At 43.4% G+C, this 72089-nt stretch overlaps 1 protein-coding gene across 1 annotated transcript; it reads right to left on the bottom strand.

Moving 5' to 3' along the window:
- Positions 1 to 39256: 39256 nt before the first annotated feature.
- Positions 39257 to 67856, bottom strand: LOC124594292. Its single transcript, XM_047132655.1, has 2 exons — positions 67269 to 67856; positions 39257 to 41319 (listed from the first exon to the last, which is right to left on the bottom strand). The coding sequence occupies exons 1-2, from the start codon at positions 67854 to 67856 to the stop codon at positions 40930 to 40932; spliced, it is 978 nt and encodes a 325-aa protein (XP_046988611.1). The 3' UTR covers positions 39257 to 40929.
- Between the last annotated feature and the right edge of the window lie 4233 nt (positions 67857 to 72089).

Raw genomic sequence — 72089 nt, 5'->3', positions numbered from 1 at the left:
AAACAAAAATATTAACACAGAGCATATGAATGTACATCATTTTATTGATCTTATTAGTCAGCAGTTAAGGGGCGGGTATATATTACACTCTGTCACTTGCAGTTCATAATTTCTTGAGGAGCGGTTTCGGATACCGAGCACCCATTATCACATTTCAAACAATGAAGGAATAGCGGATACTCGTCATCCCAAATCTTTTCTCAAGAAATTGCAACATGCAACTGAGGTTGTGTACTTCGCATCATATTCTGACAACTTGCTGTCGTTCGGTGCCACAATGGAAAATATTACCAAAAAAGAAACGGTATTGGTTATGGCCTTTTGTTAGGAACCATAACAATCATGTTATACCATTTTTGTATAGGCACTATCAACCATATGATCACAGCAATATGCATCTTATTCTTGACGCAAATAACCCGATAGTGATACCCTTCTGAAGAAGGGCAGTAAGTACCTGAAGCCTGTTAACAAATTAAATTTCTTTTATGCGTCAGTTGCTAAAGGAGATGGATAAAATTCTAAAAGCATAGAAAATCCAAACCAAGATTGCCGAGTCACGTGAACAAGCCACGTTTTCAGCTACAGCATGTCGTGAGGAAATCAGTACCTTGTGTTGTAATCGGTTCCCCTTTTTTGCGAATTTTGCATTGTACTAACTGATTTTTTATGTAAATTGTAAGTAAGTTCACAAGAAAACTACTACAGATAAAGAATGTTGTTGACATGTTTTCAGCGATAGTATACTGCACGATCCAAAATGAATTATACACTGCGAGCGATGAAAACATAGAACATTTTAACCGCCAGAGAAGTCAGAATACGTAGTCAAATGAAGTACGGGATACAAATTGTACATGTGTCGTCTTCTAGTCTCCGTGTAGTTCAATTGAGGTACAGGTTGCAAATGCAACGTATGTCTATTTCCACCTTGTCGTTATCAGTGTACGTATATAGAGGTCAACGGAAGTGTGGTATACATATATTAAATACGTAGGTCCTTCTGTCAACAGTAGTACTGATATGTGCGTAAGAAAAGACTGTTAGTAATAGCGGAGACGAAATAAACAACACATCTACAATTTGTATCCCGTGTTCCACTTAGGGTTTACTGAAGCGGAGGATACATCGTTCAAGTGAAGAACAGGACAGTAATGCTAGTGAAAACGAAGAAATCGACGTACGCTGAACTTGTATCCCGTACTTCAGCAATACAGTTCGAAAGAGTTTCGAGATACAACTGACATACATGTAACGTGATGTATTCTTTGCTAGTAATATATTTCATTCATTTATTTCAATTGTATTTTGCGGGGAAATACTAAGATACAAACACGCGATATCGTTAACGTGAAAATACTACTGGCCCTTATATATGTGAAGTACAGTTTTTCTCTCTTGCATTCCTTTGTTTCTGAACATTCTTCTCAGCTCTTTCATCTTTGTAATACATGCAATACAGATAGGTGCATACGGTTCAGTTCCAATGAGCTAGCGTGAGTGTAGCCAAAGCTTTACGCTTCGACCTCGTGAACGAGGTAACGGTCACACCGTGCTGTCGTCATACTGCGTGGTCTAGTAGTCGTTCGTCGCGGGCGACCGTCTTCTGGTCACCGGTTCCACGCGCGCCTCATCGTCACAGCCAGTTTCCCTATAACATTTATTAACGAAGAAAATTAATGAGTCCTCGATCACTGTGAGTAGATTGTGAATAAAACCGTCTAGCCCGCTTATGAAAGCTGCTTTATTTATTACGACGTTTCTGCTACTGCCATCATCAGATATCTACAATAAAGAGGAATTAAACGTAACGAAAGACAGTCGTTTGTTATAAAACAACACACAAACAGAACATAATAGTTTAAAGATTAGAACTCATAAAAAGTTCTGTGTCAGTGCTAAGACCTGTGCCTAACTGGGGTGTCAACTAATAGCTTGATTTTAAAAATTTACAAAAATATAAGTTTTAGTCGACAGGTAGTGCTAGTGTTGGGGACGTTGCCTTCAAATTTTATTTTATTACAATTGAAAGAAAAACAGCCCTCGGTCACTATATTTAAATGAATTAACCGAGCTCCAACACTGCTAGGAGTGTCTTCCTCAGAATGTAAATCAATGAATGGTCTATATTCTATAACATGGTCACAGAATTATGACTAAAAACGTATGGTAGAGTGTAAGTACGGAATTATCGGACTTATATGTCATTTATAAAATAATAAATATGCCAAAGGGGCATTAGTCACAAAGATATTTACAATAAAGAAAACTGTGATGGCGAGCCACTAAGGGCTGCTCGTTACTTGAGTGGTGCAGGTTGCGAAACGTCCGTTGCAGCACGCACAGCGGTACGAAGCCGAAGTGACTAGCAGCCGATACAGGCAGACTATTCTTCGTAGTACCGAAAATTGTGTTTAGAGTACATAATACTGTTCAAATTTCGCTGACCACGTGCTTCCATGCATGCATAATAAGGGTAGGATACTTCACTGTGTTCCAGAAACTGTCATAAATGTCATATTATGTCATCTTATTCTCATTCATGTCGATGTCTTGTTTTGGATTTTACGTTTCGGAATATGAGTTAGCAATTGACTGTAGTACCACATTGTACAAATTCATCTATGAAAACACCCGAAAAATTCGTAATTTTTTTCTGTTTTCTGTCTTTCCTTAGTTGCTTCAAAATTCAAGGAGGTATGTTCTGTCTATGCAGCTAATTGAAGGCAGTTTGTTTATTACCACTCGGATGCCTTCTGGCGATTCTTCAGTGAAGCATAATCACTAAATCCGAAACTATAACCACTCAATAATTATAAAACAACAAATTCTTGCTGTAAACAAATATCACACCAAATCGAACGAGTGGCCATACCGAAACCCAACCACCTCCCAGTACAGTCGAAAAATCGGCGGCTGGACCGATGGGTAACAGGTCTTAGAAGCTTACAGAATAGCAACTTCGGATAAAGAACCGAAAATGACGTCACTACCGAGGGTAACCTACCGCCCCGATCGGTATGAACGATACAGAATAGGACCCCAGGGTCAGCTCTTCCGACTTCGAGAGTGTCTCCTAGCCTCAGGGCTAGCTAGGATTGTCTTAGGAGGCTCTCAAAGCCCACCGAATGGGCCGACGCCGCTGTATTCAGCATCAATCGTTGTTCCTCTCTGTGCAATCAGACAGTATCCAGGACAGACTTTTGTGTCCATATGGTGATGTTATTCAGGACTGTATCATCAGACTTAGAATATTTTTCCATACAAGTGTATTTGGCTATGAAGATCCTAATTGCATTACTTTGTCAGGCTCTGGACCACCATATGGTCAAGTCTTCGTACCTATGAGAACTGTAATTTGATTTTGTTATTATCGTCAAAGCAGACGTTTTTTTCCTTGGTCAATAAAGTTTTTTTAAGCTTTGATCACTGTTTTCCCTGTTTCCCCTGTATCACAAAAGCCTCTCGAGAAATATGTAGTCTGTTAAACTGATATAGGTCAAACGGCCTAACCGTAAAGTTTCTAATGCTGCTGCTGATAACGATGGTTAAAGGCGTACCAAAACCATGACCTACGACAGTTAGAATTTTGTAGTTCGTGAAATGGTTTTGATAGGGAGGTATAACCAGGCATAGGCATACCTAGCAAGAAACAGGAGAGGGCAAATGTTCAAATGTGTGTGAAATCTTATGGGGCTTAACTGCTAAGGTCAAGCCGCACAGTCCAAGACTGCAGCGCCTAAGACCGCTCGGCTAATCCCGCGCGGCCAGGAGAGAGCATCCGTGCCCCTAACCCCTACTCGCCCTGCCCGTCTCACCCCCATCCCATCAACTGAACCAGTATCTTGCCCTGCCAAACTGACGTACTATTAACCAGCTATTGATTTGAAGAACATCAGAATATGTAATGCATATTGACTAGCAGTAAATATACTCAGTCTCTCTCCCCCCTTCCTCCCCTATCGCCTCCGCAACTCAGGTCATGAGTAGACTCTTGCTTCAGGTAAGGCACTCATTTCGTTTCAACACTGTTTTCTGTAAGATGCTAGCCTTTACCTTCGCACCGCAGCTCTGTCACCAACTGCAGATACAGAAAGACCCAAAATGCGAACAGTATAAAGACTTATTATTCCTGTAAAACATACCACACTTCACATTTCAGCAGTAATTCGGAAGTTTCTTCACAGAAATTAATTAATATTCAAAAAAAGTTGTCGTTCATGTCTTTGCTCCTGAGGAAAAGCAGTAGCGAATTTCTGTCGCTGCAGAGGTTACAGGCATATAATCTGTAATTAGGTGTGAGCGAATAAATTTGTAGACAGCATCGTATAATGATATTCGTAATACCTTAAACCACCTTGATAATTAGCATATGGCTTCATGAAGCCATTTCCTGATTTATTTTGTAAGAAATACAACGAAGTGCACACCCAAATTGTTTGAGGGCAACGGTAAACATGTTTGTGAAAACCTTCCTTCATTGTTTTCATGTCAGCTGCTCAATTTATTCCTCTTGGCTCGCAGCTGCTTATTTACTGCATTCCTTTATATAGCGGCCACGTGTTACTGGCAGTTTCGTTCGGAATATCCTTTCCGTAGGGTTACGTTGTAGATTATGTGTGATTAATCAATGTACAAGTATTGTCTAGTGTTTAAAATTGGTAGCATATAGGTGGTAGGGGAATAATATCATAGTTGCTACACCAAGAAGAAATGCGGATGATAAATGGGTATTCATTGGACGAATATATTGTGCTAGAACTGACATGTGATTACATTTTCACGTAATTTGGGTGCATAGATCCTGAGAAATCAGTACCCAGAACAACCACCTCTGGCCCCAATAACGGCCTTGATACGCCTGGGCACTGAGTCAAACAGAGCTTGGATGGCGTGTACAGGTACAGCTGCCCACGCAGCTTCAACAAGATACCACAGTTCATCAAGAGTAGTGACTGGCGTATTGTGACGAGGCAGTTGCTCGGCCACCATTGACTAGATATTTTCAATTGGTGAGAGATCTGGAGAATGTGCTGACCAGGGCAGCAGTCGAACATTTTCTGTATCCAGAAAGGACCTGCAGCATGCGGTCGTGCACTATCCTGCTGAAATGTAGGGTTTCGCAGGGCTCGAATGAAGGGTAGAGCCACGGGTCGTAACACATCTGAAATGTAACGTCCACTATCAAAAGTGCCGTCAATGCAAACAAGAGGTGACCGAGACGTGTAACCAATGGCACCCCATACCATCACGCCGGGTAATACGCCAGTATAGCGATGACGAATACACGCTTCCAATGTGCGTTCACCACGATGTCGCCAAACACGGGTACAACCATCATGATGCTGTAAACAGAATCTGGATTCACCCGAAAAAATGCCGTTTTTCCATTCGTGCTCCCAGGTTTGTCGTTGAGTAAACCATCACAGGTGCTCCTGTCTGTGACGCAGCGTCAAGGGTAACCGCAGCCATGGTCTCCGAGCTGATAGTCCATGCTGCTACAATCGTCGTCGAACTGTTCGAGCAGGTGGTTGTTGTCTTGCAAACGTCCCCATCTGTTGACTCAGGGATCGAGACGTGGCTGCACGATCCGTTACAGCCGTGCGGATAAGATGCCTGTCATTTCGACTGCTAGTGATACGAGGCCGTTGGGATCCAGCACGGCGTTCCGTGTTACCCTCCTGAACCCACCGATTCCATATTCTGCTAACAGTCATTGGATCTAGACCAACGTTGCCATACGATAAATCGCGATAAGGCTACAATGCGACCTTTATCAAAGTCGGAAACGTGATGATAACATTTCTCCTCCTTACACGAGGCATCACAACAACGTTTCACCAGGCTACGCTGGCCAACTGATGTTCGTGTATGAGAAATCGGTTGGAAACTTTCCTCATGTCAGAACGTTGTAGGTATCGCCACCGGCGCCAACCATGTGTGAATGCTCTGAAAAGCTAATCATTTGCATATCACATCATCTTCTTCCTGTCGGTTAAATTTCGCGTCTGTAGCACATCATCTTCGTGGTGTAGCAATTTTTATGGCCAATAGTGTAGATGTTACGAGTGGTAATCCAGTGCAACATCATCTAGCGTTTAAAATTGGTGAAACATATAAGATGGGGGATTATCTGTAATATTATTGTGACTTGGCGAAATCTTAAAATTTGAGACGTGCAGAAATTCATATTTGTAAAAGATGTCATTTGCAAAACCACGACAGTAAAAGAAATCAGTAAACTAAGCACATAAAATGAAATCAAACTTACATGCCAGAACTAGCAAAGCGTTACAGAACTTCGGGACGACATATGACGCACTATAAAAACATGTACTGGGAACAGGCCAGATGGACTACAGCAGGACCGGCCATGGCGCGCCAGACTTCACGCGAGAACCGGGTGCGGGCCAAGGCCCGGTACGTCACTCGGCTTTATTCGCTCCTTCTCGGAAGTAGCCGGAACACCGCAACATATCATTTAGCATTGCGGTCGGCAGACTTCCTGAATTCGGCAGAATCGTAGTGTCATCGCCATCACTGTTTACCCATCACTATTTGTTTTTGGTGTGAAATATGACCACAGGTTCAGTCGCTCTTTGCACAAAAAATGGCAGTCTAGCGACCTAACGTAACAATTTTTTTTTTTTTACAGTTGATGGGAATGACAAAAGAGAGGGATGATTATTCCCAGTTCATATAAGCGATGGGTATTGCCTGTTTGCAATGAAACGACATTACAATACCATGCACAAAGAATTTCAAAATGTAGCTGACAATGGAAGAGCAAAAAATTACGATGACTGACAGACGGGACTCATCGTTCTGGACATCAAGATGGACATTGTACTAAATTTTCAGGCACAGAGCACGTGAAGAAACTGATAGTACAAGTATTAAAATTTCTGAAGCCGCACGCATTATTCCAGTGTCGTTTGCAAAAGTGCAGTGGAACTGAACGAAGAGTATGGAGACTTCATACAAGTATTTTGGTTAAGTCAAAGGACATGCCTGGAAAGATATTTCGATTTAAAACTCGCTATTGGTTAATTTATGAAGGAAAAAGGAGTGCAGGAAGGAAAATTAGAGCATCAGGAATGGATTGTAGACTCCACACTGCACACTGCCCACAGTAAGATATTGCAAGGTAACTTCTTTCTGAGTTGTTGGGGATGTATTTAAAAAGAAAATTACGTTGTATAAGAGACGCATTCTGACAAAGACAGTCCAGATCCCTATGCTCACTGGCGTTAAAAAAACGCGAGGTGTTAAGTATTCATTGTGGCCTTGAAAGAACTACAAGGATAGTTTCATAAAAGTCTTGAAGACACTACCAGTCTCACAAGTGTTTTCGAGACCGTTTCCCATTTCTGTTGAAAGGGCCCCTGTGTAAGTGCAGATGTAATTGATTTACCTGCAAGGTATTCCAGGTTTAATGACAAATCTTTTTACATTAAAACTGTTCAGGTCGTCTACATTGCTTTCCTCAGTTAGAGTGTCCAAGCCTCCACGGTGAGGTTGCAAACGTGCTACTATATTCCCATCTACATGTTTGTGTGCAAGACCTTTCTTTGATTATGAAACTAAATACACATGAGTACCTGGCAATTTGAATGTGCAAATTGTCTATGTCTATCCATATGATGACAGTTCGTACCACATATCCTCAACATGCCCAAAATAATTAAATAATACCGAAAATTTGTTTTGTTTGCGATCTGTGTTCTTGAGAAATGTGCAATATAAAATCAAGTCGTATGCAGTGCAACTGCACTGCCATTTGAATACGGCGCGTTCGCAGTTTTCCCCTCTTCCTCCTCCTCTAACTCAGACAGCGTGGCTTGCCGGAGGGAGAAATGTGCAGCGAGCCTGTGAGCTTGGCACTAGGGCCTGGGAACAGCACACGAGACGAAATCTTGGCCCCCCTGGACTTACCTATGACGGCATTGCCGGTGGCAATGTTGTTGTTATTGTTGTTTGGTCTTCAGTCCGAAGACTGGTTTCATGCTGCTCCTTATTCTACTCTGCCTTATGTATGTATGTATCGTATGTATGTATTAAACGGGGGGCCTAGAAACGACGGAGAGGCTTCGTCCCGCCGAAGCCCTCAATGGTTCACAACCCCACAACAGACCACAGCAGTCCACCCACCCCACCGCCGCCCCACACCGAACGCAGGGCTATTGTGCGGTTCTGCCCCCAGTGCACCACCCCAGGAACGTCTCATACCAATCGAGTGTAACCCCAAATGTTTGCGTGGTAGAATAATACGGTATATGCGTACGTGGATATGGTGTTTGCACAGCAATTGCTGACACAGTGTAACTGGCCCACATTCGCTGAGTTAGATGGAAAACCGCCTTAAAAACCACCACAGGCTGGCCAGCACGCCGGACCTCGACACTAATCCGCCGGGCGGATTCGTGCCAGGGACCGGCACGCCTTCCAACTCGGGAAACAGCGCGTTAGACCGCGCGGCTAACCAGGCGGGCTACTCTACCTTATGTGACGACCTTCATCTACGAATAATTATTGCAGCCTATCTCTTTCTGAATATGCTTCCTGTATTCCTCTCTTGATCTCTCTCTACGACTTTTACCAACCACACTTCCCTCCAGCACCAAATTGGTGGTCAAGTTTTGTCACACATTTCTTGTGTCCTCCTCATTGGTTACGCAATCGACCCATCTAGTCTTCAGCATTCTTCGTTAGAATCACATTTCCAAAGCATCTATTCTCTTTTTATCGAAACTGTTTATCGCTCATGTTTAACTTCCATACATGACTACACTCCATACAAATACCTTCAGAAAAGAGTTCCTAACACTTAAATCTATGTTCGATGTTAATAAATTCCTCTGTTTAATAAATGCTTTTCTTTTAGTCTGCATTTTATAACCTCTCTACTTCGGCTATCATCAGTTTTTTGCTGTCCAAATTGCAAAACTGATCTACTACTTTAAGTGTCTCGTTTGCTACTCTAATTCCCTTAGCATTACCTGATTTAATTCAACTACATTCCATTATCTTTATTTTGCTTTTGTTGACGTTAATCTTATATCCTTCTTTCAAGACACTGTCCATTCAGTGCAACTGCTCTTCGAAATCCTTTGCTGTCTCTGACAGAATTACAATGTCATCGACAAACCTGAAAGTTTTTACTTATTCTCCCTGAACTTTAATTATTACTCCAAATTCTTTTTGTTTGCTTTACTGCTTGTTCAATGTACATAATAAATAACATCAGGGACAGGCTACAACCGTGTCGCACTCCCTTCTCCACCACTGCTTCCCTTTCCAGCGCCTCGACTCTTATAACTGTCGTCTGGCTTCTGTAGAAGTTGTAAATAGCCTTTTGCTTCCTGTATTTTACATCTGCTACATTCAGAATTTCAAAGAGATTATTCCATCAACATTGTCAAAAGCTTGCTCTAAGTCTGCAAATGCTATAAACGTAGGTTTGCCTTTTATTAACCTATCTTCTAAGATAAATCGTAGGATCAGCATTGCCTCACGTGCTCCTACCTTTCTCCAGAATCCAAACTGGTCTTCCTCGAGAAGAGGAAGAAACTGCTTCTAGCAGTTTTTCCATTCTTCTGTAAACAATTCCTGTCAGTATTTTGCAACCATGACTTATTAAACTCATTGGTCGGTCATTTTCACACTTGTCAGCAACTGATTTGTTCGGAAATTGAGTCATTACATTCTTCTTCACCTCTGAGGGTATTTCACTATCTCATACATCTTGCACACCAGATGGAAGAGTTTTGTCATGGCTGGCTCTCCAAAGGGTACCAGCAATCCTGGCGGAATAACGTCTACTTGCGGCGCCTTACTTCGACGTAGATGTTTCAGGGCTTTGTTAAATTCTTCTCGCAGTGTCGTATCTCCCATCTCATCTTCATCTACGTCCACTTCCCTTTCTATAATACTGCTTTTTCAAGCTCATCTTCCTCGCATAGACCACCTTTATACTTCTTCCATCTTTCAGCTTTCCCTTCTTTCCTGAGACCTAGTTTACAATCTGAGCTCTTGATATTCTTACAGTTGCTTCTTCTTTTACTACTGCCTTTGTCCCACATCGTGCACAGGGTCGGCAGGGTTAAGTACGGATTTGACATGGTTAATTTTAAGGGGTGGCCGGATATTCATACAGTTGCCTCTCTTCTCCTCAAAAGCCAATTATTTTTCCTGTAGGCTGTATCTATCTTTCCCCTAGTGAAACATGCTTCAGAATCCTTACATTTGTCCTCTAGCCTTCCCTGCTTAGCAATTTTGTGCTTCCTGTTAATTTCATTTTTTAAACGTTTGTATCTTTCGCCTACGCCGTTTAAATTTTCTCCTTTCATCAATTAAATTTAATACCTCTTGTGTTATCCAAGGATTCCTACTGGGCCTTGCCTTTTTACCTATTTCATCCTCTGCTGCCTTCTATATTTCATCTCTTAGAGCCACCCATTCGTCTTCTACTGTATTCCTTTCCCCTGTTCTAGTCGACCGTTGTGTAACAGACCCTCTCAAGCTCGCAAGAACCTCTTGTTCTTTCAACTTACCCAGGTCCCATCTCCTTAATTTACTACCTTTTTCCAACTTCTTCCGCTTTTAATCTACAGTTCATAACCAATAAATTGTGGTCAGAGCCCTTGTCTGTCCTTGTAAATGTCCTACAATTAAAAATCTGGTTCCCAAATCTCTGTCTTCCCATTATATATTGCGAACTTTTAACATGAAAGGTGACAGGAGTAATACATGTTGCCGCAGGTTGGTAGAGAAAACATTTTTGTAAGTCTGTTGTTACAGTATCACTATCTAGCAGATTTCTGGCACTGTTTTATGGATTTTAATAAAACCCTCATTTGGTTATGGTATAACACAAGAGCACACGTTGCTGGTATTTCGATACTGGCATCTTGACACTGATTATACATGCAGAGAGTCGCAAGTTTTACGTGTATCAACACGTGGTCTTTGAAAAAATGAGGCTCAGCTTCTTTCGCTCTTTCACACACATTCTTTGCCATTTCAGTCACAGTAAAAGCTCGTGTATCCATTTTTCACTGAAGAATACAACTCACGTGTAGACTATCAAAACAGAATAACTATACAGAAATGACGCTACAAATCCAATGAAGTACAAAAAGTAAAGCGAAAAGCCGCGCCACCTAGCCACTGACTACGGCACTTATATCACAATAACCAGAATATGGCACTGGACCTAAGACATTCACCACTTAGTGCTATTTCTTTGAATTATAAGTAGCACAAATTGAGAGTTACGTCAAATATAACTGCATTGGCGGTGGAACGCAGCGCACTTTGAATGAGAAAACTGAAGTTTGGATATGTTTCACACTTAGGCTACATTACTCCGCTACACAATTATTATTTTTATCTGTATTTTAGTGTGCGCATGCTACAGCTTGAAATAATACGATAGAAATTTTTATGGTGCACTTAGATTCAAACCCAGACACACGCCTTTCGTGAAGACCTTAAGGAATTTGGAATCTCTTGAACGTAACAGAACGATAGAGCTGCGTCGCCCTGAAGGGGGGCAAGTCCCACGAAAGGAACTATGTGAGTTTGAATTCCAGTCCACCACAAATATTTTCAACATCTCAAGTTCAAAACATTGAGAAAGAAGTATCCTGTGACCGATTGTGACGATTGTTCCTCTAATAAAATAAAAAATATCTGTAAATAGTCTTCACGGGTGTGCCGCCGGATGACGTTGTGCAAATCCCACAATATTTCTTCGGAGCAACTGTCCGACGTCATCAGGTGGTTGAACCAGGCTGGTGGGTAGGTAAGACTGACAAGATCCGCATGTCGACGCCGCTGTATATAGAGCACGCGCGTGAAGATTACGCAGGCGCGGGAACCACGCATACGCAAAAATTTACAGATAGATGGCGCCAGACTCAAACGCCCTCTGCCGGGAAACGCAGAGTGGCCGTTCTGCGCGTGCGCTGACGCTGTGTTTACTAACATGCTGTCAAAGTTATGACAGGATATGTATTGCTTCCTTAATGAAGCAATCCCAGAAAGAGGATGCTGGGGGATAAAACTTCCGTCTTTTCATAAATCATGTGATGTCCTGTGTTCAGACAGTGTTCTGCAATTGCCAACTTCTCCGGTTGGCCTAGGCGTGTATGACACTGTTGTTCATCTCAACGTTCTTTTACTGTGCGACATGTCTGACCTGAATCTGGCGCCATCTATCTGCAAATTTTTGCGCATGCGTGGTTCCCGCGCCTGCGCAATCTTCACGCGCGTGCTCGATATACAGCGGCGTCGACATGCGGATCTTGTCAGTCGTACCTAGCCACCAGTGAGGTTCAACCACCTGATGATGTCGGACAGTTGCTCCGAAGAAATATTGTGGGATTTGCACAACGTCATCCGGCGGCACACCCGTGAAGACTATTTACAACATATCCACCGGGAAAGCCTGAAGAGTCACAAAAAATATCTGTCTGACGTAAGAAACTATACTGGTGACAAACTTTCTACTCGCCGCGACTTTAGCCTCTGTCATTGCACTACCTATATCGACTCTCCTAATGTCGGTACCGAAGGGACATCATGCTTAACACCAATCTGAACCATGATACAGCCATATACTGTTCAGTTGACGCTATCAGAGGGATGACGGTCTGTTCGTGTTTTTGAAATTCTTTGCCCGAAATGTGAACTGAGTCTAAACCATAAGCATACACAACTGGAATCATTTCAACAGACCATCGAACTACACAAGTAACTGACTCATGCTCTTGAAGTAATAACGGACTTTCCAGACTATATTATTTAATGTAGCAATCTGTATTAACAATTACACGTTGATAATTCTCACGTGAATGTTCTGATGGCCTAGAGGCATCTTTAGTGTGTAACAACCAGGAAATAAACTACGAAAAAAATGAGCCAGCCACAAAGAGCTGCATACATAATTCCCCCCCTCCCCCAAACTCACCAAGGTGAATCTCTTCCTGTTACTTTGATTTCTATTTGTCTTGAGCTGTCTGGGGATTGAAAAGCTGATCCTTCTGGCGCTTTTCGCACCAACATTTATAGCGTAGTCTAAACGAGTAGATATCATTTGTTACTAGGTTTTTATACTCTGAAGGACAGTTTTGTTTAAGAATGACATATTCGAGACATTACTGTAACCATTTTGTGTTCCTTGTTCCACGTCCTCGTTACAACCGCTTCTCCTGTCATGTTATTAAAAGCTCAAAAGAAACTTGCACTGCACATATCCATTTGTTTCCTTTTTTCCCTGTTGTTTGAATCCTATTTTTCAGTAAAGCAAGGTTTCCTTGCAAAGATGGCTTTTCTGATTTGAATCTTTATGTCTATCGCTGCTTATGAGGCTTCTTTGTGTATGTTCATGGTCTGTAATCAGTGTCATGCTGTCTTTTCATTTGTGTTATAATGTGTTAGGAGTGATGCCAATGAAAGCGTTCGTAAGGAAAACTGTTTGTAAGCGTATACTATTAAAAAGAGTGTTGTTTACTCATCATGTTAACAGGATCTGGTGACGCTAAAAAAAGTATTGTTGCTTCCTTTTAATGAGCTTGTTAGTTTCCAGTATGCTTAACACAGAAAAACAAACGTAGCTGTGACAGCAACTAAAGAGGAGGGCTGCCCAGATAATTCCACCAGCTCTTTATTTATGATGTTCGAGTTGCATCTGGTGCATCTGGATATTATTAGTAACTATAATCTTTGTCCAAATCATAATTGAAGAAATGTGAACAAAACTCTTTAACCTATTCGCTAGGAATTTGGATCCCAGTCAGCGTGGCGGCAGTCTGTGCAACAGCGTCTTCGGAGTACAAGCTTTGCCATCTGAAGGAACACACAGATTGTGCAAACACGTCTTCTTATTGCTAGTTCGGTAGAGTATTGGCAACATTGTAGAAGACGTTTGGCAACCATGTGACCGTCGATTTACTTCCTGTAGAGGTTCAGAATTATCCTACTTTATATATTCTTGTCATTGCCATTAAATAATCTGAATTATTCTCACTTAAGGTATAACACTATCCAATTTGTGATGTGATTCCAGGGAGGTCGTTCAATGCAGAATCCACAACTTAGCTCACATTTTATATTGCAAATTATCTGCATTATCAGTCACTATGGCAATGAAATCTTACCGCTAGCTGTAGTGCCACGCTACCTAAGACGTAACTTTGCCACTTTGTGGAAGATAAGCTGCGAAAGCCCTTGGTTCCAGTCTTCCTAGAGACCAAGAGAATTTATTACATTTTTACTTCTTCTCCAACAGCACTACAACCTTCCAGATCGATAATAATCAGTGAAGAAATCTTAAGTCTACTCGCAACCTTGATTTAATGCTGCCGTAGATCTAATGATCAAAAATTAAGAAACTGTGACCTTACACACTTGTTCAGACTTGTATTTTTCTACTTATAGTGACTTAATGTTTAGTTTTTGTGGATACACAATCTGATTCATTTATCTGTGACACTGAATGATTTGTTAACTGCTTATTTTTCACTTTAATTAAAATAGCCCGATTATGCTCACACAGGTTTAGGATTCTATGCCTGTAAAAAATTAATAGTTCGGAGATAAATATGTCGTCTATCCCAGTTTAAAGTGCAGTTTCATCCATAGAGACATTCTCTCGATGGTTGTTCGATAGAGTACAAGAAAGGTAAACATTTGAGGGCAGAATACTAGAATAGGTGCACTAGAGGTGGCTTGTCATCAAGTTCCTGGATGGGTTCTTTTGTGAAGATGTGCATTCTCGTGCAGATGTGCATTCTCGTAGTCTAGAGACACATGAAACAGTTTACTTGGTTGGTTTTCTTACACTGCCACCGCAAGACGTTTCAGTTGTCATCAAGAGTTGCTAACTGCGATGGACAAACCCCTGCGGTGTAGTTTGTAACACAAAACACCTTATTTGTGCCAGACACCTTATTTGTGCCACGAGATATGTAATGTTTCGTTTTGAGGACACACACTGCTCCTAGATTCAGATAAAGTCTGTTAGGTCCAACCATTTTTTTATTTTTATGAAGTTAACACACGGTAGTTCAAATCCCCGTCTGGTCACCCTGATTTAAGTTTTCTTAAATCGATTAAGGCAGATGCTGGGATGTTTCTTTTGAAAGGGCACAGGCAGTATCCTTCCCCAACCTTTCCAACCTTCTGCTTCTTCCCTAATGACCACATAAGAACATAAAATCATACTCTTTCTTTCTTTTGCTCCAACATTTCCCACTGAATGCAAGTGTATCACGAAAGTTAAATGGTCGCAGATTATGACATCTCTCAATAATTGGGTACACTGACGTGGACCATAGTGATAAACTGTAAAAACGTCCTTCGTCAAAGTCCACTGGATCGGACCGAACGTCGTGAAAAATTCACATTGAAACGATTCTGCCAGAAACGAGAAAACTATTTTGTAATGTGATTTCTTCTGTGCACTTATCCATACACGGGACAAATATTTCCAGCTGTGTTATCGAAAGATAACAAAACGTCAAGAACTTTAGTCTTTTTTCCATTTAATACTCCATTTTCTAACGCTTAAACAACCTTCAAATGTGCAAAGTTCAGTAAGTCACTCGAGAACAGTTCTAGAACCTCAAACAAAAATTGACATTTGATAAACACAATTACAACAAACATTGTAACAACACGGCGAACAAAATCTTCATGAACTTACTCACCAATCTACTGTTTTCCATGCAATTTTTACCTGCATTTGTGGATTACGTACTTCACGTCATGTATTGGATGAACAATGGTTACAATACCATACTGTTGCCTATGCAGTTGTATCAGTTTCCAAAGTAAAGAAACGAATGCGCTCCATATTTCGGCGTCTCGTTTACTCTGTGCAACGTTTGCCACTAGAGCACTAATACATACAGCAGTACAACAGCTTAAATGAGAAGTAATAGTCCCTGTAGAAATTTTTGCGTCCTACCATGTTACCAGATCGTACAGATGGTTGTTACGTGATTTTATTTTACTGATTACAAAATCAAGTCGAAAATACACATTGTTTGGTTGATAAACCTGGTGAAGGCGATATTGACCAATTATGAAATGAAGGTATGGAACAGGCCTTAATCCACCTCCAGGGAGTTAGAATTCCGTCCAGTGTGGAGCATCCGTCATTAAAACAGAATCATGCCCAGTTACAGGTGTAGTCCAGTGGTCTGTTGGAATAGTTCTAGCTTTGTATGTTTAAGTTCAGAGTTCAATACACACTTTGGCAACAAATTTCAAAAAGTACAAACAGACCCGCTTCACATCTGATAACGTCAACTGAGCAACGGAGACTTTCACCGTGGTTCCACGTTCACATCAAACATGATGTCCCTTCGCTACTATCCGCAGGATAGCGTCTGTAGCTTGGGCTATACACGAGCCATCATATAAAGTCACAGGGAATTTGTTTCCTGTTATATTTGAACTAGATATGTTGAAAATATTGCTGCTGGACTGGATTTCAAACCCAAATATCATCTTTCGAGGGATTTGATCCTTTCGGGAAGATGTATTTCCATAGTTTCGTTGTTTTCCCAAGATACCAAACTCCCCAAAGCCTCCACAAATGGCGCGTGTCTGGGTTCGAATCCTAGTCCGGCATAAAAATTTCCACCATATTATTTCAAAGTGTAGCTTGGGCACATCAAACTACTGATAAAAATAATTGTGATTTTTTTTAATATCTCTTCGTGCGTTGTCGACAATAACGATTGGAGCCACTTTTAGCTCTGAGTCGGACAAGGAAATTTCGTCACGTAATTTTCTGTTCAGACATGCGATCATCTCGCTACCGGTGAAGTAAATCAATATTTAACGGCTATTAATGACTAGAAATCGACGGCTAAAGGTGCCGAGTTCGAATCCTGGGAGCCCAAAACGTTTTTGTCCCGTCATTTCAGTTTCAGTCATCTCAATGCATCGATATCAAACATTTGATTGTGCTTACTTAACAAACATATTAAGTGCTGGATTCAAATTTCCGCGCAAAGTAAGCTTTCCGTCACGTCATTTCGAACTTAAGCGTGTGTACATTTTCTTACTTTTGATTGCAATCATTTTTAAGATCTTTCCTGGCTAACTAACAGGAACAATCATCGCTGGATAGGGGTCCCGAGTCCCGGTCGCCTGCAGACATTCTCATCCTGTAATTTCAAACTGAAACTTGCATTTTGAAATGTTATTTAATGCAATGAATTTAAATTTACAAGCGTCAAAGGCCGTATAATCTCTAATGACATTTTTCTGATATTTGCATTATCTTACTACTGATTTTCGTCTTCATTATAGACATACAGAGCGATGTTCTATAGTCTTGTATCAATAGTTTTGTAGTCTAATGGATGCGCCGGAAAGAAATTAGAGGACCTGCAAGAAAGTTGCGTTATGTGGGCTGCATACAAATCAGGCGGAATGTAATTTAGATCGTTGAAATACCTTTGAGCACGATAGGACATTCTAAATCACTGCGCAGTGTCACGTGCACGATTCGCTGATGATGTTTCTCTGTGTGTAGGATGGAGAAGTTAAACTCAGTGCCTTCGTTGACTCTGTTTGAAAGTGGCAGGCTACGTGACAATCCCTGATAACACCAGTTTCCTGCTCTCGACTTGATCTACATCATCATCAACATCAACAATGACGACGATGATGACGCGATAAGGTCACTACACTAGACAAGCAAAGTGGATATACATTTGTACTCCGCAAGCCACTGCCCTTCGTATGACGTGCGCTGCATGGGCACGTGTATCATTCCACCCCCATACCACCTCCACACACACTAACGCCCTTTTTCTTCAGCATTCGCGGATAGTGCGTGGGTTGGGGCACCTCCGTATGAGCCGGAATTTTTCTAATTTTTGTGTCGTTGTTGTTAGGCGAAAGACGTCGGATGAAGCGCTGTGTTCTTGGACTCATTTTGGAAAGTTGCATTCTGCTATATAATACCTACACGAAACAGTTTAAGCCAACTGGCATTTTCGCGTTCACCTGAATGTACTATTTCATGCACTTAGGTTACATGCCATGGCCCTGACACATCGCTTTATTATGTTGTCCATCGTCTGCTTTGTTCTCCTCGTGTCCCAAGGTACGATGGAGAACTGAAACAAAACCCTTCAACCCAATCAGTGACCATATTTCAAAGAGAGAAGAAAAAGACATTAAAAGATACAGTTACACTGCAGGCTGTCGCTATAGATGAACATTAATAAAGATGATAATCCTTGAGAGTTTGCTTTGTTTTTTTAATGTGTGTGAATTCCTAAGGAACCAAACTGCTAAAGTCATCGGTCCCTAGACTTGCACACTACTTAAACTAACTTAAACTATCTTATACTAAGAACAACAGACACATCCATGCCCGAGGGAGGACTCGAACCTCCGGCGGGAGGGGCCACGCAATTCGTGACATGGTGCCTCAAACCGCAGGGCTACAACGCGTGGCTATGCTTTGTTTCATTAATGAATTACCTTTGGTGACTGTACGTCTGTGCATCAGCTTTATGCGTTGCTAGTGGTCAACACCTATCTGTTGCAGGTTAACACTAGAGTTTGAGGCGATAATGTGTCCACTGGTAGGGACACCTGTGTAGGACTCGCCTAATTGAGGATATCTTGAAAAGCAAATTCTAACTAAACACTCAGTGATACTTAACAAATTTAAAGCCCCAAAAAGTGCAGATATAACGGAGGAGAGCCCAATGTAAAGTTCTACATGACACTGGTATATATGGCAAATGTTCTAATGCCAAAAGATACCGTCTCTTCAAAAAAAATAACGTTTTACGGAGTATAAATTAGTGACATTCCTAGCTTTACAAGCTATGATATTCTACCCCAAGATTCACTTCATAGTTTGGTTGAGCTAAGGTGTGAAGTAAGAGGTGGAGTGACAGGGAGACGACAGATGGTACAGTGAGTACCACTTCGGTGAGAAACTGGCATTGCGAGCAGATCTCAGGTCTGATTGTCCATCATCCTAAACACTCTGTCAATAGTAAGCTATCAGCCAAGCACTTTAGATGTCATTTTAATAACCAATTACTTACATTAGCATTAGAATAACGATACTCAGAAGAAGCACTTCATGCATCGTCGGTTCCCATCAATGGAGCACGCCGAGGGAAATAATTCATGCTTACTATCTCAGTCTGAAACGAGAGGTTTGATGCTGCAGTCTGTGAGGAGAGACCATATGGTACAATTCGCATTAGAAGCGGCGCGATTAAGATCTGATTTGTGCACCGTTTAGAATTATCTTAAATAAACGTGACTCTGTGTGCACAGTAGGGAAGAACAGAGTAGAAGTGCATACATTTCGGGCATCTAATTCCTCCAATGTACTTAATGCACAAGACTTGCTAGTGTTTCTAACATCAACTAAGATATGTGTGACTTTATAAGTGTAAGTTTGTAATATTTGCCGTCGTCAGTTTGATGCTTTTTCTGTAACGTGATTCGTGTGATAAATGAAAAACCATCTTGCATCCAGAATTGAAATTGGACACATCATTTCGTAGTGTTGTGAAGCTTAGCCATCTCACTACTTCCTCACAGCCTCATCTTAAGAACAACGGATTCGCGACGTGAGGACATCTTTATAAGGCATGAGGCTAGTGAATCACTACAGAATCTCAGTGTTCTGCCTTGAGGAGGTAGGGTACACGTAGACCGCTGCCATGTCCAGCATTCACAGTACAAATGAGAACAGTTACATGTTACACTGAGGAGGGGAAGAAAGAATGTGGAAGGCAAGTATTGTTCTTGTTGTGGTATCAGACGCCAAATGTGGCGTATTGACACCAAATGCAGTAGATGGGTGCCAGGAGGTGCTCGGCAAGAACTTTCCAAGTGACTTATTTGTTTCCACTACGATGATCCGTTCACCTCAGTCCGTGTCACAGGCCCTGAAGTGCTGAGGTAGCACCCCAGCAAGCTGTGCAACGCAAGGCTCCATCGTGCCGGCCTTGTACGTCAGCTGCAGAGACCCGATTACGTCAGGATGGCTGCGCCAGCAGCCGACTCAGTGCTGCTCGGTGTGAGCCACGCTGCTCCTCCGGGAGCCGTAGGAGACGACTGCCCGCTGTAGTGAGCCGAAGAGTGGCCCGCCGCTGTCTGGCTGCGGACTCCGCGTCGGCCTCAGAGCGTCGAACCAATGACCTGCCGTGGACTGGGACGCTGGCACCCCATCTCCTGCTGCGTGTAGCCAGTGGTGCAACATCCCCCGCCGTCCAGGAGAGCTGTTACACTTCAATGAATCTCGTTAGAAAACGGCTCCTATTTATACTCGGCTGTGCGCCTGTGTTTTGCCAAGCGCGCCGGTTTGCGTGACGTACGCGTAACACTTAGGTTGGTCAGAGGGCCTCTTTTGCCTGTGACTCGCGCCCTCTCCAGCAGTTCTTCGCCTTCGAAACTACTGGTATGCGTAACTTACTGCAATCCAGCCCACACCCAGCTGTAACTCGTGCTCTGAATATCGCACAAAACGAGCTTTCGCTATCCTAAACGGTGGTGCCGCTACATTATTACACTCTTTGGTAAGACCCGGATCTCAACAGACCTGGCTCCATAGTTTGATTCAACAGACCTGGCTCCATAGTTTGATTCAACAAGGTCAGATTCTCCCTTGGCAAAAACTCTAAAGTGGTTTCTGGCCCGTACAGCTGTGGCTGCGTAACATTCAATTGTGTGATTACTGAAATTGACGCTGGCAGATGGAAGGTTGGTCCTATTATGTTACACTTAGTTCCATTGATTAAAATCCCGCTCCCCTCGAGATCTGTACGTTCCGCTTCTACAAATACTCCCCACTGAAAACAAATTGCTACTACTACCAAATTCTCGTAGGTGGAGAAGATTCAATGCATCCCGACCCGTTGCAAGCTCAATTTTGGCTCCACGATGTCCCTTGGACAGTCTATTCCTTTCCCCCGAGCTAAAAATAACTGCACCGTGCATGTGTCTCATATTTGTAGCTTCACAGATTTTCCTCTAACATTCACTATTTTTTATCCAAACTCAACACTGATCGTGTGACTACTTTCATCCTTAAATTTACATTATGTGAACTGGTGCAATAAACACGACTTTCCTGACCCAGCACTGTCGATAACTAAATATTTAAACAGGAAATCGTGCGACTCTGACATCGTTCAACACATATTTATTACGGCTTTGCCGCAAAATTTACTCTTACGAATTTATTTCTCCAGAACTGCGTTCGATTTATCCTCCAACAACGTACGTCAGACACTACACTTCCCTTTTCAGTGACCTGAGGACAAGGATCAGCATCACCCTTTCTCCCTCTTCAAATGGTCTGCTGCCCCTAGCAGGCTCATAATACTCGAAAACACATATAAAATACAACGCCTAATTAATCTATGCAAACCCAATGATACATGATACGAAAACAAAAAAAAGAAACTACAAATACTCTACCACTTTCTGGATCGCAAAGCATACGGTACTTCATGCTGTACTCTATCTTCCTGGTTTTCTCTGCGCTTAGCACCTCACTTCACTCTCTCTTTCTTCCTCTTTCCTTCCTGTGACACGCCTGGAATCACATCCGGGCAACCCTTAAATGGCCGTAACCACCCAATGTATACTATCGTCGTTCTAGTTGGAAGCTGAAACTTAACATTAACGGGAGATGTGTTTTCAACAACTTGGTATGGCTCTTGATACCACGTGAGGAACTTCTTCGTTTTCCCTTTTTGAGTATGGGGGCTGGACAGCATTACCCATTGTCCCACCCTATACTGCGGTAAACTTCCTTTCCGCTTTACAGCGTCTTCCTGCCTTTCCAAAGCCTCCGTATTCGCCTTTTGTACCCGTTTCCAAACATCCCGAATTGTTCTCGCCAAATGACGTACAGATTCACCGGTCCTTCCTTTCTGTAGCTTCACTAAATCAAACGGTGACGGCATTTTCCGCCCGTATAGTACCTCATACGGAGACAAACCGGTATTTGTATGGACTTGTGCATTGTACGCGCATACAATATGCTTCAAATACTCGTCCCACTGATGGTGATGAGAATCCACATAAAAACTCAGCATCTTCCCGATTGTTCTGTGTACCCGTTCTGTCCTTCCGTTGGCCTGTGGATGAAACGTGATCGTTCTCAACTTCTTTACGTTCAACAATTTACACAATTCCTTCATTAAATCCGACATGAAGTTGGTCCCTTCGGCAGTAAATTATTGTCTCTGGTACACCAAACTTCAAAATCCAGTTATTTAGTAACGATTGCGCAACCATTTCTGCCTGTTGATTTGGCATGGCCACCATCTCCACATACCTCGAAAAATGGTCTATTATTGTGAGAACGAATCTGTTCCCAGATGGTGTTCGCCTAAAAGGTCCTAAGACATCAATCCCCAGCAAAGATAAGGGACATGTTGCTTCTGGTAATCGTTGTAGCTGTATTTGTTTCCGACTCAAATCTGCTCTCTGCGCGCATGTTATACAATTCCTGACATACTGATCCATATCTGCTTTTCTACCTCTCCACCAATACCTCTCCGCCACTCTCCTATTCGTCGCTTTGCACCTTCCATGACCAGATAATACGTGATCATATGCTTCCTTTAAAACCTCATCCCTCAACTTCGCTGGCACTACTACCCTTGGCCCTAACTTCGTTTCCCTGAACAGAAGACCATCGTACACATTAAACTGTGGCTGTGTCCGATACAATTTACTATCGTTGCCCGCGTCCTGTAATTTTTGCCGTACTGCTAGGTCATAACCTATGACCTCTACTTTTGCCACCTTCCTACTTAGTACATCCGCATTACCGTGCTTCTTCCCAGGCTTGTGCACCACCTCGTAGTCGAATTCACTGAGCCCCACAGCCCATCGAGCGAGTCTAGTGGACGGACCCTTCAACCCCAACAACCACTTCAATTTTCTCTGCCTCGTGATGACTGGGTGTTGTGTGATGCCCTTAGGTTAGTTAGGTTTAAGTAGTTCTAAGTTCTAGGGGACTGATGACCATAGATGTTAAGTCCCGTAGTGCTCAGAGCCATTTGAACCATTTTGAACCACTTCAATGCAGCATGACCTGTCACTACCCGAAATCTTCTCCCATATAAATAACATTTAAAATACGTGATTCAATAGATTATGCTAAGCATCTCCTTCTCTGTTGTTGAGTAATTCTTTACTGCTGCATTTAACTGCCTAGACGCACAGGCTACCGGATGTTCTTTCTCATCAATTTCCTGACTAAGAACACACCCCAATGCTTGATTCGATGCATCGCATGCTAGTATAAACTCCGTTTCAAAATCTGGAAACACAAGAAGCGAATTTGATATTAACACTTCTTTCAGTTTGTCAAATGCTTTCTGACACTCTTCTATCCACTCAAATTTCACACCCTTCCGTAACAATCGCGTCAACGGTTGTGCTAAATCTGCAAAACCCTTCACGAACTTTCGATAGAAATTGCAAAGTCTGATGAATGAGTGCACTTCCTTAACTGTTTTCGGTTCCCGAAAATCCCTTACAGCCTGTACCAATCTCGAATCTGTTCGCACTCCGTCCTTAGTGCTAACATGACCCAAATATTCTACTTCTTCTAATGCGAAATGAGGCTTCTCCAGGCTCAACGTCAAACGAGCTTCTTTTAACTTCATAAAGATTCCCTTAACCGCTGTCTATGTTGCTCCATACTACTTCAAAACACTATAATGTCATCCAAATAGACAAGACACTGCCGTGGTTTCAAACAACTCAAGACACACTGTCTAGCAACCTCTGAAACGTTGCCGGAGCGTTTTTCAAACCGAATGGCATTCTAATATACTGGTAATGGCCTCCAGGCGTAGAGAAAGCAGTTTTAGGACGATCCTCTGGAGCCACCTCTAACTGATGATAACCACTTGTCAACTCCATCGTTGAAAAGTACTGGCGCTGTCCTAAGTGATCCAAAGTCTCCGATATGTTTGGAATGGGGTGTGCGTCCGTTACTGTCTTATTACTGAGGTATCGGTAGTCACAACAGAACCTGTATTTCTTAGTTCCATCTGTAGATTTCTTAGACACAACGACAATGCCCGCTCCCCAGCAACTATTACTATGCTCTATAATACCGTCCGAAAGCTTCTGATCAATGAAATCCTCCACAATTGGCTGCAAATACCTCGGTATTGTGTATAGTTTACGGTAAACAGGTGCTTCATTCCCTGTTGGTGTCCTATGTTGAACTAATGGAGTTGCTGGTAACGGTCCTTATGGAAAAAACAAATTCTTAAATTCCCACAATAATTCTTCCATATGCTCTCTTTCTCCTCCTTTCAAATGCTTAATTTTGTCACGCATTGCAGTTCTATCGGCAGTTAGTGGTTGATCGCTTAGCCTACCTCTCGAATACCAGTCTTCGTCATCTGGCACATCCAGATTTGCTACTAAAACTCCTTTCCTCAAATTCGCATCTATAGCGCTAAACGTTCACGGGAATTTTAGCCCGTCGTTCCCCTCCTGTACGCGTACAACACTACGTTTCACAAAACAACCCAATGAACCCAAAACTTCATTATCCTTCAATGGCTCAATAACACATACTGTATCCACGGGTAGATTCCACTCCACACTTACCCAAAGTGACTTCCCGGTGCCACAAGACACACACTCATACGAATTAAGCCTTAATGCTAATGTACGCGGTTGAATTGGTTTGTTCATTACGTTGGTCGTCCCTCGCGACAGCTCTGCATTGACAACAGTTTCCCCTACCGGAAATAACATTCCACCAAGTTCCACAGTTCGTTGTCCAAGGTCAATTTTGGCATGATGTTGATGCAAGAAATCTACTCCTAGGATCATGTCGTAGCCCACTCTTACCCATGGTACCATCTCCATGTATGCACTAAATCGGAATTTCCCTACGCGAGTCAACAGTCACTGACGCCAAAGGCGTGAACTCCTTATCCCCCACTCCACACAACCAATAACGCGGTGGGTCTAACTTCTTTCGTCCCATTATATTCTTAGTAGCCACTGACACTTGCGCCCCTGTGTCCAACAAAATCTTAAACTTTTTAGTTCCTACGGATCCTACCACTGAACATTCCACATATGCATACATATTCGTTGCATTGACATTAAACGGGAGCTCCCTTAGGTGGGTCTTGGGCCCCCTCTGCCGTTTAACGATTGTCCACCTCTCCTATCTCCACTTCTCCATCCTCCTCGCTGCCGATTTCCACCCCTTCCTTTATTCCTTGGTGACTGGGTACATTGCCTCTGCACATGTCCCACACGAGCATACTTATAACATTTTATACCCGCTGCAAATACTGTTAGCCTCTCGCGTACCACTGTTGCCATGTCTATTTGAACTGCCAGCTGAATGGCCGAATACAAATCTTTCAGAGTCCCTTCACCCACTTTCCGTGACATATGCGCCGGTAACCCTCTCAAAAATACATCGAGTGCCCTTTGCTCGACCTCCTGCAACAGAACACTATTCGCTTTATCGCTCTGACCCAATTCGCAAGTGTACTCATTAATTTCCCTTATCCTGTCCGAAAATTTCTCCACTGTCTCCCCCTGTCTCTTTGTCATTGTACTTAACCTCTCCCTAAAGTACCGAGCGCTATTCTGTTTCTTGTACCTTTGTAAAAGCCCTTCCTTTAACTGTTTAAACTGTCCTGCCTTCCTTAAGGCCTCAGAACAACTTACATATGTTTTCGCTTCACCCCGTTAATCTAATCTTGGCTACATGTAACAACTGTTCATCAGACCAACCATTCATCGCAGCTGAAATTTCCAAGTCCTTCACAAACGAACGCACATCCTCAGATGCCTTGCTAGAAAACGGAATAATCAAGTTTGCGGCGGCTGGATCAATCTCCTGCACCCTAGGCAACAACGACTGATCAGATTCACTTCTAGATGGTAATTCATTTCTCAAATGCATATTGTCCGCTGTCAATTGTGCTATATTTTCCATCAAAAACCGCACCGCTTCTGGTTCCGATACACCTTGCGTCCTTGACTCTGAGATTGTGTTGCTTTCGTTCTCAGTTAGTCATTTTGTTTCGGAACTAAGTACAAGAATAACCCGATTTCCTACAGCTCCGTATCATCATACTCAGTATCATCATAAACCAATACAGAAGTAATCAAATGTCACAAAAAAATGTTACTGCCCCAAATACACTAACACTTACTCTGACAACAAAAAATACTACGCCCACGCAAAACATCTACAATGTGGCTGTTGACACTTCATACTCAAAAAACAAACAAAAAAGGAAAGATAACGTCCAACACTCAAAAGAAAAACTTTGACAGGACTCACCACATCTTGTGACTGTACTGCAGGAAGTGGGCTCAAAAGTCGTACTGGACAGACGACGTCCGCTATTCTGACACCACATTCAGGACACTACATTCTGGACATTTGGCTGTGATCATCATATTCAGTTGTTAGTTCAGTTAAAATCAGTCTAACTGCCCCCAGCATATTTAATACATTTCTTGTATCATCATACATGGCATCCGTGGTGGGGTCTTCGAATAAGATTCTCTTCATTAAAGAGAGTTTTATTGAAAAGTTGCGTCTTAAAATTACTAGACAGGACAGCATACATCACTAAACGCAAAAAGAGGACCGTGATGGAACTGTATTAGAATGGTGTTTCAAATGTGATTCTGCTGTTCTTGAACTGTGTTTGAACTGTGTAAACTTGTGCTACATAATGTAAGTTGCTTCATCTTGAATGCCGTGTATAGAAAGGTTAAAGGCTCTGGTTATCAGTCTATACTAACCTCTGTAAAAAAAATATTTATGTGCGTAGTGCTTTGATTACGTGAGTGCTAACGCTGCAAGGTTACACCGTACTATTAGGCAACGCGGAAGGCGGTGCAGTGGGGCTACGAGAAGCAGCCAACACCTCCAGGTGTAAGATTCAGCGGCCGGGAGCAGCAAACGAGAGACATTAGCAGAGACACCAAACAAGATGATCCAGCAGTCCTGAAAGCAACACGTAGCGCTACCTTCAGCAGCTCTGGGCAGAGCTAGAACATCTCGGTTGAAACGAGCAGTTTAAAGGAAATTAGATTTGTTGGTTAGTTAACTCAGAGGCGGGGACCAAACAACAAGGTCATCGGTTCAGTCGGATTGGGGAAGGATGGAGAAGAAAGGCGGCCGTGCCCTTTCAAAGAAACCATTCCGACGTTTTCGTGAAGCGATTTACGGAAATCACGGAAAACCTAAATCAGGATGGCCCGACGCGGGTTTGAACCGTCGTTCTTCCGAATGCGAGTCCAGCGTGCTAACTACTGCACCACCTCGCTCTGTAAAGCAAATTAGAGCAAGTTAATGATTTTGGAAAACATAGTTGGGAAAAAACCGGGATCTGTATTTAAAAATTTTAAAAACTTTTTAAAAGCAATCTTGATAGCATGAAATGTTTATTAAACAAGTAAAATGTTTCGATCTACTGCAGTTTTAATTTGTGTTTTTACACATTTGGTTCGTGCTCCACCCCCACCACCGCTCACCACCCAAGAAGATTGGTCTGAAGATGATCATTATCGATTGAAATCCGTTACCACTTTAATAAATATTTAATGTTATTATGACTGTTTTCAAAAAAATTTTTAAAAATGATTAGAGCAAGTGTTAAGCTTGCATAGCGTAGTTTGTAACACATAGTGGCTGGTATAAGAAACTGAGTAACTTGAAAGTGGTTAAAGTGTATTATATAATAATTGCTGTATTGAGGAAAATTTGTAAAACCGTTCGTATTTTTTTTTTTTTTTTTTTTTTTTTTTTTTAGTTTTAAAATGGCTAGGAAGGTGACAGAAGTATCCTCTTAGAAGTATGGGAGTGGCTCAAGTTAATATTGTGGCAGCGAAGATCTTTCAGATCAGCTACAGGAATTAAAAATTAATGTCAGTGGCGATGATACTTCAGAACAGCTACAAGTCACAGATAATGAACTTAGAGTGAATCTGTATAAAAATGTAGAAATGATGACTGACGTCCACATTTCGAATGATCTGACACAATATTCTAATAGGTTAAGCAGTGGCACTGCATCAGCTGAAACTTTGGAAAACGACGGCGGTGTTGCGGAACAGAACCAAAACCTAACACCAGACGTAAGGTCAATGTTGACGTTAATATTTGCAGGGCAGAGCAAGTTACATATCTCGCTTAAAGAAACTGATCTGAAATTAAATGTAGGACATGGTGAGATTAACAGTAACTTTAGAGGATTAAAAGTAAAAACTGATAAAATAGGTACAGAAAGGAAAGAACTATTTAAAATTTTAACTAACGTTAAGATAGAATAAATGAACAAACTGACATCATGAAGTAAATTTGATTCTGACTGGTACTGACCGATTAGGTTGTAATGTCAGCCAAACTACTGACACGCCAAGTGAGGTCAAATGAAATTTGTGTTACAAATAACCAAAGTCAGTACACTTGCGTTGTATCTTTACCTAAAGAACAATGCAAACTTAATAGTAATATTTCCTATATAGAACCCGATTCTGAAGACAACGGGAATGTGATTCAACTCAGTTTGACAGACAGCGTGGAAAAAGTAGAGAAATTCACTGAACCAGTGAACGTCACTGTGACCCTTAAAGTTAATAAACTTACTGGGAAAGTTAAACCCAAAGTAGAATTTCCATTTGAGCGGGAAAAGAGAAAAAGTAGATTTAACATTAGACAAGCATGTGTTATCTAACTGCACGCGAAGTTCGCGCTGTGTTAAAAGAACGAAACGCGTGATCGCTGACATTCATGCGTAAGTTAGATTTTTTTGTTTTTTGGCAGCAGCTTAGTACGCTTCTCTTCAGCCTACAGAATTTTTAAAACATAAGAAGAAGATAAGAAACAATAAAAGCAGGCGATAAAACGGTGACTTAAATTGTAAAACGGCGGAAAATTGTGGAAAGTTAAAACATAAAACAAAGGGTTGGCGATCCTAATATAATACACAGGAAGCAGCCAGGTAAAATAGTAGACAGACAGTTAAAAAAACACGGTGACAGTCTGGTTTCTGTTCACAAAAGAGATAAAAATCACACCCAGCAACAGTATGATTTCCTTTCGCAACACTTCGGAGAAGACGCACAACACTGAACACTCACTGGAAACATTGCACTAAAAAGTCGGCACGAAGGTGACACACCACAGCCAAGGGCAGATGGGGGGGGGGGGGGGCCGGGACCTGGACAGATGAGGGAAAAAAGGGGGAGGAGAGGAAAAACGAAGGGGGGGATCTGACGGAGGGAGAGGACTCATAAGGGGGGGCAGGGCAGATGCGAGAGAGGAATGGGGAAAGGCAGAGGAGCGAAATGCAAAAGGACTTGGGGGAGAGAAGGGAGACCGAAAGAGGGTAGGTGGGGAAAAATCAGGATGGAAAGGGGGGAGAGGGAGCCCAGGAAAATGACAGAGGAAGGGAGGGGGAGGTGAGGATCAGAGTGGATAGGAGGGATAAATGGAGGAAAGAGGGCTTCATACAGGAGGGGGAGTCGACGGAAGCCACCTTGTGAAAGGAGATGAAGGGTGTAGAGATGGAAGGTAGGGGGGACACAACGGTGAAGGCGTGGCAGAGGTCGGTGGTTGAGAGGAGCAACCAGGGGATGAGGGGGATCAAGGCGGTGGGAGGTGTAGAATATGTGGATATGTTCGAGGAATAGGAGCAGATGGGGGAAAGGAATCAGGTCGTAGAGGATCCACGTGGGGGCGGGAGGCGTATATACGGAGGGCGAGGCGGAGTGCATGGCGCTCGAGGATCTGGAGGGACTATAGATTTTGGAGGAGGGGATGGCGGCTATACAGGTGGGACTGGCATAACAGAGAATAGGACGGAGTGTCAGTTAGGGGTAATTATCCTGATGCAATGGACACATTTACTCTGTACATCCCGGGCTCCTTTTCTCTGTTTCTTCACAAATAGTGGCGTTTCTCTGCTTATCAAGCGTATGTGATCGAGCACGATTTTACCCATTCTACCAGCAATGGAAATTAGTAGCTTTTCATCCATTTAGCCAGGTAAAAAATGCACACCATACTTGATAGTTCAATTCCCTTGCAGCGCCATCTAACGTTGTGGAGATGATGTGTGCTCATCAGCAACTATTCTTTTTCCCTGTCGATGGCGTCAGTGTTTCGATCTAGTTCGCTGAAGGAGTAGATTAACAGATTATGTCGTTACTGTTTTTCTGTCTTCTAATGGTTGACATGTTATCAGTATCACTTTACTCGATATATGGCGGCCTTTATATTTTTTGGGCAAACTTACATAGCTAATTGTTGTTTCAACTAATATTTTAGGCCATTAGAATGTAAGTTTGCTGCATTGAGCAGATGATCTGTGATCACAAGATTATTTCATATTTGTTCACATTAGAACGATATATGTTGTGTTGTTCTCTTCCTGATGATTATTTATGTCACCTTATATCGAGTGACGTCTGTTTATTCTACAATTTTATACTTGTGGTTTTATAAATAGTTTTGTATCTCATTATACAGTATGTACTAACTTTTAACAAAAATATGTTTTTTGTAAAATCTGATGCAATTTCCAATTTTCGCACCTAAATTGTTGCTACTATACTCATGAGAAATACAAGGGCGCATGGCACATTTGTTCATGAGGCTATAGTTCGCATAGTAGATCTAAAGTCGTTATCCAGATATATGGTTCTTTATATGCACAACACTATGTTAATCGCATTATTTAAGTGATACGATTGTTCATCTCGTACTGTAATTTTTATCTGAACTCTGTCAACTTTGGAATTTGCATTCAGTAACATAGCGTCATCTATTGGAAGTAACATAAATGTGCATTTTGATGCATTTGTAGTTCATATGTAAAACGGCAGATGGCCATTGATACCACTATTCGGTTTCGACAATGACAAGTAAGTTTCATTTCCTAAATTTGTGAGAATGAAATCATTTCTTTAGCGAGTTTATCTCTTCTTACAATTTTGACGATTGTGGTTTTGACGTATTTAATTTGTTATTATCATCTGACGAACAATGTTAACACATTTTCACTTGTTGTAATTATTTAAATTGTTATTATCAATTACCAACACTGTATAATGTTTTGTAATCTGATATATTCCATATTGCTTGTATTTTATATTACTGTTGTATTTTGCATAGAGTGCGCTTATTGCAACGTGGCGCCACCTCATGTTGTCTTGTTGTAGTGTTGACCTATGACGTGTCACTTCATGATAGAAACCTGCCAAGGACAGAACTTCTGCTTATGGCGTGTATCGGTTAGAAAAATGGTATGACTTCGAATTTTAATTTCAGACATCTGTATATGTTGTAATTTGTGTAACTATGTTTTTGTCAATTTTTTTCGTTTGTTAAAGCAGTTGTTGTTTATGGCTTGCCTTTTGTATTTGTTTTAGCACCGATGATGACTGGTATCAGTCGAAATCGATTTGCAACAAGATAAATAAATTATGTTTCCGCGACTGGTTGCCTCATTCTTTATAATTTAGTATTATGTCAGTATGTGATGATGATATGTAATGAACAGCTAAAACACTTTGAATCAGTCTGCGTATCTCGACTACACAGTGCTGAAACGGAACACCGACCGAGGTGTCACAGTCCGCTGTTAGCAGCGGTGAGGCAAGGACGTCGTGGCTGTGTCCCGCCTGTTAGCGTACCACGCGCGCGATTGTTTTCCTGTTTACCTTCAGCTGTGGCGAGTGTAACGCGTACTCTCCCGGTAGTGCCATGGCACACTCGTACCGCAAGTCCACAATTAAGATAACATTTCCAGCGGATTACGCAAGACCTCGAGCACTTGAAATTAAACGTTTCATCCGAGAAAAACTTCATATTGCACCTCATGACATCATTGGGGTCCACTTTTCTGTAACAACCAGTGTCGTAGACATAAAGCTGATCAATGAAGAGGCGTGCACTGATGTTGTGTGCAGACACACTCATGGACATAAATTTAAGCATCCTGATGGCCACATTGGAACAGTAACGATCGCTACTCTCGATTAGGCCTTCGCACTCTGAGGGTCTTCGAGCTGCCATTCGAAGTCCCGCCAGATGTGGTGACAGCTTTAAAACCGTACGGCAACGTGCTAAGTCATCTGGCTGAAAAATGGAAAACCTTTGAGGAATACCCCGCCTTAAACGGAGTGCGAGAAATTAAGATTGCACTGACGAAGCATGTGCCTTCCTAACTAGTAACTGGAGGCTGCAGAGCCATTGTCCTGTACGAAGGACAACCGTATTTCCGCCGGCTGTGGCCAGGAAGGACACGTCCGATCGGCCTGTATACAACGCCGACTGACTCGGACACCGGTTGGTGAAGATCCATCCCCAACGATACCTACTTCATTTCCCATGACGTATGCAACTGCCGCAACCGCAACAGCTGTTCCTGCCCAGGATCGAAACACCATATTGCAGTGAATGGTCGATGACAGTGAGACGGACACCATATCTCCTTCCACGACGTCATTGGTTGAATTACCTCAAGACGGTGATCAATTGTGCCACCAAGACGAGCCTAAAGAGAAGATAGAAGTAGAAACAGAAATTGTCCTGACTTCTGCCTTCCTACCAATGGAGACCGCATCAGACGATAGCCACCGGCCTCTGTGGCCGAGCGGTTCTAGGCGCTTCAGCCCGGAACCGCGCTGCTGCTACGGTCGCAGGTTCAAATCCTGCCTCGGGCATGGATGTGTGTGATGTCCTTAGTTAGGTTTAAGTAGTTCTAAGTCTAGGGGACTGATGACCTCAGAAGTTAAGTCCCATAGTGCTCAGAGCCATTTGAACCATTTTTGAGACGATAGCCGCCCGCACTCTGACACAGAACAACATGTCCAAAAACAACGGTCCCCGCGAAAGTGCAAGAAACGGTGCCATACGCCATCCGATGATTGCTGCTTCGGATGTGTAACCCGGATGAAGATCCGGCATCGGATGACACGGCCCTACCACCACAACCCGCCCGTCCCGTCACGGTGCTACGGCGAATACAGTTCCTGAGCCTCAATATTTACCCATTGCTACATTGATTCTTGCGCGGATGATGTCGAGGATGAGCCACAGCGGCCGGAGGATGCCGAGGGCAGAGATGCCCCCTCGGCTGTACCCAGCTGCGACCAGCTACAGTGACTCTCTGGGGCCACCCCTGCCGCCCACACCTGACCTCTTAAACAACCTAGTTGCCGACCTGGCTGACCAAACGTCTAGCAACGATTAACATTAATAACATACTTGCCCGACATATCCTAGCCATGCTACAGGATCTGCTCAATGCAACAAACATCGAGATTGCACTCCTTCAAGAAGTGTATGTCGAAGACTTCAAGGAACGCTATGGCTACAAGACTTTGGTCTCACATGCGTCGGCCAATGGGAGTGGTGTGGCAGTCCTCCTCAGCGAAGGTATACCCGCAGAAGACGTCGAGTATCTTCCTGTCTCCAGAGGCATGGCTCTTACTATCCGAGGAGTCAAACTTATTAACATCTACGCGCTGTCGGGTTCTGGTCGGCGCTGCGAACGTTCCACATTTTTCGCTCATGCAATCACGCCACTCTTTCTGGGCCGTCAGAATGCCTTGATATTAGGAGGAGACTTCAACTGCAGCCAAGCACCTAAGGATCAGTTACCACACCATTCTCTCTGCGCAGAAATTGGGACAATTATAAATAATCATCAAATGGTGGACTCATGCGAACATGTTTGTGGCGATCGGCCCGTATTTACGCACTACACCAGCCATTCCTCTAGCCGCATCGACTGGATTTACATCTCGTGCTCCATAGCCCGGGGACGAGAGCTGCCGAAGTTTGGCCCACAGCGTTTTCTGTTCACGAGGCCTTCATCTACGCCGTTACCCTCGGCCGCCAGAAGGTATGGCACAGCCGTGGTCCTTGGAAGTTGAATGTCGCCCACCTAGCCTCTCAGGAACTTGTATTTACCGTTGCTGGCCGTTTAAGGGTGTTAGCTGTTCATCTTTTTTTAAAGTGAATATTTAGAACATTTTACCTTTAAAATTTTTGATTTCCTTGTTGCTGCAAGGTGTTTTACCTGATTTATTAACTGGTGCCAGAAGGCGTTTTACTTAAATATCTAGACTGTAAGATCATGTTAGCATCAAGAATTTGCTACTCCATTTTCGGTTATTATTGTTCTAGGCAGGTGTTCTAAGCCTAATTCTACATGATCACTGATGGCGGTTCCCTATGGTTAAAAAAAAAACTAAAATAAATCTATGCTAGTATCGTCGTAAGGCGATTTTCAGTCTGATCTCACGTAACTCACCGTTTCGGTGAATTCGGACTTAAAATTGTTTTTGTCGTCTGTAGCTGTCCCCGGCAGACTGGATTTCTGTGTACGTTAAGCACAATTTTGGGGCGCCCCACTTACTGTAAACTTATAATAGACCACTCACCGTAAATATGTTTTAAAAAAGATTGATTAAGCATTTACCAGAAGTACTTGACCATAATTAAAAAATGGAATTACGTGTATTTTTTCAATTGCCTTAAGGCGTTAATGTCGTTATTAAGCTTGTATTTGTCTGTGGTGCTAAAAGAACAGTAACCAATTGTCTTTCTAAATTACTTTTTCAATGGAGAACTGAAACATTTATTCCCCCTTGCGAGGCACTTTGACAAGAACCAAAAGAGATTCCACATTAAGTGTTTACTGTTTATTTATTTGGTGACTCTTAACGTTAATGGACTATTGTCCAGATTTTATATAAACTACTGGCCATTAAAATTGCTACACCAAGAAGAAATGCAGATTATAAACGATTATTCATTGGACAAATATATTATACCAGAACTGACACGTGGTTACATTTTCACGCAATTTGGTGAATAGATCCTGAGAAATCAGTACCCAGAACAACCACTTCTGGCCGTAATAACGGCCTTGACAGCCTGGGCATTGAGTCAAACAGAGCTTGGATGGCGTGTACAGGTACAGCTGCCCATGCAGCTTCAACACGATACCACAGTTCATCTAGAGTAGTGACTGGCGTATTGTGACGAGCCAGTTGCTCGGCCACCATTGACCAGACGTTTTCAGTTGGTGAGAGATCTGGAGAATGTGCAGGCCAGGGCAGCAGTCGAACATTTTCTGTATCCAGAAAGGCCCGTACAGCACCTGCAACATGCGATCGTGCATTATCCTGCTGAATTGTAGGGTTTCGGAAGGATCGAATGAAGGGTAGAGCCACGGGTCGTAACACATTTTAAATGTAACGTCCACTGTTCAAAGTGCCGTCAATGCGAACAAGAGGTGACCGAGACGTGTATTCCATGGCACCCCATACCATCTTGCCGGGTGATATACCAGTGTGGCGATGACGAATACATGCTTCCAATGTGCGTTCACAGCGATGTCGCCAAACACGGATGCGACCACCTTGATGCTGTAAACAGAACCGGGATTCATACGAAAAACTGACGTTTTTCCATTCGTGCACCTAGGTTCGTCGTTGAGTACACCATCGCAGGCGCTCCCGTCTTTAACGCAGCGTCAAGGGTAACCGCTGCCATGGTCTCCGAGCTGATAGTCCATCCTGCTGCAAACGTCGTCGAACCGTTCGCGCAGATGGTTGTTGTCTTGCAAATGTCCCCATCTGTTGACTCAGGGATCGAGACGTGGCTGCACGATCCGTTACAGCCATGCGGATAAGATGCCTGTCATCTCGACTGCTAGTGATACGAGGCCGTTGGGATCCAGCACAGCGTTCCGTATTACCTTCCTGAACTCACCGATTCCATATTCTGCTAACAGTCATTGGATCTCGACCAATGCGAGCAGCAATGCCGCGATACGATAAACCGCAATCGCGATAGGCTACAATCCGACCTTTATCAAAGTCGGAAACGTGATGGTACGCATTTCTCCTCCTTACACGAGGCATCACAACAACATTTCACCAGGCAACGCCGGTCAACTGCTGTTTGTGTAAGAGAAATCGGTTGGAAACTTTCCTCGTGTCAGCACGTTTTAGGTGTCACCACCGGAGCCAATCTTGTGTAAATGCTCTGAAAAGCTAATTATTTGCATATCACAGCATCTTCTTCCTGTCGATTAAATTTCACGTCTGTAGCACGTCATCTTCGTGGTGTAGCAATTTTAATGGCTAGTAGTGTACTTCTATTGGTCCTCTCCCCCTACCAGCTCTCTACCACTTCAGTGTATACGTAATTCCTAAAAGAATATACTATTGTCGAAGCAAAATATATGTGGACTATGTGTAAGAAATACACACTCAGATGTGACAGTTTATAAGTATTTATAAAAAGGTTTGTTTAACTTGGTACAAATAACGACGCTGTATTCTCATATGTGAAATAACCAGAGCAGCCAAGTGTCACTGCGTAATGTGAAGAGAAGGTTATGTGGGAGTATGCCGTAAAACACATTTAAAGGATAGCCGACGCGCCGACAGTGAACCTGCATGACTCACAAGTGGCATAGGCCATTAGCGTCGGCTGTTCGCTGACGCATTGGCTTACACAGATGAAACGATGGGCTTAAAGCCGTGAGTGGAACAAAACATTTAGCCACTACCATTTCAGATTGAAATTCTGAACTAAAGAATTTAAAGACATGATAATGATCTATATAACATTTGTGGTACTAATGAAGATATTGACGAGCAATTCCTGTAAGGATTTCTTGTGATTTATTCCTCGTTACTATCTGATGCTATTTTTTTTATATTACACATAATTGTGTACCAGTCGTGTGAGCTGACGTTGGAGCCGAGCGGAGTGAGACAGAATTACAGCTGAATGCAACCTAGGAAATTGGACGTCACGCAAAGCAAGATTACGCTACAGATCAAGCACTCACGTGTTGACGTTGCTGATGCTATCACATCTACGCTTGTCCCCCGCAGCTGTGTCAGTTTAGGAAATCCTTCGTCTTTATGTCTATGACAACTGTTTAAGAATAAAGTTTATTGAAAAAGAATTGCAAGAAAACCTGTGCAAAAAAATTTAAATTATTTAAGGGTAGTGTTTAAATTATTGAATGTCAAAGCAACAAAATTATTTTGTGATAGTGTTCAAGGACGGCAATGTACTAACGAAAACGTTGTTCATAACAAACAAATGAGTTAGTGCTAAATTTTTCTTTGTGGTTGCAGGACAGCTCATGCACACTTCCATCAGAAAAAATGTAAAATAAAACCATTGTGTCAAGATTTTGTGATGTATTTGATAATAAGCCGTCTCGCCTTTTCGAGTTTATTACGTCCACATTGACCTGTTGTCCGATTGTACTATTTATTACACAATTTGTCAGAGCCGCTCCTTTTATGTGACACAGCATCCGCATTTCCACAACATGAAGAAACTGCTCTGCGGTTTTGGCATTGACCATCTATCTGTGGCATACAAAGTGACATTATACTGGGGACTTAAGTTGGAGCGTAATTTTTCTGTCTCAGAGACCAGTTGTGAATTTTGACATCACACTCATGTTACATTCTCGCGTACCGGAAAATTGCCTTGGCTCATGTGATATCAGTTGGTATAATGCAAGCAGGGATTTTATCTTGCGGGCGTTTCTACATGGGCCATATTATTATAGTCGATCATGCCAATTTTCAGGATATGAAAAGGTTGAGGAAAGAAACCGACCCTTTCCTTTTCAAAGGAAACATCTTGCCACTCGCTTTAATCGATTAGAGAAACCACAAATAACTTAAAGGTGGATGGCTAAACGGGAATTTGAGCTGTTGCTCTCCTGGAAGCGAACACAGCGCCTTACCACTGTACTATTCCGCTCGGTAGCTATTTACTTTGTTCTGCAATGTATTTACAGGAATGATGCAACGCGAATTCTATGTAATATGTGTCAGGCATTACACTGCAGCTACACATGACGCATGAGAATCACCACAACAGGTAAGAACTTACAGTTTTTTGCGACAATGATAAAATCCGAGAAAAGCACCCTTTGAACACAGCGACTATGGTGTAAAGTGAGGTTTTTCCGCGCAGAAACACGATTTAATATCTTCAAATATTTAAGCTATTAATGCAGTATCGCGCACCAACACTAGTTGGTAGTCATGCACAAGTCTTCGCCAAAATTAAAATGGTACTGTACCAGCAATAAGATTGTGCAAAACTGTCTATCTTTTCAAATAAAGAGGCGCTAGGGTAAATAAACTGTTCTGGGATACACCAGGGTGACTAAACCCTTAAAAACAACTCAGAAGTTAATTCCAACGGTAATAAAGTGCGAGACAATAACCTTCGATAATTTCGTGTTGCTGAGAGTGTACAAGGCAGCTACTTTCTTTTTAAATGAGTGAATGTAACACTCGCATATTTTCAAGGAATCCCTTATACGCTTGTAAACATATAGCAGCAGACTTTTACTATATGAGAGATAAAGTCATGCAAATAGGTCAAAATAAGCATAGCGCACTGTTAATTTTTTAGGCCCATATTCACTTGTTCGTTGGACCATAGCAACGTGCCACAAGCTGTAACTCTTGCAGGCAGTCAGTGACACATCAGAGAAATGAAGTAATTTCGCATATATCTTTTTCCGAATCAGTTGTCATTTGATTACTTATTTGCCTTAAAACTCGATGTATTTTACATTTCCATGTTTTGGACGTCTAAACTAACAATTATTTAAAAATTTTGCCTGTAAAATGTCTACATACATTACCTTAGCACCACTGGCCTTATGCGTGGTGTGTAGCAATTAGCTTTCTAGGTAGATATCTCGAATGAATCTAGACAGAAGTCATTTGTGTTCCCCTCTGCGAAGCCAATACACATATGTTACAGACAACAATAAAGCCTGCAAAACACATGTACTTGCTCTGTAGATATGTTCATCACCCTATTGTATTCCTTTAAATCAGTCCATCGCAAAGTGTATTAGATTCCAAAAATAATTCATGTGAACCGAGAATTTCTTCTATCTACTCAATTTCTGTGACTGGTATTATGAATTACATCTACACATCGTGCTCTTATCCTACAATTTACAAATGTAAATCGCTCTTTCGAGGCCACTAAACACAATATATGTTGTTCGGATAGTTCAGTAGAGGATTCATACAAAAGTCGCTGAAATATTTACATTTCACATTTAACATAGTCACGTGTATAACCACAGATAACGTGACTCTGGAAGTATTGATATGCTTATGACACCAGTTTCTCGTCATTTATTACTACAAGCTTGTGCCGTAGTACAGTGCAATCTTGAACTGGATAACAGGTAAAGTAATAATTCTAACATTTACATGACCATAATGTTCCACAGCTGTTGACAGTTTCAATGAAAGTCTTCTGGGACATTGACCACAGCACCTTCCTCAATGTTCTACGTTTCAGTTCGTTATAACAGTGGCCGAAAAATTTAAACGTTTTTCTTATGACAGAGCAAAAAAATTTTATTGAAAAGTATGTCTTCTTGAACGGATGGCGCAATATCGCAAAGGTTTAATATGAAGATGTAATGGAAGTGTAAATTGTAAGAGCGTCAAATATCGAAATACGTACACAGTTTGTGGAAGACATAATAGGCATGGATTCGTGGAGGGACGAGGAGACTGAAATGTGGGGGAAAGAGGTGCTGGACGGAATCAAAAACACTCAAAGCTCTAAAAAAGACTGCTCAGTCAGTGAAGTCCATATTAAACATCTCGGAAGGGGCAGCTGAATATCAGATTTGAAAGCCCAATGTTACATTTTTAAAGTGATTTTGTTGTGAAACCGATCGGTATTCCACGATGGGTTTGTTTATAAAAATGCGTTTTCTTTATGTGCTATGCCATTTTTAAGTAATGTTTTGATGTGTGAGGTACTTCGTTTTGTTGACTTTAATGTAATATAAAAAAAACATGCAGTTTTTAGTTGGTTATCGATTTTAATATGTAGCTATTGGCGATATTTGGAGGAACTTGTGCTTTCAGTTTTCTTATGGTCCATTTGTGAACAGTCTCACACATGTCTTTTTTTAAACACCGCCCACAATTTTCCGTGCACATTATTAATCGAAAACAACTTGTATAAACAGTTACAATTACGCTTTTAGAAAACTGTACGTTTAAGTTCTTCCAAATTTCGCCACTAACTACATATAAAAACCGATAACCAACTAAAAACGGCGCGTTTTTTATAGATTGCAGCAAAGTCGACAAAACAAAGGAGAACCTCACACACGAAAAACGTTACGTAAAAATGTCGTAGTACACAGACAAACTGCCCTTGAAAATGGGAATCATCTCCCGAAAAGCGTCGTGTAAAATATGGATAAAAGAAAACTATGACTGGTAGCAGAAAAGTTATTTATTTTCAGTCACAGGCTTTCATAAAACCGTTTTTAACGGACAAAATCAGGTATTCTACGAAATGAAAAGATATTAGTAGTAACAGACAAAGAATTCAGAAGAAACACACGCTAAAAGAAGAGACAGATTAGTCGGACATGTGCTAAGGTAACCACGAATGGCTAAGTTGGCTCTGGAAAGAACAGCAAAGTGATGAAAGTAAAGTGACAGGCAAAGATCAGTGAGGAGGTTGATGTACGGAGATGAAGATCGACGCATGAGTCGAGGAGACAGAAGACTGGATGATGGGATCACATCTACAAGAAGGAGATGAATTTGGATATCTTCTTCTAGTGTATGTGTTTAAGTGGCGACCAGACGCTCTTACCAAAACGCGCACTCACTAACTCATCACCCACCACTGCCATAGCCTCCTGCAGCACGTGCGCGCCTTGCTGCAGAGAGCAAGCATCGCACATCCGTGACAAACTGGCGACGTCGTGGTTAGTTCTCGTTGTCTTCGCCCTCGTTTCAGCTATAAGCGAGAGGATTATGGTAGGATGCGTGTCAGAGGAGCCCCTTGCTCTCGAAGATGGGCGTGACGTGTTTAATGTAGGAGAGAAGCGCGGGGTTGGTGAAGACCCTGCGGTGCACGGCGGGGCTGTTGGTGGCGTTGGTGGCGATGGCGTTGGCGGAGCCGCTGGGCGCCAGCGTGAAGCCCATGGCGTTGCAGGCGCAGTAGAGGCCGAGCAGCGCGTGGTCGTCCATGTCGCGGCGCAGCTGCTCCAGCGGGTAGGACGCCGCCCGCTCGTGCTCGCCCATCGCGCTCAGCGTCGACTGCAGCACGCAGTGGTACTCCGACAGCAGGTACTCCATGCTGTTGCGGTGTACCTCCTCGCTCGCGTTCCCGTACAGGAAGAACTGCAGATCTTGAGCTGGAGAGCCAACGTACGCCATCTGTGGGAAAAAAAAATCGAGTACAATCCGACTGCACAGGAAGTGGGGTTACTAGAAAGGAAATGGACCAACCCGACATGTCGAAACCCACCCTGAAACTTTTGTGCATGAAGAAAAGAACGAAAGAAAGGCATTGCAAACGCTTTTTTTTTTTTAATTGTTGAAGTTACTCGTTGTTTTCGCGCGAAGAGCCGCTTATGACATCGGTTTGTACAGCCCTTCCAGCCTACCGCGGCGACAAGACAGCACAGCGCCGCGTAGTGCTAACAGCTGGAGTGACACAAGATCAATCAGAAGCACCCAAACCATACAGAAAATGTCATGTATCATTAATGTTTCGAATGAGAGTCAGTTCGCATCGACAGCTAAGCTGTTGCGTATGTAATTCTCACAAACGTGTCTAGCGGACGAAAATACGAGGAGCGTTCGATAAATAGTGCAACCCATTATTTCCTCGGCTAACTTTCGTGGATAAAATGCGCAGTTTGTTGTGGAACATCGTGGAATATACCCGCTTTAACAACGACAGTTTCGTGAAGTTCTCATCTCCTCCCCAACACCCAATGTGGCATTCGAAATTCCTGCTCCGCCGATGACCAACTCCTAAACCTCATTCATCTCCTCTCCCTCCACCTTAACTCCCGTCGCTCCGCCATTTTTGTCTCCCTCAATTTGTCTCCCTCAACCTCGAAAAGGCCTTCGACCATGTCTGGCATCCCAGTCTCCTGTTTAAACTTCAGACCTACGCCCTTCCTGTCAACTACGTCCGTCTGGTTGCCTCCTTCCTCTCCCACCGCTCCTCCTATGTTACCATCCGTAACGTCGATTCCCGCACCTTCTACCCCTCTGGAGGTGTGCGCCAGGGCTTTGTCCTCTCCCCTCTCCTCTACCCCCTGTACACGGCAGATATGCCCCAACTCCTTCCCTCCAGTACACCTCCTGTAATATGCTGATGACACTGCATTCCTTGCCCTTGCTCCTACCCTCCAACAGTCCCAATGCCTTCTCCAGAACCACCTTGACCTTTGGCTCCTGAAAATCAATCCTTCCAAGACCCAGGCAATCATCCTAGGTTGTACCACTCGCTCCTTCCGGCTCCGTGATTTCTCCCTTACCATCTGCGCGCATCCTGTCCACCTCTCCCACACCCTCACCTACCTTGGCCGCACCATTGACCGTCACCTCACCTGGATCCCTCACCTAAGCTCTATCCAATCCAAAGCCCACAACTGCCTCCGACTCTTCATACTCCTCTTTGGCCGGACATGGAGGTTGAACCCCTCTACCATCCTCCACACCTACAAATCCGTAATCCGTCCTATCCTCTGTTATGCCAGTCCTTCCTGGATATCCACCCCCCTCCCCAAATTCTTATAAGTCCCTCCAGATCCTCGAGCACCATGCACTCCACCTCGCCTTCCGTATATGCCTCCCGTCCCCCACACAGATCCTCTATGACCTGATTCCTTTCCCCCATCTGCTCCTATTCCTCAAACAGATCTGAATATTCTACACCTCCCACCGCCTTGATCCCCCACATCCCCTGGTTGTTCCTCTCCTCTCCAACCACCGCCCTCTGCCGTGCCTTCACCGTTGTGTCCCCCCTACCTTCCACCTCTACACCCTTCACCTCCTTTCCCAAGGTGGATTCCATCGACTCCCCCTCCCAGAGGATGCCCTCTTTCCCTCTTTATCCCTCTTATCAACTCTGATTCTCACCTCCCCCTCCCTTCCTCCATCCTTTTCCTGGGCTCCCTCCCCCCCTTCCATCCTGTTTTTTTTCCCACCTACCCTATCTCTGGCTCCTTTCTCTCCCCCAAGTCCTTTTGCATTTCCCTCCTCTGCCTTTCCCCATTCCCTCTCATGTCCGCCCTGCCCCCCTTATGAGTACTCTTCCTCCGTCGGATTTCCCCCCCCCCCTTCGCTTTTCCTCTCCCTTCTTTCCCTCATCTGTCCAGATCCCCCCCTCCCCCCCTCCCCTCCCCATCAGCCCTTGGCTGTGGTGTGTCACCTTCGTGCCGACTTTTTAGTGCTATGTTTCCACTGAGTGTTCAGTGTCGTGCATCTTCTCCGAAGTGTTGCGAACGGAAATCATACTGAAGCTGGGTGTGATTTTTATATCTCTTGCGAACAGAAACCAGACTGTCGCCATGTTTTTCAATTGTCTGTCTACTATTTTACCTGTCAGCTTGCTGTGTATTTTATTAGCATCACCAACCCTTTGTTTTATGTTTTAACTTTCCACAATTTTCCGCCGTTTTACAATTTACGTCACCGTTTTATCACCTGCTTTTATTGTTTCTTATCATCTTCTTATGTTTTAAAAATTCTGTAGGCCGAAGAGCAGCGTACTAAAGCTATTGCCAGCCCCTCCCCCCCCCTCCTTCGGGGGGAATCGAAATTCAATAAAGGAAAAAAAAGTGAAGTTCTCATAGCTGGTGGCGCTATACGTAGTCTTCAAAAGGGCGTCTGTAACGGAGGTGCGTTCGAAGCAGAGAGCTTTCACTCTGTAGGAGGCAAATGAGAGCTTCGCAGATATCCACAGGTGCTTGCAGAATGTCGACAGAGACCTGGCAGGGAACAAAAGTACGGTCAGCGCCGGCGAGGCGACTGTCATCGTCGCAACATGGTCTCGCAAACCTGTCCGATCTTCCGCGTGCCGGTTGACCGCACACAGCTGTGACTCCTGCAATGTTGGAACCTGCGGAAACACTCATTCGAGGTGACCGATTGATCACACTCAAATACTTTGCTGCACAACTCGACGTGTCTGTCAGTAGTGCCGGCACATCCTTCCACCAACTGGAGAAATCGAAAAGTGTGTGCCTCGCCTTCTAACAGAAGACCATAAAGAGTAACGACGACCATCTGTGTGGAATCACTTGCGCGTTACGAAGCTGATCCCGAGAATTTTTTGTCGAACATCAATGAAACATGTCTTCATCACATCGAACCGGAAACAAAACGGAAATCCGTGGAGTGCCGCCTCATCACTTCTCCTCCGAGGGAAAACTTCAAGCAGCCACATCAGCCGGTAAAGTCATGGCGACGGTCTTCTGAGAGTCTGAAGGTGTTATTCTGTTTCATGTCCTCCACCATCTTGCATCGATTAAGTGTATTGGCTACCCTCAGGAAACTTAAACGAATTCAACGTGTTCGGCGCCGCAAAAATGGGAACGAACTTCTCCTTCTCCATGACAACGCACGGAGTTACACATGTCTCTGCACCCGAAAGGGGCTCACAAAACTTCATCGGACAGTTCGTCCTCATTCGTCCTACAGCCAGATCTCGCAATTTCCATCTGTTTAACCCAATGACGGATGCACAGCACGACATGCAGTACAAGGATGATGGCGGGGCTGTTGATGCAGTAAGACGTTGGCTCCCACGACGACTAACAGTGGTACCATGCGGGCGTACAGGCTCTCCGAGTATGCAGGCGTAAGGCCGTCGCATTGAAAGGAGACTATGTTGAAAAATATGGTTTTATAGCCAAAAGAGTGGGGAATAATATAGTGTATTGGAATTCTGGATAAAACCAGCCTGCTTTCAGAAAAAAATTGTTTCATTTCTTATAGAACGACCCACGTGAATCAAGCCAGTGTTCGATATTATATTAACCATCAATCATGACTTTAATTTATCGAAATGAAATATTTCTTACATATACATCATTTCATAACAATCCCTACTGCACAGTTCTTGTGATAATTTCTGAATAACCAATATTTTACACTACTGGCCATTAAAATTGCTACACCAAGAAGAAATGCAAATGATAAACGGGTATTCATTGGACAAATATATTATACTAGAACTGACATGTGATTTCATTTTCACGCTATTTGGGTGCATAGATTCTGAGAAATCAGTAGCCAGAACAACCACCTCTGGCCGTAATAATGGCCTTGATATGCCTGGGCACTGAGTCAAACAGAGCTTGGATGGCGTGTACAGGTACAGCTGCCCATGCAGCTTCAACACGATACCACAGTTCATCTAGAGTAGTGACTGGCGTATTGTGACGAGCCAGTTGCTCGGCCACCATTGATCAGACGTTTTCAGTTGGTGAAAGATCGGAGAATGTGATGGCCAGAGCAGCAGTCGAACATTTTCTGTATTCAGAAAGGCCCGTACAGGACCTGCAACATGCGGCCGTGCATTATTCTGCTGAGATGTAGGGTTCCGAAGGCATCGAACGAAGGGTAGAGCCACGGGTCGTAACGCATCTGAAATGTAACGTCCACTGTTCAAAGTGCCGTCAATGCGAACAAGAGGTGACCGAGACGTGTAACCAATGGCACCCTATACCATCACACCGGGTGATATGCCAGTGTGGCGATGACGAATACACGCTTCCAATGTGCGTTCACCGCGATGTCGCCAAACACGGATGCGACCATCATGATGCTGTAAACAGAACCGGGATTCATCCGAAAAAATGACGTTTTGCCATTCGTGCACCCAGGTTCGTCGCTGAGTGCACCATCGCAGGTGCTCCTGTCTGTGATGCAGTGTCAAGGGTAACCGCAGCCACGGTCTCCGACCTGATAGTCCATGCTGCTGCAAACGTCGTCGAACTGTTCGTGCAAATGGTTGTTGCCTTGAAAATGTCCCCATCTGTTGGCTCAAGGATCGAGACGTGGCTGCACGATTCGTTACAGCCATGCGGACAAACATTTTCCTTACACCAAGCACACCTGACGAAAGAAAATCAATGCTTTCAGGCACGTCACAGTAATTACTAGTATTATTTTGACATAACTGGGGTGGAGTAAGAAATAGTACTGCCCGTTGCTTTGCTTACAGTGCTGCATACGGAGGATACTTAAAGCAGTTTGTAAAATGTGCCGGTGCAAACTGATAACGCACAAATGACTGTGAGTTAAGAACACTGCCCTCCTAATACACCGTAAATAACACGGAACTATCGGAAATAATATTGTCCAACAGTTTCCTTACAAACACTTTCACACAGTGGAAAAAATTCTGTAGCAGGAATCGCATTGGTTATTCCGGATGGAAACAGGATGATATCGTCTTTTCGTCATCGTCCTGAAAGACAGAGGTATCGTTATGTCAAGACCAAGAGTCCAACAACAGTAATGAATTAATTTCTGCAACTGGTTAGGAACCGTTTCAAATGAAATGTTAAAAATTATGGTTTCCTATTTTTCCAGGTTTTCATACACCAAATATAAGAATTTGGCCTAATTTGGTCCTAATTTGTCAGGAGGGCGCTGAAGATGTAAATCTGCAGAAACTGTAATCTACTCATACTTATCACGGTCGCTGTTGTATATGAATGTGTCGCCTTGTAATGATAAATAGCGGTGTGCTCCCAGTTCTTTCATGAAAACTGACTGATCAGCGTTGTACACAGCAGATGTGGGGATAACAGCAAGCTTTTTCTTCACGTCAGCTACAAATTAATGGCATCTCCTCGACACTTTTACTTGGATTAAACACAGTTGTTTTGCGACTTCCTATACTGTATGATTTCTTGAATTTGCTTGACCAGGTCAAACAAGACTTAAAATCACTAATGTTCATCTCAATTGCAATCTGGAGGGCCCAGTATCGTAGATCTCCATGGTAGGGTTAATTCTTTCTCATGGGCAGCTCTACATAGCTCAAATCCAAAGGCGTATTTCGCCTACGTAGAATAAACAGCTGCCTACGGCGGCGGATTTTAGAGGGCGGCGGATTTGAAAGGGTGGCTTATAAGTAGTTACTTTTTTCTCAAACATTTTATTAACAGTTCTTGAAAAGACATTGCAAACAGAATTCTCAATGAAAAGTTTATGAATAACATTGGCAATTATTACCTCAAATTTCATGAACTGTATGGTTGGGCGGTGTAAGAATGACACGTTTTGTTTTATTAACGATGTTACGTCATGACAGTCTGGCCGATATTCACTTCATTCAGTGTCGTGTCTTCTAATGTGGTATACTTTAGGAAGGCAAATCTAGTTGCTCGTAATTAAGCTTTGTGACGGAAAACGCCGCTAACACTGTCATATATGTAGGCTGGATCGGCACTCAAGAGTGCCCATTCGAGCTTCAAAGTCAAAGAAAATGCCGGTCATTCTAACAGCCGGTCGCTTGATGGCAGTTCAGTTTAATTTAAAACTGTAAAGAGAGTAGTTATTTAGTGTTTAGATCGAGATTTGTATTTTAGCAATAATCAAAATGAGTGACAGTCGGAGAAGAGTAAATGGTTCTCGATACAGGAACTTCGCGAACGTTAACAATAAAGGAAGAGGAAATTATGAGAATCAGTATAAAACGGATGTTCTATTTAAAAATGAAGGACAGCCAGCTGGTTCCAGCCCGAGCTTGACTCTAGAAATACCAGATTGTAACAATGTGGATTATAATAATGTGGTGAACAGTATCAAAAATAATGCAGCGTGTAATTTATGAGTCAGACGTTCGTGTTATTAGAAAGAATAATAATGGATCGGAAATAATCAATTCAGTTGACCCAAATGATGCATATAAAGCGGATGATGATTGTGAATCAGTTTCTGACGATCATGCGAACTGTACAAGAAATGAATTCTAACGTCGTCATATCGCTGACAAAAGTCATGTGGCTCAGAATATGGACTGCGATTTCAGTAATTCATGCAGGCAGTGTATTGATTTTTAAAACAAGGATATAAGTATCTTGCGTAGCATGTTTATTGTTTAATGGAACATCATAGTTGCGAAACCTAATGAGGGATTTAATGAGTAGAAAAACGGTTGATCACGATTAGCTGCTTATGAAAATTCAGCTGAACATAGGAAATATGAGCCAACTTTAAAAGCTAGACAAAAAATCACGGGAAGAATAGATAAGAAACTAACATCTCAGCTTGATACAGCAATAAAATTTTGGAGGTGAGCGTTAAAACGGGTTGTAGGTGCGGTCAAAAACTCTTCCAACAAAGTCTATCTTTCCGGGCTTCAACTGTGGGTTAGGGTCAACACATTACGGAAATTTCGAGATAGCACTACAGCTAACACCAAGATTCGATCCTTTTCTAGCTAAACATATAGAACTTTATTAGAAACAAAGGAAAAGGGAGTACATCATATCTTTATTTACAAAAGTGCGAAGTGATATCTATTCTGGCAGAAATGGTGATGAAGTATGCTGTAGATCAAGTGAAAGAAACTAAATATCTTTCCACCATATTATATTTCACCCTCAATATTATATTTTTGGATCAGCTGCCTTTTATTACAAGATATTTATTAAAAAAATGGATTTCCTGTTGAAATATTTATCTGTTTTGTCACTAACTCGGCCACAAATCAGAACAATTAACTGATTCAGTAATAAACTTACTAAGGAAAATATGGTTTGGACATTCACTTATGCAGGGGTCTGTCATATGGCACTACAAGCTTGCCGGCACGGTAGCTCAGCGTGTTCGGTCAGAGGGTTAGCTGCCCTCTGTAATAAAAAAAAAAGACAGTTCACCGATCAACAACGAACTAAAACGGGTGTCTTACGACGTCCGCCCCGAGCAGATGGAACGAACGAAAGCGAACAAAATGAGATTTAAAAAAAAAAAAAAAAAAAAAAAAAAAAAAAAAAAAAAAAAAAAAAGTTGGTAGAGCGCTTGCCCACGAAAGGCAAAGGTCCCGAGTTCTAGTCTCGGTCCGGCCCACAGTTTTAATCTGCCAGGAAGTTTCATGTCAGCGCACACTCCGCTGCAGAGTGAAAATCTCATTTTGGAAACCCTCTTACTCTTTTTTGCGTGCGCAGCTCACCCCCTTAGCTTGGTAGAATCGTAGGAAGCAAATTGTTGTCCTCAAGCGGATTCGTTTTGTCGCTTTGGAAGTTATTCAGGACGATGAAACTCAAAAGACTTCATTAGGATGCGAGGCGACTGGAATGCTGAGCAGTGTGCAGAGTCTGGAAACAGTAATAACGAAACTTTGGAATGATCATTGCACTTGAATAATGGATTGACTTTGCGCACAATTCCAACACACAAAATGGTTTCTCTTGTGGTGTAGACATTATGTTGCTACAAACAAACAATGCAGCTGTGTCAAAATTTTGAACAGTGAAATGCGCAATTTGAATCTATCTTCTACAGTTTTTCTGTAATAAACAATTGAAATCTGTTCTTTCTTATTTTAATCACCCGGTACTATTACTAGCAGCAGCAGTTATGTGCAGATGTAAGTTGCTTGGTAATACGAGGTGCATTCAAGTTCCAAGGCCTCCGATTTTTTTTCTCCAGACTGGAAAGAGATAGAAACATGCGCATTGTTTTAAAATGAGGCCGTGTTCATTATCAATACATCCCAGAGATGGCACCACCGTACGGCACATGGAATTTTACCGCCAGCGGCGAGAATGAGAACTGTTTTAAATACTTAAAATGGCGACGTTTTCCTTACTTGAACAGCGTGCAATCATTCGTTTTCTGAATTTGCGTGGTGTGAAACCAATTGAAATTCATCGACAGTTGAAAGAGACATGTGGTGATGGAGTTATGGATGTGTCGAAAGTGCGTTCGTGGGTGCGACAGTTTAATGAAGGCAGAACATCGTGTGACAACAAACTGAAACAACCTCGGGCTCGCACAAGCCGGTCTGACGACATGATCGAGAAAGTGGAGAGAATTGTTTTGGGGGATTGCCGAATGACTGTTGAACAGATCGCCTCCAGAGTTGGCATTTATATGGGTTCTGTGCACACAATCTTGCATGACGACCTGAAAATGCGAAAAGTGTCATCCAGGTGGGTGCCACGAATGCTGACAGACGACCACATGGCTGCCCGTATGGCATGTTGCCAAGCAATGTTGATGCGCAACGACAGCATGAATGGGACTTTCTTTTCGTCGGTTGTGACAATGGATGAGACATGGATGCCATTTTTCAATCCAGAAACAAAGCGCCAGTCAGCTCAGTGGAAGCACACAGATTCACTGCCACCAAAAAATAATGGTGTCCATGTTCTGGGACAGCGAGGGCGTAATCCTTACCCATTGCGTTCCAAAGGGCACTATGGTAACAGGTGCATCCTACGAAAATGTTTTGAAGAACAAATTCCTTCCTGCACTGCAACAAAAACGTCCGGGAAGGGCTGCACGTGTGCTGTTTTTACCAAGACAACGCACCCGCACATCGAGCTAACGTTACGCAACAGTTTCTTCGTGATAACAACTTTGAAGTGATTCCTCATGCTCCCTACTCACCTGACCTGGCTCCTAGTGACTTTTGGCTTTTTCCAACAATGAAAGACACTCTCCGTGGCCGCACATTCACCAGCCGTGCTGCTATTGCCTCAGCGATTTTCCTGTGGTCAAAACAGACTCCTAAAGAAGCCTTCGCCGCTGCCATGGAATCATGGCGTCAGCGTTGAGAAAAATGTGTATGTCTGCAGGGCGATTACGTCGAGAACAAACGCCAGTTTCATCGATTTCGGGTGAGTGGTTAATTAGATAACAAATCGGAGGCCTCAGAACTTGAATGCACCTCGTACATTTATGTCGATATAAAGGGCCGAAATATTTTCTTTGCCTAGGGGCAGCAGATGACTAAATTCGACCTTGTTCATATCTCAAGAAAATTCTACTTAACAGCTGTTGTTCACGTTGTTTATTCAACTTTAGTGGTTTGTGTTTGTTATTAATGGTAGGGAGGGAGTCGCCCCCGACTAACTGCGCCACGTTTGTTTGCCACTGAAACACCAGAGCAAGATACGCTGTTGGGCTGTACTAGTATGCAGACTTATTTTTATAAAGCTCGTTTATGTCGTACTGTTGCGCAACATTAGCGCTTGTGGTGAAATTTTCATCACTTTCAGTTATGAGGGTCACTCCAAAAGAAATGCACACCATTTTTTTTTAAATTCATCTTTTATTCTACATGTTTGAAAGTTTTACAGTGTGTAGATACATCCTTTAGGAACAATATTTTCATTTCTCCACATAATTTCCATCCCTCTCAACTGCCTTACGCCATCTTGGAACCAGCGCCTGTATACCCGCACGGTAAAATTCTGGACCAACCTGTTGGAGTCAGTTTGGCAGCGTGCACAAGGGAGTCATCATCTTCAAACCTTGTTCCACGAAGAGAGTCCTTCAGTTTCCCAAAGAGATGATAGTCACATGGAGCCAGGTCAGGACTTTAAGGCGAGTGTTTCAGTGTTGTCCATCCGAGTTTTGTGATCGCTTCCATGGTTTTTTGACTGACATGTGACCATGCATTGTCGTGCAACAGCAAAACATCCTGCTTTTGCCGATGTGGTCGAACACGACTCAGTCGAGCTTGAAGTTTCTTTAGTGTCATCACATATGCATCAGAATTTATGGTGGTTCCACTTGGCATGATGTCCACAAGCAAGAGTCTTTCGGAATCGAAAAACACTGTAGCAATAACTTTTCCAGCAGAAGGTGTGGTTTTGAATTTTTTTCTTGGGTGAATTTGCATGATGGCACTCCATTGATTGCCTCTTCATCTCTGGTGAAAAGTGATGGAGCCATGTTTCATCACCTGTCACAATTCTTCCAAGAAATTCATCTCGTACTGTTCCAAAAGTTCGCTGCATACCGTTTTTCTTGTTTCTTTGTAAGCCACTGTCAACATCCTGGGAATCCACCTGGCACAAACCTTTCTTAACGCCAACACTTTCAGTATTCTGCAAACACTTCCTTCCCCTATCCCAACGCAGCGTGGCAATTCGTTCACTGTGATGCGTCTGTCAGCAGTCACCAATTCGTTAACTCTCTGCACATTGTCTGGAGTGTGTGCAGTACGAGGCCTGCCGCTGCGAGGACAATCCTCAATATTGCCGTGCCCGCTTTCATCACGTAACCTGCTCGCCCACCGACTAACTGTACTGCGATCGACAGCAGCATCTCCGTACACCTTTTTCAACCTCTTGAGGATCTTTCCGACTGTCTCGCTTTCACAGCACAGGAATTCTATGACAGCACGTTGCTTCTGACGAACGTCAAGTGTAGCAGCCATCTTGAAGACATGGCCGGCCGGTGTGGCCGTGCGGTTCTAGGCGCTTCAGTCTGTTACCGCGTGACCGCTACGGTCCCAGGTTCGAATCCTGCCTCGGGCATGGATGTGTGTGATGTCCTTAGGTTAGTTAGGTTTAAGTAGTTCTAAGTTCTAGGGGACTGATGACCTCAGATGTTAAGTCCCATAGTGCTCAGAGCCATTTGAACCATTTGAAGACATGCTGTGACTGAGCACTCACGGGAACAGTTTGAACTAAGTTTGAAAACAAGCGGGATGGATGTATCTAGACGCTGTAAGACTTTCACACATGCAGAATGAAAACTGTATTTTTACAAAAATAGTGTGCAATTCTTTTAGAGTGACCCTCGTATACGTGAAATCTAATACTTGAATAAATCGGGAAAATCATTTAAATTGATGGCCGCTTTTTTATTTATGGCAACCGATTTTATTATTAAGCGAACTGCAACTTGGGGATTGCAAACTTGGAAGTAACAACTAAGCAATTTCGACGTGAAGATAAGTAAAGTATGACTACTCGGTTTTTATCGTCATAGGCTGCATATTCACATATGAGCCCAGAAACAAAGGAGTCGGCTCCTAAAAATCCGTCCGGACGCCGTCCTCGGTCAGTGGAATCGGGCGTCGTACAGAACGCATTGGATGGAACAAGTTCGGAAAGAAACGCGTACTGAATGTCAGCGCAAGGACCAAAAAAAGGCAGAGGGTGAGAATATTGTAAGTACATATAAGGGGAGGGAGGAGCAACTACTACCAACAATTCATCCATGTATCACAGTAAAAGGCTGTTACTTGGAACGCCTTTATGTTCTCGAGCCATTTTAAAGTGAGCAGGCGTACAAATGATAAGACCAAGTACACAAGAAGTTATCCAAAGGTGAGCACAACACTACTGCCAAAAATAAAGACCAGTCAAGTTCTAGAAAACAGCCAATTGTCGAAGTGATGGAACAACCCTGCGTATCTGTTGCATAATTCACTTGAAGCGCTTGCATACTCAAAGAGTCCCGTGCTGGGCTGCAGCCAGTAACACATACTCATGCCCCGTGTCGTGACGTCTGCTCAGGTTGTGTGTCGTTCGGTCGTGGCGAGAACGGGTTCGCGAAGGCACCGCCCGTGGCGCGTGATGCAACCGATGGTCAGTAACCTCGCAGAGCCGTAAAAATGACTACCACATCGCTATCGGAGTAAGACGCAGTTACATCCATCACACATTTCAGAAACACGCATATGTTCTCTAATTTTTGTCTGGGAAAATGATTATTATTGTCACAGAAATAAAATTTTAAAAATTCCAATTTACTCGTTTCGAAAGGGTTTTTCACCATTATCAGGTGAATATCGAAATGGAAATTTGCCCTCTCCCTTCCCCCCCCCCCTCCAACTATTTCCAGTTGGGAAAACATTTTAGTCTCCCTCCTAGCTTGCTGAGATTTGGCTGAAAAAAGAAACAAGGAAGTACTTCAACACTACACCAAACTCTCACAGGTATGGAATGAAAAATGCATCCAAGCTGCAGCTGAAGTGACGCTAAACGTTCTGCTGCCGTCGTATCGTCATTTGACAGAATCTCTCACTCACCTTCATTTTCTCGTGTATTTCAATAACTATTGTCTGTGATTTGCTTCTGTTGGCCGAAGAGCGACTGTCTGCCCAACACGTAAAAGTTGAACTGATTATACGTGTTTCGCCTCTCGTTTCAGTACTATCACAGTGACAGATTTAGCAATTTCCTGTATCTGTATATGAGGGCATTATTCAATACTAGTGACCCGGAGCGGCTTCGGGCTGGTAGAACGAATCATCTCCGGCCGGGCGACTTGCTTATAATATGTAATGATGTACACAAACATTCCTAGTGAACCAGTCTGTCTGTTAGTGACAACCGTATCAAAATCGCTACAGTAGTTCCCGCGATCAGCCATAACATACAAATAGAAAAGCATGGCAAGGGACTTTTCAGTAATCAGTATTCCGGTTGGTTTGATCTGTCCCGCCACGAATTCCTCTCCTGTGCCAACCTTTTCATCTCGGATTGGCACCTGCAACCTACATTTTCAATTATTTCCTGGATTTATTCCAATCTCTGTCTTCACCTATAGATGGCAACACTGCGGGTTCGTGACAGTCAGCGAGTAAACAGTCCGCCATTTCAGTAATTATAGATCAGTGGAACGGACAACAGGGTGCGTTAGCCATAAAAATGTTTTATCAAAACAATGATAGTTTGGTAGCGGTGCACAGGCAGTTTCGACGTTTTTATAATATAGGACCTCATGATGCCGTTCCGTCGAAACACGCGATAAAATGTTGGGTTAATAACTTTGAAGAGACTGGGTCTGCCCTTAAGAAGAAACCAACAGGCCAACCAGCGGGACTCATCAGCAGAAGCAGCATTTTCTTGAAGATGGCGACCATCTGGATCGCCGAAATATCGAGTCAAGTTGATTTTAGGATTCGGCAGCAAACCCGAAGAGACTTTCAAGACATATTACGCCGGGAAAGCCTACGTAATCACAGGCCAACCAAGAAGTTTGTGTTCTCCAAATGGTTCTAATGGCTCTGAGCTCCATGGGACTTAACATCTGAGATCACCAGTCCCCTAGAACTTAGAACTACTTAAACCTAACTAAGCTAAGGACATCACACACATCCATGCCCGAGGCAGGATTCGAACATGTGACAGTAACGGTTGCGCGGTTCCAGGCTGAAGCGCTTAGAACCGCTCGGCCACAACGGCCGACTTGTGTTCTCCAGCGAGCATTGATGTTGTAGGTGCATCTGTCTTATGGAGCCCACGGCGTTCAATTCGTAAGCAAGAACCAGTGGTTGGAATGTCCCGGGAGAGTGTTCACAGAATTCTTCATCTTGATTTAAAATTTCATGCGTAAAAACTACAGATGATGCAAAACCTGAAGGACAACGATTACCGGTTACGACTAGGATTCTGTCAACAAATGATAACAGAAATAAACAAGGTTGTGGACCTCATATGAGGCAAATTTTCATCTCACAGGGTATGTGAAAGAACGACCGTTACTGGGCAAACACAAATCCTAATGACGTTCATGAGCACCCTTTACACGCTAGTGAAGTGCCAGTATGGTGTGGTGTTTCATCACATGGTATTATCGACCGTATTTTTTATAAATGAACAGGGAAACACAATATGGGACTTAACAACTGAGGTCATCAGTCCCCTAGACTTAGAACTACGTAAACCTAACTAACCTAAGGACATCACACACATCCATGCCCGAGGCAGGATTCGAAACTGCGACCGTAGCAGCAGCGTGGTTCCGGGCTTAAGCGCCTAGAACCGCTCAGCCACAGCGTCCGGCGGAAACACAATAACTGTCAATGCCGATCATTACGTGGAGATGTTACGAACTTTTGTTAGACCTGCATTAACAACCTTCAAAATGTTCAAGAAGCTTGGTTTCAACAGTACGGAGCGACATCACACACTGCCCGGCAATCAATGGCATATGTGCGAGAACTGTTTGGCAACCGTGTGATCTCACGATTCAGTAACATTCCCTGGCCCCCAAGATCATCAGATTTATCCGTTTGTGATTTTTTCTTGTGAGATTACCTCAAGAGCAAAGTCTACACCACTCGACCAAGAACCCAGGATGAGTTGAAACAGAGAATTCGGGATGCAGTTCATTGTATCCCAGCTGAGATGTTGCAGCGGTCAATGAGGATTCTCAACAGCAGATTTCACGAATGCATTCGTACAGGAGGACACCATCTAAAGGACGTAATTTTTAAAGAATGTTAAATGCCATCATTGTTTCGTAAATGTCAAAGTTGTAAGGTTTCAATTACTATGAACGCAATTTCTTTCCTTCATCACTTCTAGTTTTATTGGATTGTGGAAATACTCCCGTTTCTCTGTGTCATCCTGTACTAGTGGGTCTACCTTGGCCAGGAATACCCTTTCCGTCGGTGCTAGTCTGCTTTTTATGTCATCCTTACTCCGTCCGTCATGGGTTATTTTGCTATCTAGGTAGCAAAGTTTCTTAACTTCATCCGCTTCGAAATCACAATTCTGATGATAAGTTTTTCGCTGTTCTCATTTCTGATATTTCTCATTACTTTTGTTTTTCTTTGATTTACTCTCAGTCCATATTCTGTTCATTCCGTTCAACAGACCCTGTAATTCATCTTTACTTTCACCGAGAATAGCAATAACATCAGCGAATCTAACCACTGATATCCTTTCACTTTTAATTTTAAATCCACTCTTGATCCTTTCTTTATTTCTGTCATTCCTTCTTCTATATATAGATAGAATAGCAAGGATGAAAGAATACATTACTGTCATACATCCTTTTTAATCTGAGAACTTCGTTTTTAGTCTTCCAGTCTTACTGTTCCCTCTTGGTTCTTGTGCATTTTACGTATTACCCGTCTTTCACTTTAGCTTACTCCTATTCTTCTCAGAACTTTTGGATCATCTTGTACCATTTTAGATTGTCCAGCCAACGCTTTTTCCAGGTCGAAAAATGCTATAAATGTGTCTTGATTATTTTTCAGTATCTCTTCCGTTATCAAGCGCAACGTCCGAATTCAATTTCTGATGTCTTTACCTTTCCTACAGCCAAAATTCGTCATCTGACAGATCCTCAATTTTCTTTCCCGTTCTGCTGTATATTATTGTTGTTAGCAACTTGAATGCATGAGCTGTCAAGCTGACTGTACGATAATACTCACACTTGTCGGCTCTTGCTATTTTAGGAATTGTGTGGATGGTTTTTTTCGGAAAGCCTCATGGTATATCGCCAGTTTCATGCGTTCTACACCCCAGCGTGTACAGTCGTTTCGTTGCCAATGATTTTATGAATTTTTTTTTTTGGTCATCAGTCTACTGACTGGTTTGATGCGGCCCGCCACGAATTCCTTTCCTGTGCTAACCTCTTCATCTCAGAGTACCACTTGCAACCTACGTCCTCAATTATTTGCTTGACGTATTCCAATCTCTGTCTTCCTCTACAGTTTTTGCCCTCTACAGCTCCCTCTAGTACCATGGAAGTCATTCCCTCATGTCTTAGCAGATGTCCTATCATCCTGTCCCTTCTCCTTATCACTGTTTTCCACATATTTCTTTCCTCTCCGATTCTGTGTAGAACCTGGTTGGTTCAAATGGCTCTGAGCACTATGGGACTCAACTGCTGTGGTCATAAGCCCCCTAGAACTTAGAACTACTTAAACCTAACTAACCTAAGGACAGCACACAACACCCAGCCATCACGAGGCAGAGAAAATCCCTGACCCCGCCGGGAATCGAACCCGGGAACCCGGGCGTGGGAAGCGAGAATGTGTAGAACCTCATCATACCTTACCTTATCAGTCCACCTAATTTTCAACATTCGTCTATAGCACCACATCTCAAATGCTTCGATTCTCTTCTGTTCCGGTTTTCCCACAGTCCATGTTTCACTACCATACAATGCTGTACTCCAGACGTACATCCTCAGAAATTTCTTCCTCAAATTAAGGCCGGTATTTGATATTAGTGGACTTCTCTTGGCCAGAAATGCATTTTTTGCCATAGCGAGTCTAATTTTGATGTCCTCCTTGCTCCGTCCGTCATTGGTTATTTTACTGCCTAGGTAGCAGAATTCCTTAACTTCATTGACTTCGTGACCATCAATCCTGATGTTAAGTTTGTCGCTGCTCTCATTTCTACTACTTCTCATTACCTTCGTCTTTCTCCGATTTACTCTCAAACCATACTGTGTACTCATTAGACTGTTCATTCCGTTCAGCAGATCATTTAATTCTTCTTCACTTTCACTCAGGATAGCAATGTCATCAGCGAATCGTATCATTAATATCCTTTCACCTTGTATTTTAATTCCACTCCCGAACCTTTCTTTTATTTCCATCATTGCTTCCTCGATGTACAGATTGAAGAGTAGGGGCGAAAGGCTACAGCCTTGTCTTACACCCTTCCTAATACGAGCACTTCGCTCTTGATCGTCCACTCTTATTATTCCCTCTTGGTTGTTGTACATATTGTATATCACCCGTCTCTCCCTATAGCTTACCCCAACTTTTTTCAGAATCTCGAACAGCTTGCACCATTTTATATTGTCCTATGAAAGTGTCTTGATTTTTCTTTAGCCTTGCTTCCATTATTAGCCGTAACGTCAGAATTACCTCTCTCGTCCCTTTACTTTTCCTAAAGCCAAACTGATCGTCACCTAGCGCATTCTCAATTTTCTTTTCCGTTCTTCTGTATATTATTCTAGTAAGCAGCTTCGATGCATGAGCTGTTAAGCTGATTGTGCGATAATTCTCGCACTTGTCAGCTCTTGCCGTCTTCGGAATTGTGTGGATGATGCTTTTCCGAAAGTCAGATGGTATATCGCCAGACTTATATATTCTACACACCAACGTGAATAGTCGTTTTGTTGCCACTTCCCCCAATGATTTTAGAAATTCTGATGGAATGTTATCTATCCCTTCTGCCTTATTTGACCGTAAGTCCTCCAAAGCTCTTTTAAATTCCGATTCTAATACTGGATCCCCTATCTCTTCTAAATCGAGTCCTGTTTCTTCTTCTATCACATCAGACAAATCCTCATCCTCATAGAGGCTTTCAATGTATTCTTTCCACCTGTCTGCTCTCTCCTCTGCATTTAACAGTGGAATTCCCGTTGCACTCTTAGTATTACCACCGTTGCTTTTAATGTCACCAAAGGCTGTTTTGACTTTCCTGTATGCTGAGTCTGTCATTCCGACAATCATACTTTTTCGATGTCTTCATATTTTTCCTGCAGCCATTTCGTCTTAGCTTCCCTGCACTTCCTATTTATTTCATTCCTCAGCGACTTGTATTTCTGTATTCCTGATTTTCCCGGAACATGTTTGTACTTCCTCCTTTCATCAATCAACTGAAGTATTTCTGCTGTTAGCCGTGGTTTATTAGCAGCTACCTTCTTTGTACCTATGTTTTCCTTCCCAACGTTTGTGATGGCCCTTTTTAGTGATGTCCATTCCTCTTCAACTGTACTGCCTACTGCGCTATTCCTTATTGCTGTATCTATAGCGTTAGAGAACTTCAAATGTATCTCGTCATTCCTTAGTACTTCCGTATCCCACTTCTTTACGTATTGATTCTTCCTGACTAATGTCTTGAACTTCAGCCTACTCTTCATCACTACTATATTGTGGTCTGAGTCTATATCTGCTCCTGGGTACGCCTTACAATCCAGTATCTGATTTCGGAATCTCTGTCTGACCATGATGTAATCTAATTGAAATCTTCCCGTATCTACCGGCCTTTTCCAAGTATACCTCCTCGTCTTGTGATTCTTGAACAGGGTATTCGCTATTACTAGCTGAAACTTGTCACAGAACTCAATTAGTCTTTCTCCTCTTTCATTCCTTGTCCCAAGCCCATATTCTCCTGTAACCTTTTCTTCTACTCCTTCCCCTACAACTGCATTCCAGTCGCCCATGACTATTAGATTTTCGTCCCCCTTTACATACTGCATTACCCTTTCAATATCCTCATACACTTTCTCTATCTGTTCATCTTCAGCTTGCGACGTCGGCATGTATACCTGAACTATCGTTGTCGGTGTTGGTCTGCTGTCGATTCTGATTAGAACAACCCAGTCACTGAACTGTTCATAGTAGCACACCCTCTACCTTCCTATTCATAACGAATCCTACACCTGTTATATCATTTTCTGTTGCTGTTGATATTACCTGATACTCATCTGACCAGAAATCCTTGTCTTCCTTCCACTTCACTTCACTGATCCCTACTATATCTAGATTGAGCCTTTGCATTTCCCTTTTCAGATTTTCTAGTTTCCCTACCACGTTCAAGCTTCTGACATTCCACGCCCCGACTCGTAGAACGTTATCCTTTCGTAGATTATTCAATCTTTTTCTCATGGTAACCTCCCCCTTGGCAGCCCCCTCCCGGAGATCCGAATGGGGGACTATTCCGGAATCTTTTGCCAATGGAGAGATCATCATGACACTTCTTCAATTACAGGCCACATGTCCTGTGGATATACGTTACGTGTCTTTAATGTAGTGGTTTCCATTGCTTTCTGCATCCTCATGTCGTTGGTCATTGCTGATTCTTCCGCCTTTAGGGGCAATTTCCCACCCCTACGACAAGAGAGTGCCCTGACCCTCTATCCGCTCCTCCGCCCTCTTTGACAAGGCCGTTGGCAGAATGAGGCTGACTTCTTATGCCGGAAGCCTTCGGCCGCCAGTGCTGATTGTTTATCAAAATTTAGGCAGTGGCGGGGATCGAACCCGGGGCCGAAGACGTTTTGATCATGAATCAAAGACGATACCGCTAGACCACGGGTATCGCATGAACTACGATGGAATATTATCTACTCCTTCTCCCTTATTTGATTTTAAGCCTTCCCAAGCTCATTCAAATTCTGATTCTAATACAGGATTTCCTATCTCTTTCCCTATCGTCTCTTGTTTCTTCTTTATCACATGTATAGATATCTGTTATACTGAGCGTGTCTAAAACTTGCGCCACCAGACTTAAGCTGTCTGACAGAGATCTCGTATCTCAGACGGCCGGAGTTTGCAGGCGAGATAAATATTAACAGGCCGTCGGAATTTCAGATTAATTTCGTATCCTGTATGAGACCGTATGAAGGCATTGACTACGCAGCTACTTGTAGTAGGCCACTGATTTATATTTTTACTGGAGCAGGAATCGCAACATCAATAAATAAGAGATTTAGAAAATACAAAACCGAGATATATTCTGGAATCAAAAGAGAACAGTGTACCATTTAATTGGGGGCAACCTTCCAGTGACATAAACACATTCACACGAGGACATAACAGAATTAGTAGTGAACTAGTCACAGACACGTAATTGCGAATACATCAGAGAGCCGGCCGGAGTGGCGGAGCGGTTCTAGGCGCTTCAGTCTGGAACCGCGCGACCGCTACGGTCGCAGGTTCGATTCCTGCCTCGGGCATGGATGTGTGTAATGTCCTTAGGTTAGTTAGGTTTAAGTAGTTCTAAGTTATAGGGGACTGATGACCTCAGATGTTAAGTCCCATAGTGCTCAGAGCAATTTGAACCATTTTTTTTGACATCAGAGAAAGGAGGCAGGACCGTGAGAACCAGATTTGGGCACGGCTGACGCTGCTTCTGTCCCTCTGTACCGTGAAATACTCTCGATCACCAAGCAAGCAAAATAGGGATCGAAATCGGGCGACATTAATAAACGCTGTTCAAAGTAATTAACAGCTGAATTTTGCTGTACCATGTTGGTGAAAGCCAACAGCGATGACAGGTTGCAGACGAGGCAGCTGCTCCAAGAAGACCTTACCGAGTGTGCGCCGTGGCGGCAGTCTGGCGTTATGTTAGTTGGGCGGAGCTCCACACTGGTGTACTTATGCCCTCAAACAATAGGGCAGGTACCAACTTGCTGGGTGGGCCAGCGGCTTCCTTTTTCTCTTTGAGGTTCCCTGCCCTAGCGCTGTTAACAACAGCCAGTACGGCGGGCCTTCCTCTATCCCCGTGCATCTCACCACGCTCCGTTCAAAATGAATCTTTTCAACGGTAATTTTTTGGAAATTTGTGTTAAGGTCTTATGGGACCGAACTGCTGAGGTCATCGATCCCTAAGCTTACACACTACTTCATCTAATTTAAGCTAACTTACTCTAAGGACAACACACACACCCATGTCCGAGGGAGGACTCGAACCTCCGACGGAGCACTATGGGACTCTGAGCACTATGGGACTTAATATTGGAGCTCATCAGTCCCCTAGAACTTAGAACTACTTAAACCTAACTAACATAAGGACATCACACACAACCATGCCCGAGGCAGGATTGGAACCTGCGACCGTAGCAGTCGCGAGGTTCCGGACTGAAGCGCCTAGAACAGCTCGGCCACCGCGGCCGGCAAGGAGCCTTCGACCACGCGGCTTTTCAACGGTCGCTGGCATCTTGAACACATTATTAATTCATGTCAAAACGACAACAGCCGTTATCTGTTTACAGATTTTGGTTTCCTGTATTCGAGAATTTTTATTATGATTCTCTTTCCTCTGAAGTTACTTTCGTGCTTTATTCCTGTAATTTTTTAGGTATTTCGCAGTGAAACGGATGCACAAATTATGAATATAGTAGCTGTATGTTCATCCACAACCGGTCACCTGACTTAATATTTATTTAGGGAGGGTAGGCACTTGCCTGCAGGGGAACACCGACCGTTAGAAATTAAAATTGTAGAGCCACCACAAGTCGAATGCAACTTTTTTCTTTATTTTATATGTTTTATTCGACCAAAGGAGGCATTTTCAGAATTGGGGAAATCCTATGTGTTACAGCACCATACAATAAGAAATTCGCAGATTCAGCTTACTGTATGGTATCTTGCCACGCGGGATTAGCCGAGCCTTCTTGGGCGCTGGAGTAGTCATGGACTGTATGGCTCGTCCCGGCGGAGGTTCAAGTCCATCCTCAGGCATGGGTGTGTGTGTTTGTCCTTAGGATAATTTAGGTTAAGTAGTGTGTAAGCTTAGGGACTGATGACCTTAGGAGTTAAGTCCGATAAAATTTCACAAACAACTGAACATTTTTGTATGGTATCCTGCATTACGTAGCCGACGGCCAGACGTTACAAACATCGGGCTGCGTATAGCGCCTCCGTCATATGTAAAATGGAGTAAACGGTTGTGTACAGTTAACATAAAATCTCTGGTAAGGTGCATTCTGAGATTAAATAGCAAGATATACGATTTCGTGTATTAGATAGCCGTAGTTTCAATGACAGCGTATTTCGATAGAGTTTTAACTCGTTCAACAGGAAATGATAAGTCTTGCTGTTTAATCTTAGAATTCACGTTAACTTTACACAACAAACTTACTCCATTTTATGTATGAGGGCCGCGCTATGCGCAGCCCGATATTTCTAACGCGTGGCCTTCGGCTACGTAATATAAGTTGCTATATTGTAAGCTGAATCTGCGGATATATCTTATTGTACAGTGGCGTAACGTACTGTATTTTCGCAGATCTGTAGATAGACGCGTTGATCGAGTGAAACATGTAAAATAAAGAATAGTTACATGCGACCTGCGGCGACATCCACAATTGTAATTAAAATTTATTCATTACTTCTCGAAGCGTCCTTTGTTTTCGGCCTTGCACGGCCGACTACGCTCTTATTACGTCAGCCGGCCGCGGTAGTCTAGCGGTTCAGGCGCTCAGTCCGGAACCGCGGGACTGCTACGGTCGCAGGTTCGAATCCTGCCTCGGGCATGGATGTGTGTGATGTCCTTAGATTAGTTAGGTTTAAGTAGTTCTAAGTTCTAGGGGACTGTTGACCACAGATGCTAAGTCCCATAGTGCTCAGAGCCATTTGAACCATTTTTCTTATTACGTCATATGGCGTTCTTGGAAGAGTTCGTGACACGGTGCGTTACAAATTCTTATTTCTATAGAATTTTAATCTCCTCATCTGTCGTTAATTTCTGTTAGTAGCTTGACAATAATCAACCATTAAGCTCTCCGACCATGATAGTTGAGAGGTCAGCGCGACGGAATATCATACCTAACGACCCGAGTTCGATTCCCGGCTGGGACGGGGATTTTCTCCGCTCAGGGACTGGTGTTGTGTTGTCCTTATCATCATCATTTCATCCCCATCGACATGCACGTCACCCAGGTGGCGTCAACTCGAAAGACTTGCACCATGCGAACAGTCTACCCGACGGGAGGCCCCAACCACACGGCATTTCCATTTCCAATGATTAAGCTAGAGGCGTAGATTAATTACGCCTGCAAGTACGAGAGGAAGCTGATTCCTAGGTAACACACAGGATAGAATGTGTGAGGCAGGTGTCTATTAAAGCAAGAGAAGGCACAACCGGGAAGAGACTCATAAGGAAACACGGCAAGCGCTATAAACCGATTTCACAGGACCTTTACTCAATGGAAGAGAGTTCAAAATAAGCGAATACGTGTCCCAGATTCTACGTATATACTCGACCGTTTCTGAGAAAACGACGGTAAAACATTTCGAGGAACTCTATGACCCCTTTAGCGTGTAAACAGATCAACTGAAGCGGCTTCACAATTTTGCTTCCCGTGTTCGAATCCGGATAACTGTTTTTAATTCTGGAGTTCGTTAATCTACCCATGTCCGTAGAAGATTAATACACGAATGGTTTCCAATGTACATTGAAACAGCATTGTTCTTATTCGTATACTAACTGCGTCTAGTGGACGCCCTTAAAAAAAAAAAAAAAAAATGAATGAATCGAAAATTATTTTCAGTTAAATTCCTGTAGTGCAAGTAGATTCACAATCAGTTGTAAGCGGCAGTTTTCGATAAAGTGATTCATTAGGCGTGACTTGCCGCGAAATTATTGTCAATGCGTGACATTTTGAGCACGTTAAGGATTTTTTTTTTTCCTAGTGAGATTCATACGAAGAAAAATCACTGTGGCGAACTTTCCTACAGAGAGAATTTCTCTGTTTCGATGTGTCTACGATCGGGATCATCCAAGAGGATGCATAAAGTCTTCCTGAAGAATAAACATAAGATATTAGTACTGATCTAAGAATGAAATATAAGAATACGAGAATTTAAAAATATTGTAACCCTTGAAAGTACCATAGAAATGATAAATGTGACATTGTAAATTACAGCTGTAATTTTACAGTTAATGTGACACCACCGTATCGCGTAAAATGGTGATAAACATTCGAGTAGTAACCTTTGTAAGTACATAGGTAGAGAATTGAAGAAAAGTAAAACAAATAAAAACAATAATCGGGTTTCGATCAGGGGGCGTAAAAGTGAAGAACCGCGACGCTAGGCACTGTGCCGCCATTTCGTCTACATGGTGGTCTATTGATAGTGACCGGGCCAAACATCTCACGAAATAAGCGTCAAACGAAAAAACTACAAAGAATGAAACTTGTCTAGCTTGAAGGGGGAAACCAGATGGCACTATGGTTGGCCAGCTAGATGGCGCTGCTATAGGTGAAACGGATATCAACTGCGTTTTTTAAATAGGAACCCCTATTTTTTATTACATATTCGTGTAGTACGTAAACAAATATGAATGTTTTAGTTGGACCACTTTTTTCGCTTTGTGATAGATGGCAATGTAGTAGTCACAAAAAGTACGTAGTATCACGTAATATCCCGCCAGTGCCGACGGTGTTTGCTTCGTGATACATTACCCGTGTTAAAATGGACCGGTTTACCAATTGCGGAAAAGGTCTATATCGTGTTGATGTATGGCTGTTGTGATCAAAATGCCCAACGGGCGTGTGCTATGTATGCTGCTGAGTATCCTCGACGACATCATTCAAGTGTCCGGACCGTTCGCCGGGTAGTTGCGTTATTTATGGAAACAGGAAGCGTTCAGCCATATGTGAAACGTCAACCACGACTTTCAACAAATGATGATGCCCAAGTAGGTATTTTAGCTGCTGTTGCGGCTAATCCGCACATCAGCAGCAGACTAATCGAGCGAGAATCGGGAATCTCAAAAACGTCGGTGTTGAGAATGCTACATCAACATCGATTGCACCCGTACCACATTTGTATGGATGGCGACGACTTTCAATGTCGTGTACAGTTCTGACACTGGGCACAAAAGAAATTACGGGACGATGACAGATTTCTTGCACGCGTTCTATTTAGCGACGAAGCGTCGTTCACCAACAACAGTAACGTAAACCGGCATAATATGCTCTATTGGGGAACGGATAATCCACGATGGCTGCGACAAGTGGAACATCAGCGACCTTGGCGGGTTAATGTATGGTGCGGCATTATGGGAGGAAGGATAATTGGACCCCATTTTATGTAATGTAAATGGTGCAATGTATGCTGATTTCCTATGTAATGTTCTACTGATGTAACTACAAGATGTTTCACTGCGTGACACAATGGCGATGTACTTCCAACATGATGGATGTCCGGCAGATACCTCGCGTGCGTTTGAAGCGGTATTGAATAGCATATTTCGTGACAGGTGGACTGGTCGCCGAAGCACCATACCATGGCCCGGACGTTCACCGGATCTGACGTCCCCGGCTTTCTTTTTGTGGAGAAAGTTGAAGGATATTTGCTATCGTGGTCCACCGACATCGCCTGACGACATGCGTCAGCGCATTGTCAATGCATGTGCGAATATTACGGATGGCGGACTAATAGCTGTAGAGAGGAATGTCGTTACACGTATTGCCAAATGAAATGAGGTTGACGGACGTCATTTTGAGCATATATTGCATTAATGTAGTATTTACAGGTAATCACGCTGTAACAGCATGCGTTCTCAGAAATGATAAGTTCACAAAGGTAGATGTATCACATTGGAACAACCGAAATAAAATGTTCGAACGTACCTACGTTCTGTATTTTAATTTAAAACACCTACCTGTTACCAACTGTTCGTTTAAAATTGTGAGCCATATGATGATGACTATTACAGCGCTACCTATCCCAAAGCGAAAAAAGTGATCCAACTAAAACATTCATATTTCTTTTAGTACTACGTGAATATGTAATAAAAACTGGGGGTTCCTATTTAAAAAAAACGCAGTTGATATCCGTTTGACTTATGGCAGCGCCATCTAGCGAGCCAACCATAGCGCCATCTGGTATCCCCCTTCAAGCTAGACGAGTTTCATTCTTTGTGGTTTATTCGTTTGACACTTATTTCGTGAGATATTTGGCCCGGTCACGATCAATGGACCACCCTGTATAGTGAATGCGTGCTGCAAGACATCTAAATTGCACTGAAAACTTTGACCGTCGTTTCCTAAGAAACGAGACACGTGTCCGTTTATTCTGAGTCCTGTTCCACTGAGCGAAGTGTCTGGGAAATCGGGTTATGGCACCCGCCGTGTTTACCTCGTCAGTAGAGCCTCGTACAGAGAAAATCTTCTTTTACCTGGAAGTCGACCAATCTGACGTCGACGGGCCGGCCGTCGGAGTAGCGGAACATGAGGTTGTTCCGCCAGAGGTCGCCGTGCAGCAGCACTCGCATGCGGCCCTCCTGGTCCCGGTGCAGAGCGAGCAGCCGGTCGAAGATCTTGACGGCCAGCTGGCGGTACTTCTGCGCGTACCCGGCGAAACCGGGCACGGCGTCGAGCGCCTCGGCTACGGCGAGCATGTTCTTCTCGGTGAAGTGCTGCATGTCGGGGCGCGACGCCTCGTTGAAGAAGGCGGAGTCGCGGAACAGCTCGCCGACGTAGGGCTCGCGGTCGACGAGCGGCGCGGAGGCGGCGTGCAGGCGCGCCACGGCGCGGGCCACGAGCGCGCAGTGCGGCAGGTCCAGCGAGGCGCCGCCCGCCGCCAGCCGGAAGCCGGCCGCCGACAGGTCCTCCAGCGCGAGCGCGTCGCCCGACAGCAGGCAGCGCGCCGCCACCGGCCGGAACGACTCGCCCTCCGCCGCGCGCAGCGCCGCCTCCGCGTCCGGCAGCGCGCGCGAGTAGACGAACACCTCCCTGCGGAAGGTCTGCTGCAGCTGCGCGCTCATGCCCACGGCCGGCGTCTTGAGCACCAGCCGCCGCGGCCGCGAGGGGCTGCCGTCCGGCGCCTCCAGCTCCGCCGCGACGCGCATCACGCGGCTGCCCGCCACCTGCGCCGCCGTGTTGAGCGGCGTCGCCACGAACGACTTCACGCGCAGCCCCGCGGCTTCGTCGTCCTTGCTCAGGCAGGTGGCCACGAAGTCGCGGTCCAGCCACTCGGGCGTCGTGTCCAGCGTCGTTTCCGTCATCGTACGGGCCCTTTCCTGTTAACAAGGGACATCGAGCACGACACGTTAAGCGAGCCTCCGTGGTGACCCCCCGCACAGAGCACCCACTCTTACACAATGTAGTATACACTACTGGCCATTAAAATTGCTACACCACGAAGATGACATGCTACAGACGCGAAATTTAACCGACAGGAAGAAGATGCTGTGATATGCAAATGGTTAGCTTTTCAGAGCATTCACTCAAGGTAGGTGCTGGTGGCGACACCTACAACGTGCTGACATTAGGAAACTTTCCAACCGATTTCTCATACACAAACAGCAGTTGACCGGCATTTCCTGGTGAAACCTTGTTGTGACGCCTCGTGAAAGAAGAAGAAATGCGTATCATCACGTTTCCGACTTTGATAAAGGTCGGATTGTAGCCTATCGCGATTGCGGTTTATCGTATCGCGACATTGCTGCTCGCGTTGGTAGAGATCCAGTGACTGTTAGTAGAATATGGAATCGGTGGGTTCACGCGGGTATACGGAACGCCGTGCTGGATCCCAACGGCGTATCACTAGTAGTCGGGATGACAGGCATCTTATCCGCATGGCTGTAACGGGTCGTGCAGCCACGTCTCGATCCCTGAGTCAACAGATGGGGACGTTTGCAAGACAGCTACTATTTGCACGAACAGTTCGACGACGTTTGCAGCAGCATGGACTATCAGCTCGGAGACCATGGCTGCGGTTACCCTTGACGCTGCATCACAGACAGAAGCGCCTGCGATGGTGTACTCAACGACGAACCTGGGTGCACGAATGGCAAAATGTCATTTTTTCGGATGAATCCAGGTTCTGTTTACCGCACTATGATGGTCGTACCCGTGTTTGGCGACATCGCGGTGAACGCACATTGGAAGCGTGTATTCGTCATCGCCATACTGGCGTATCACCCAGCGTGATGGTATGGGTTACCTCTTGTTCGCATTGACTGCACTTTCAACAGTGGACGTTACATTTCAGATGTGTGACGACCCGTGGCTCTACCCTTCATTCGATCCCTGTGAAACCCTACATTTCAGCAGGATGATGCACGACTGCATGTTACAGGTCCTGTACAGGCCTTTCTGGATACATGAAATGTTCGACTGCTGCCCTGGCAAGCACATTCTCCAGATCTCTCACCAACTGAAAACGTCTGGTGAATGGTGGCCGAGCAACTGGCTCGTCACAATACGCCAGTCATTACTCTTGATGAACTGTGGTATCGTGTTGAAGCTGCATTGGCAGCTGTACCTGTTCAAGCCATCCAAGCTCTGTTTGACTCAATGCCCAGGCGTATCAAGGCCGTTATTACGGTCATAGGTGGTTGTTCTGGGTACTGATTTCTCAGGATCTATGCACCCAAATTGCGTGAAATGTAATCACATGTGAGTTCTAGTATAATGTATTTGTCCAATGAATGCCCGTTTATCATCTGTATTTCTTCTTGGTGTAGCAATTTTAATGGACAGTAGTGTACGTTAGTATTGCAACGTCTCTATACTGTATGATTCTAGAGCATATTCTATGCAGGAACTCCCTGACATTTGTGGAAGATATGAAGCTTTTCTCAAAGAAGATGTGATGCCACCCTTAAAAATTAAATAAATTTTTAAAATATTTTTTTTTACTTTGCTTTAGGGTATTGGTACGAGGGTGAGTCGAATGAAAATTGTAAATATTCTTTTAAGTATTATTTAATGTGCAGAAGTGGTACAAAGCTGTATCATTTTTCAATATAACCTCCCCCACGCTCAATGCAAGTCCTCCAGCGCTTACAAAGTGCATAAATTCCTTTAGAAAAAAATTCTTTTGGTAGTCCGCGCAACCACTCATGCACCTCGTGGCGTACCTCTTCATCAGAACGAAACTTCTTTCCTCCCATTGCGTCTTTGCCTGGTTCAAACGCATGGAAATCACTTGTGGCAAGGTCTGGTGAGTATGGTGGATGAGGAAGACACTCAAAATGCATGTCTGTGATTGTTGTAACTGTTGTACGTGCACTGTGTTGCCTTGCATTGTCATGTTGCAAAAGGACACCTGCTGACAGCAATCCACGTCGCTTTGATTTGATTGCAGGTCGCAGATGATTTTTTGGGAGATCTGTGTGTGATACACTGGTGACAGTGGTTCCTCTAGGCATGTAATACTCCAAAATGACGCCTTTTTCGTCCCAAAAGAGAGTCCCCTGCCGATGGTTCCGTTCGAAACTTCTTTGGTTTTGGTGATTTTTCTTTGTATGAATCTCACTAGGAAAAAAAATCCTTAACGTGCTGAAAATGTCACGCATTGACAATAATTTCGTGGCAAGCCACGCATAATGAATACTTTACCGAAAACTGCCGTTTGCAACTGATTGTGAACCAACTTGCACTACAGGAGTTTAACTGAAAATAATTTCCGATTCATTTATTGTTTTTTTTAAGGTCATTCACTAAACGCTGTTAGTATACGAACAACAACAATGCTATTTCAATGTACATTGGAAACCATTCGTGTATTTATCTTCTACGGACATGGGTAGATTAATGAACTTCAGAATTAAAAACAGTTATCCGGATTCGAAACGAGAAGCAAAATTGTCAAGCCGCTTCAGTTGATCTCTTTACACGCTAAAGGTCTCATAGATGATGGCGCCATGCCATTCCTTGCTCGCTCTCTTCATTTCCGGTTGATGGAAGTGAACCCAGGTTTCGTCCCCAGTAACGATTCTTGCAAGGAAGCCATCACCTTCTCGTTCAAAGCGCCGAAGTTCAACTCAAGCATCAACACATCGTTCTCTCATTTCAGGAGTCAGCTGCTGTGGCACTTATCTTGCAGACACTTAGTGAAACTGGAGCACATCATGCACAATGTGGTGTGCTGCCCCATGACTAATCTGTAAACATACTGCAATGTCATTCAGTGTCACTCGGCGGTTTGCCTTAACTATGGCTTCAATTGCTGCAATGTTCAGTGGAGTCACAACTCGTTGTGCCTGACCTGGACGAGGAGCATCTTCCACTAAAGTCACACCATTTGCGAACTTCCTACTCCATTCGTAGACTTGCTGCTGTGACAAACATGCATCACCGTACTGAACCTTCATTCGTCGCTGAATTTCAATAGGTTTCACACCTTCACTACGCAAAAACCGACTAACAGAACGCTATTCTTCCCTGGTGCAAGTCGCAAGTGGGACGGCCATCTTTACACTGATACTGCGACGGTATGTGTGCATTTGCACTATGCTGCCATCTATAGGCGATTCTGCACGCTGTATGTAGCACGCTCACCAACTTACAGGATAACGGCGCGAAATTTCGATATGTTATTACAAATTTAAGGTTTGCATTTGACTCACCCTCGTATGTTGAAGGATCGATATTAGGTGTTACAGAGAGATGTAAAAGTAATCACCAAATGAATGTATAAACTGTTATGTTTGTATGCAAAGCTCTTTGACATAAAAGAATTACTTCATACCTAATTGTTAATTAACGATAAGGAAAATGTTATTGCCATTCAATGAAAAAATTGTAATGACTGTACCCACCTCAGGGCAAATTTTCATGGTTAATATGTTAAACAAGAGTACAGAATAAGACGAGGGGAAGTATAAAGGGTTTTACGTGACCGGTTGTGGAGGTGACCTTGGCGAGAGGAGCACCAAGGGAAAAGAAGGTGGAAAGACAGGCAGTTGCGTGGGAGCCTTCACAGTGTGTGTATCGGGCTGTGAAGGTCCGATAAAGTGAGGCTTATATGGTGCTACAGTTGTGAAAAAAGTGCAACCAAATATTCGGACGGCAGCTGCTTTTATGCCGCAAAGCCGTCTCCAGTATGTATCAATTCGGAAAGCAAGATTATCCGAATAATTTTATGATGGAATTCGGCCGACGCTCCGACTTGTAAAGATGGCTGCTGCTTATGACGTGGCTATCAGTAAGGAAGTCCATCACTGGGGTCGTGAAGAGCCGACCGAAATTGTTGTACCAACAGTACTATG

This window comes from Schistocerca americana, chromosome 2 (assembly GCF_021461395.2).
Source record: "Schistocerca americana isolate TAMUIC-IGC-003095 chromosome 2, iqSchAmer2.1, whole genome shotgun sequence".
In the NCBI taxonomy this organism is placed as follows: domain Eukaryota; kingdom Metazoa; phylum Arthropoda; class Insecta; order Orthoptera; family Acrididae; genus Schistocerca; species Schistocerca americana.
The sequence above is the reverse complement of the archived record's forward strand: the minus strand, read 5'-3'. Positions and strand labels throughout refer to the sequence as shown.

Coding starts and splice junctions, on each gene's coding strand:
- LOC124594292 (XM_047132655.1), bottom strand. CDS start 67,856: ATGAGCGCGCAGCTGCAGCAGACCTTCCGCAGGGAGGTGTTCGTCTAC. Junction 41,320..67,268: donor TCAGATTGGTCGACTTCCAG/GTAAAAGAAGAT, acceptor TTTTTCCCACAG/ATGGCGTACGTTGGCTCTCC.